This window comes from Vitis vinifera, chromosome 6 (genome assembly GCF_030704535.1).
Source record: "Vitis vinifera cultivar Pinot Noir 40024 chromosome 6, ASM3070453v1".
In the NCBI taxonomy this organism is placed as follows: domain Eukaryota; kingdom Viridiplantae; phylum Streptophyta; class Magnoliopsida; order Vitales; family Vitaceae; genus Vitis; species Vitis vinifera.
The window spans coordinates 9051095-9112026 of record NC_081810.1 but is presented as its reverse complement, the minus strand read 5'-3'; the positions used below and the strand labels follow the sequence as shown (position 1 = coordinate 9112026).

Genomic DNA, 60932 nt, shown 5'->3' with positions numbered 1-60932 from the left:
GCAAACGTACCCTTATCTTTCTTACTAGTTTCTAATAAAATAAATCAATATGGCTAAAAGTTATTTTAAAAAAATCAGGGCATTTAACGATTATAAAATATAATCCTATTTTCTTTCTTAAAAACGTGAAATACGATATATCTCATATGTTTTCATCCATTTTTGTAGTTATTAATTTTAAAAATAATTATATTTTTCAATTTGTTTTCATTTATTTTCTCACTATTATTTTAGACATTAATTATAATAAATATCAAAATTAAAATATTCGCATGTGTTTTTTCTACATGTGTTTTTTAGACAAATGTGTCCTCGATGATTCTAATTTCTACGGGGCACATTTACTATAAACTTCTATCTCGGCCGTTCAACCTAGCTCAATCTCTGGTCCATCTGGCCTATGGTGCTCCCAATTCAACTGATTCAATATCAAGAGGGCAACCCATGAACCCTATGTTTGATTTGGGCCCAGGCATCTTCTCCCAAATGTGTCTACTTTGATTTACATGGTTTGATGTAGTAGACCCACAATGCATTTACCTGGAGGCACTGCCTTAATGGTCTAGTTTGACAAACTTATAACCAAAAATAGATTTTTAAAATTTTTGTTTCAAAAATAAATTTTATTGTTTGAGGATTTCTTTCAGCATGTTCTAAGAATATATATACTACGTAATATGAATAACACGCAAAGCATATGAAGTGGCCTTGAGGATGGCCTTCATTGTAGCATAAGGGCACACAACCAATGTTGGAGAATGAACATGCGCCCTAGACTTCAACATTTGTATTGTCAATTATACATTGCCAATTTCTTTTCAGGTTCCGAAAAATGCTAAGGAAAAGAAAAAAAATCATGTGGAAAATGATTTTCTTTAGTTTGAATGACATGGAAAATATGATGGAAAAAAAATATATAGGAAAATAGTAGGGAAAATGTTATGATATTTTCCCAACTATTTTCCTTAAAAAAATATTGAGGAAAATAAGAGAAAAAGAGAAGGGAAAGGAAGAGGGAAATTTTATCGGGCTCATGGTATTCGAATCTCTGTCTTGTCTTCAAATCATGTTGGTCCAGTAGGTTCTAGGGGCAAACATGGTGCAATTTTGAAGGATCTGGGTTGGGTTCTTGCGTCACTGACGATTGTGGGTCAAGGACCATCAAATGCAACGGCGCCGATGCTACCCTATCGACAACACTGGTGGAGTTCACTCTCGGCACCAACGGACAAGACTTCTACGACGTGAGCCTCATCGATGGCTGCAACCTATCAATGATAGTGGAAGGGAGTGGTTGGTCAGGAATGTGCACGTCGACGAGCTGCACAGTGGATCTGAACTAGGGCTGTCCAGCGGAGCTAAAGGTCGGAGACGGCAGTGTGTGCAGGAGCGCATGTGAAGCATTTGGGAGCTCGGAGTATAGTTGCAGCAACGCATATAATACACCCGCCACCTAAGACAACTTGTTAATAACTATTGATAATCAAACAAGAGTACAAAATTTATTTTATTATTCAACAAATTGATAACAATCTAAGACAATTTTGTTTTTCTTCCGTTTTTCCTTAATTTTTTTTCATGGTTAATCAAACAAAAGAAAAAAAAAATCCCTTAAATTTTCTATGGATAACCAAACAAGTGAAAAAATTTATTTTCATTTTCTTAACTTTTTCTTTCCTTCCAATTTTCTTTCTCTTGTATTTTTCGGGAACCAAACATAGTCTTCCTCTTTGTTCTGTTGCCTCTTGAATCCGACACTACATTGTTGGGCAATATCTTCAATGTTACGATTGAGTGGAGTGCTTAAGCCAAAGTGATATCTACGTCAACTTTTGCTTTTCCCAATTCTATCATCCTAATAAATCTAAAGGAGATCCCTACCATTCAAAATTTCCGGAATATTTTCAAAAGATAGTTTTTGAAAACAATTTTAAAAACAAATCTCGATTATTGCCCATAACAAAATTTCATTAAAGAACTAAAATATGAAATTTTAAAATGATTCTGAAAAATAGATAGCAGATTCCAGAACGATTATCAAACCGTTGTGAGCCCTCTTTGTCCTCCAATGCTGACGTTTGTTAATTATTATTGGGAAAAAAAAGAAGGGTAAAAGGCTTGGATCGACACACATAAATGGGGGGGTTTAAGGCTTACCATTTAAACCAACATAGCCAGATTCTTATTCAAGGACCTCCCCACATGGGAAGGAGCACTTTTGGGCTTTAGTTTGCCAGCCATGTCTGTTCAATAGCACCATTGATGATCCTGCGCCTGGATTGAATAGGAAGAGTTTATCCCTTGATTTTAGTCCGCACCAAGATAAATAAATGGTGAGGTGGAAAGATATTACAATAAGATTATTTTTAAAATGTTAGAAATTGTTTTAAATTTATATTTAGTAGACATTCTTTTTAGTAAGAAAATATTGTATAAAACATTTCATATATTCTTTTTTTTAATAAAAATATTTTTATTGAATAAGAAAAGTTATTTGAAATATTTTTATTATGTCAATGGAATAAATAAAAATATGAAAGAGGAAGACACAAACCTTATGGAATAATAAAAAACATGGGATGTATCAAGGCTTATAGTTAATTTTTTATTATTTATAATTTATTTAGATTATTTAATTAAAAGGGTTATTGAAAATCCAATTTTTGAAGTTTAACATTTCATTATTTTTTTAACCTCATTCCAATAAAAATGTCATCACTTTTTATTGTAAAAATATTTTTTATTTTAAAACTTATATATAAATATTTGAAATGATAAATGACATTTATGTCAAAAGTAGATTAATTTTCAAGTAAAAATATAATAAGAGTTAGATTCATAAATTTGAGGGTTATTTCATTATTTTAACCGATTAATTCAAAAAATAAAAATTTGTATGATATAATAGAAAGGGAAAAAATATGTTGTATAACACTTATCCTTCACAATAATATGTATCATCATGTTTATCAATTACATCCTTTTATCAATTTGAAATTTTTATGCATGTATTTGCTAGTGCAATATGTTATGTAGTTTAGACTTGCAATTTTGTTTCATTTATCATGAGTTATGACTTTTCTAAATTTATGTGTCTTACTCTCCTTTAAAGATTTAAGGTTGGTGTACGATGAATTTAGATAATACATATAAATATAGAAAGATTCGAGAGAGATTGATTAGATTTAATTATGATATGAAATGTGTATTAAATTTTAAAACGAAATGTAAAGTTTTTTAGAAAGGTTTTTAAAACATTGTTTGTGTTCAAGAGCTAGCTATTCATAGTGTTCTTAAAGGGCACTCAAGTTGGCAAATTTCAAATTCTACGATTTTTTTCCCCCATATTTTAAATCAAATTTATTTGAAAAAATTCTAGAAGTATTTTGCCTTGTACTGTGAACCTAAATCAAAGCATAAACTCAATCAACTTCAATACTACCATATGCAACCTTATTTTAAAAAAGGTTTGCATCTTCAAGTTTATCAATTACATATTGATTTTAGATTTTTAGATTTTTTGATTAAAAATGTTATTAGACCAAAAAACCTCTCAATTACAATGACATTCTCTTGAAAAACAAAATTCTAAAATAAAAGAGTTAAAATATATAATAGAGGCGACTCATCAGTTATCATATATATATATATGATCTAGGGCGTTGCCCCTTCAACTCCTAAATTGATCGAGCATCTCAATCCCTATAAGTTGATTGGGTAACTTGACCCCGACATCCCGAATGAAATGCAATAAAATTGATTCAAGCTTCACAATCTAATAAGGACAAAGCGAAATAAAATCAAACCCAAATCAATCTTGGTTTTTTTTAAAAAAAAGAAAAATCTTAAACCCGTCTTGAATCGATATACTTTTTTCTCAAACTTGTCCTTTAGGCATTAAATGAGACGATTACCCAAAAAAATTCATCATATTACCATCCTTACATGGAGGCGAGATGAATACGAGTTTTATGACCTATTTGGCAACATTTTTAAAAAAAGAATAGTTATTAAAAAACAAAATTTGAAAATAACCAATTGTCAATTATTTTTCAAAAACGAAATTTTGTTTCTAAACTTAAATATGAAAAACGGTTTTTATCAACATATTCTCCATACTTTACATTTATATATAATTTAAAGCTTTGAACGCATTTTCCTCCATTTGAATTGTTGGTCATAATACTCCACCAAAATTATTTTCTATCAAAAGATTTTCTATTTAAGTTAGAAAATTATTTACAAAAGTAGTTAACAAACAAACACTACCTTCTAAAATAAAAGGAAGAAAGGGAATGAAATTATCCGACATAAATCAAAGCAAGAACTTAGCCAACCTCCTCAATGCGATATGCAACCTTATGTTAAATTTACTAGCCACTTCACCAAATTTTAATACCTAATGACTAATACTCAATTCTCAAGTTTGCTATAAGTAAGATCAAAGATTCATAGATTATCATATATGATGACGATTTTGAATGTTTATGACTCCTCATATAGTGATTTATGATCACGCTCTAGTCTCTAACATCCCTTTTGGCAACCCTCAGAGAAGAAGAAGAGACAATTGGTGGGGGGGGGGGAGGGTGAGTGTTGGTATCATTTCCTACCCCAGAAACTACACATATGATGGACAAATAGATATTTCGTAGTTATATTGTTGCATTCCAATCCAGGAGGATTCCGCAAGATGTGCATGATTTTAATAATTTGGAGCTTCCCAATGGTTTATTGTGACCCACACATTGTTGTCTCCGGCCCAACGTGCACTGCCACAGACTTTTTAAAGCTCACCTAATAGGAATCCTATGCTTCATTTTCACCCATCTCTCCTTAGACAACTCTTTTTTGTATCTTCTTGTAAAAACTTCCACCTATAAAAAAATGAAAAATGCCACCCAACAATTTCAACTAGGATTGTAAAAAGGTGCGGTTGAATTGGTTTTCAAAGGAAAAACCCAGTTTAATCCATATTTTTCAATTTATATTTGAATCAAAATCAAACCCATCTTTTAGTGATAAAAAAATCAAGTTTGTTTATAATAAATTTTTATTTAATTTAAATGATGGATTGAATAGAAAAATGTGTTTGATAGTAATTTTAGAAAATGTTTTTAGGTTTTATAACACTTGAAAATTTTCGATCATCCTTCAAATATCATAAAGCCTAAAAAAACACTTTATATAATCCCTATTAAACACAATTCCTATCATTACTATCAAACATTGTAAGTTAATTTAAAAGTGTGTTTGATGATGATTTTATGAAGTATTTATAATATTTATAATATTTAAAAATTAAATATTTTTAAGTGTTAAAATGGTTAAAAATATTTTTGAAAATCATTATCAAATAAACTCTAAATCTTAATAAAATCTGTTTTTAACATCAAATAAATTTAATTTGAGTTTTGAGATTCAAAATGTATTTGAAACTTCTAACCCAAAATATAATGAGTATGTTTAAAAATTAATTTAACCATTATGTAATAATAATAAATTAAATTATATAAAACATATAATAATAAAAAATAAAAATAAAAACTCATTAAACACTGTACAACTATAAATCATAAAATTTGGAAGAATTCTTTGAAAACAAACCAATTCAATTGGATTAAAAATTGATGATACTTTTAAAAACACTTTATGTTAGTTTTTGAAAAGAAAATGAGGTAATTTTTCAAATAGCGTTTGATAGTAATAAAAATATGTTTTTTTTTGTTTTTTTTTATGATACTTGTAAGATAAAAGTTATCAATTATTAAAAATACTAAATGTGATGTCCCACATCGGATAGGGGAGAATGTTCCTGGCGCTATATATGTAGAGACTCCTCTTAACTAAGTAGACGCGTTTTAAAGCCGTGAGGGCTCCCTGGGTCGTTACAAATGGTATCAGAGCCGATCCCCAACCCCGGTGTGGGGGTTTGTTTGGTGTTTGTGATGTCCCACATCGGATAGGGGAGAATGTTCCTGGCGCTATATATGTAGAGACTCATCTTAACTAAGTAGACGCGTTTTAAAGCCGTGAGGGCCCCCTTGGACCCAAAGCGGACAATATCTACATGATTGGGTGCGGGTCGTTACACTAAAAACATCCCCTACGACCACTATTCCTCAAAAACACTTTCAAAGCACTCTAGATCGGGTCAGTTTTTTCGATCTTGACTTATTTCATGGGTTCCAACTTCCAACCCCATTAAGCTTTGATCCTGAAGTTCCTTACTCGGCAACAAAAGTACTGACTTATTAGCACTATAATTGAATCCTTGTTTCTTGCGAGAGAATCGTTAGGTAGGTGGGGATGAACTGGTGATGCTTGCGACAGTTCAAACTCTCAGCCCTTGCAGGTCGTGAGCGAGGCCCTTCTGCAGTAAATGTATGATCAGCAGCAGCATCTTAACTCAGATGGGATAGAGAAATTGTCTTGGTTGCAGTAAGTAATATAGGTATGGTGACGCGGCTCGGTCTCACCCTTTTGTTTCCCGTGACAATTTTTGTAGCCTTAGACCAGCTAACGACTAAACTTGTACTAGAAACTAGTCATTAACCTCCATTCATCAGATCTAGTGATTTGAAAAGCATTACGAGTTGGCTTAAAGCCCCAGGATTGTCCTACTACAAGATGAATTGGGTTAAAGCTTTGAAGGTGGGGTAACCGAAAGTATATGCATGATGGGGGGAGATGAGAAGTGTGTGAGATGGATAGAGACCAGATACTTTTCAAGATCCCGGTTGAACTACGTAGTCGTGTCTCAGCGTTGTGAAATGGTAGCGTGTAGCAACGCAGTTGAATGGGAACTTGCTGTCAGAGTCAGATGTCTACTCTACAATCTTACAGCAAAAGCACCTTCTCTCTCTCCCCTGTAAAAACACAAAAAAACAAAGCAGGGTAAAAGAAAAATGCAGAGTCCCATTAAAACCCCACACCTATTTAAACCCAACCCTCCCTTGCTGAACTAAAAAATGCCACTCATTATTTGATTTGTACCTTTTTCCCTTTTCTTTTTTCTTTTTTTCCATTTTCCTCAGTATTTATTTTTCTCCTTTCAGGGGTTCACTCAGCAAACCTTTCCACCTTCTACCTCACGGATTTCTCTCTCTTCCCTCTCTGCAACCTAAGTTTCAAGTTTCAAGTTTCAACCCCTTTTTTTCTGTTTTTCTTTTTGCATATTCTTGGTGTGGAAGTCATGTCAGGTTTATACACTCAGAATTTCTCGTCTGCCAGAGCTCTTTCTCCTCACATAAGAACAGCCCCAGATGTTGAGAGGTGTGTGTTGCTTTGTTGAAGCTGTTTCATAATCATTGTTTTTTCCTTCTTTTGCTTTATTAATTTCTGGGTGTTGTGTAATTTCTTGCAGTCAGTATTTGACTGAGCTGTTAGCAGAGTACCAGAAGCTAGTACCCTTCATGCAAGTTCTTCCCGTATGCAGCCGACTTTTGAATCAAGGTTCCGTCTCCACTATGAATTCCGGATCTGGGTTTTCTGCGTTTTCATAGGATTTATTGTTTTTGCCCGCCTGTTTTCATACTATTCTAACCCAGTTCTTGTCTTGCTTTAACATTTCCCCCATTTTTTCTATTTATTTCACTGTTATGGGTATGACTGCTAATTGGGTCTTAACAGGGTCTTCTCTCACCTTTCATATTGAATTTGAAGACTTCAATTTTTTTTCAATTTGCATTAGGGTGACTATTGTGGGTTAGAATTTGATCTGCTACCTGTGCAGCGGCACTGTTTTTCGAACTTCGGCTACAGATTCCTTGTTGGGTACCTGTATAACGTTTGACAAAAGTCTTTATTTGTATTTCTCTGAGCAAGAATTGAATTTATCCTTGGATGTTTGCCAGGACAGTCTGGCTGAACCAATTGTCTGTATATGGGATCAAAATCGGGTAATTATTAGACAGCAAGATGAATGCCTTGGTCCCTTGGATGGCTTCAATGCTTTTACCGAGCTGTCTTGATTCATATTGATTCTTACTTTCCATGGCAGTTCTTCTTTGATAGCCAACTAGGATGAAAGACTTTTTGCATTACCTTCTCACACCTTGTTATAGCTGTGAATTTCTTTTGAAAGATATTTTACATGTTCTGGACCTCAGGTTTTGTTATCAAATAGTTCACTACTATTCGGAAGAAAAATGGTTTACTAGGTTACTACACTTTAATGTTCACAGAGATATTACGGGTTTCCAGTATGATCCCAAAGCAAGGGTTTGGCGACTTCGACAGACTGCAGCGCGGAAGCCCTAGTCCCCTGGGTTCTTCCGAAATGATGCCAAATATTAGAGGAACAAGTTTAGGTGGCTGGAATGGCCTGCCACATGAGGTAAGCGCTCAAATATTTGTTTCAACATAGCACCCCTGGTTTGCCTCTCTATGCCTTCTATTTTCTTCTACAGTTCTACTCCACAATTTAATATGCATTATTCTCCTTTTTATCATTTGCTGCTAAATTTAATAAAATGAGTGTAATATTACATAAGTTACTTGCATGGGATTCCCCATTAACTTGCCATTTCTTGAATAAAAAAGAAAGCACATTAATGGAAACGACAATTTGAACATACTAGATGAAAACTAGCTTCAATTTCTGGTGCTTCAAGGATCCACAACATCATAGCTTGGAGTTAAGTTCATATGATCACCTATTTTGTCATGTTCATGTCGTGCTATGCTCGTATCCATATATTAAATTTAGATTTAGTTGCCATCATGACCAATAGAGAAATGGTAGCATATTGCTCATTCAAGATTCAGTATGAGAGACCAAGATGGTCTTCGTTTAAGAATATTTCTTAGCAGTGATGGATATATTTATTATATCTAAGGTTGATGGTTATGAAATACATATTTTGTGTTTTCTTGAAAAGAAGCTTTAAATATCATATCCAAAAATCATAAGAGCTATCATAGGCTGTGTTGTAACTTCAGTGCCAATGTTTGGTAGCTGTAAAGGTTGGTATATGGACAATTGTTAAGATATTTTTTTTCCCTTCTACCTGGTGAACGACAAAATGACTCAATTTTAGGGATGCTGCCATATGCAGAAGTTGAGCCTGAATGAGCATGAATCTCTTGGGAAATGAAGATGATATGCACTTTACCCCTTGAACTGTATTGGTTAATGGCAAGCCTTTTGTCTTGGGGGTTTCTATGGATCAAGCCCCAAACAAGTGTGGCATAATTGGTGTCCCCAAAATATAGACCCATTTTGAATGTTAAATCAACGATCCATTTTCTGTTAAGAGGAATAACTGGCTCATCTATACAGTTTCATTAGTCAAAGTATTCTGAATGGATACAAATTTAAACCTCAAGGCAACCTGAACATTAAGGACCTCACACCCTGATCATGCTAATCTGGGTTGATTAGCCATTGACATCCCTAGCTCTGTCAGTTTTTAAGTGTATCCGATCGCTTCTGTGCAGGGAAGAAAGGTGCTTGCATGGATGTCAGGCAACCTAAATAATCACATCCATATTTCAGAGGGTGAACTTGCTGCACTAAAAAAGTGTTTGAAATTTTTGATTGGCATCTATTGTCCACTCCCCATGCAGTTGACTAGTCGCTGTAATATTTTGAACCCTAGCTGGTTCGATAAGAATTTTGCTACCATTATGCCTCTATTTCCTTCTATCCTACTGTATGCTCTTCTGAGCAACCTGAGTAAGAAATTGTTTTATCTCGTGTATTAAAAATCCTTTTGTTGATTTTTTATTTCCTCTTAATTATTGTTTAACTATCAACTAACAATCCTGATTCCTGTTATGATAATAAGACCTTAGTTGCATTCTGTAACAGAGACTAGGTGGACCACAGGGGATGACAATGGACTGGCAGGCACCACCAGGAAGCCCAAGTTCCTATATTGTGAAGAAGATATTGCGTTTGGAGATTCCTGTAGATAGCTATCCCAATGTAGGATATGTACTACTCACCACTCTTTTCTTTGAAGATATTTTGTTTCATTTTAATGTGATGTTTTTAAATAAAATATGATCATTCTGAAGTTCTTTATATAGAGGCTAACATATTTTGGTTGGATGCATTTCTTGTGGATATTTAGTTCAATTTTGTTGGACGGCTCCTGGGCCCTAGAGGCAATTCATTAAAGAGAGTGGAAGCTTCCACAGGTTGCCGTGTATATATCAGAGGAAAAGGCTCAATTAAGGATCCTGACAAGGTAATTCTTTTCTCAAGCCTTAACACTTTTGGTGTTATACTGATTTCTAATTCTTCTAAAATCCCATCAACTAGGTCAAACTTGAACTCTGAACTTGATTGCAGAGTTGTTTTTTCTTTATATCTATCTGTTTTTTCATACATTTTTGTTTATTGCCCTTTTACTCTCAAGGAGGAGGAGTTAAGGGGAAGACCAGGTTATGAGCACTTGAACGACCCATTATACATTTTGATTGAGGCAGAATTACCTGTCAGTATTGTTGATGTACAGTTGAGACGGGCACAGGAAATTATTGAAGAATTGCTCAAACCTGTGGTATTTACTTTTCACTTGATCTTTTCTTCCAAATGTTCATTGGCTATTTAGATACTCCCCTAAATTTTTTCTTTCTTTTCACCACTCTTTTGCTGTGATCAACTATCAACTGCAGGGACATGAGGTGACAGAGAAGTTCTTTTTGACTCTGTGAATCCTCATGGCAGGATCTTCATTCCTTTCTATCTTTCTCTTTTTCTTTTCTTCTTTTTTTTTTTTTCTTTTTTTGCCATCATGTGGAGAAATGCAGATTCTCAGAATTGTGTGCATGGAGGATAATAATACTCATTTCCCACATCTTCCAATCTGCAGGATGAGTCACATGATTTCTATAAGAGGCAACAGCTACGAGAACTAGCTTTGCTAAATTCCAACTTCAGAGAAGAGAGCCCTCAACCCAGAGGCAGTGCCTCTCCTTTCAGTTCCAGTGGAATGAAGCGTGCCAAAACTGGTCGGTAGGGATTCATTTGATTCATTCTCCTTGATGGTTCCTCAACAACTCCCATATTGGATATTGTCGCCAAACTATGCTTCTCAATGTATCTGGATTCTGTATAGCTACAAAGAGAAGCTACAGAACCTGGCTGGTGAGTTTTAACTCAGGTCCTTTTTCGACTAAAGAAAGAAATCATCTCTTATAGCTTTTGTCACTGTACTTGCTTCTTGTTGTAAAAGTAGAACAATCATTGGATTTATTTCTCTAATTAACCTCGACTTGTTAATTTGATAAGTGTGGAAATTTTATTAATTGTGTATTATCTGGCTTTTGGGGGGATCTTGAGGACTAACTTCACATGGATGTGCTCTTTTTTTTTCTTTCTAAGAATTGTAGAACTTTATCCGCTAAGAGGGCTTGTGCATAGTGCCAGGCTCTTTGTCATTACTGGAGAGGTTTTACCCTTAAATTCATGTTGTGGGAGTACTCACGCATACGACTAGGTTGGCATCAAGATTGCAGCAAGTCCTGTACTCGAATCTGGAATTCCCATCAAGAAAAATGAAAACAAAAACTGGTCTGGTAAAGTAGTGGGAGAGTGATGATTTTGCCCATTTTGTGGGACAAAATGAGTCTGATAAAGTACTTTTGGAGAGAGTGTTAAGAGGCATTGGAATGAGACAATGTTCGAAGGTGGGGCAAGGGAAAGGCAACCTCAGAAAAGAGTGGGTGAGGGAAAAGAGATGATAACTGATAAGCAAACCTCTTTGTGACAGTGCAGTTAAAGATTGTCCGAGCAAAGGCCTTCCTGATTTCCAACTTTCGTCCACGGGGGACCCCATATGGCATTATGGCGGAGTTGACAGGTTCCACAGCTCCATCCTCACACCTCGCACCTACCCTCCCTTCCTGCATCCATATTGGCTGCTTTAAAAAAGAACCTTCTACGTGTATAATGTTAAAAACTTCTTCCTCCACATGATTGCGGGGTCCAATAAACAGCATCACTCGGGTATGGGATCAACTCAACTATGGTATCATTTATAATTATGTGTTCCTTCCCGTTTGTTCTAGTCCAATAAACTCCCATAATTTCAAAATATATTTACACAGTTCAGATGTTAAGATGAGCCTGTTTCCTTTACATATCTACTCTTATCAAAATCAAATTCTCACATGGCATTGGACCATTAGCATCGGATCATCCTGGCTTATGAGAGTCTCTTACTTACTCTATTCTATTTCTATGGCTGCATGTGATATCATTAATTTGTTGGAATAGCCTTTCTTGCTTTTCTTTTGACCTTTTTCTCTCCTCTAGAAACGAGGATTAAACCCCTCCAAAGTCCTAAATCAAAAAGGAAGAAAAAGGAGAAACGTGAATGTCCTTTGATGAAATGAAAGGGCACTCACCCTCTGGCCTTCCCTCTCATCTCAAGTCTCAACCTCATGTACCCACTTTTTCCTTCTAATTTTTATTTCTCGGCCAAGGAGGAGAGGTTTGTTTCCACTTGGATGGTGGAAATTGAACTCCTATTCTATTTTCTCACCTCATCTCATAAAATACTTTGAAACACTGTGTGAACACAGCCAGCTTTTCAAACGGAGGCCGTATAGGTCAAAGTTTATTATATTTATTTTTCAAAATAAATACCATCAACCCCTTCGGAAGTAAGTGATTTTAATGTTCAGAAAGATTCTAAATATATATAATTATTTAAATTTTGATATAAATATAGAAAAGATAAAATTAAAAGGGATATTAAAGGAAAGTTCAACACAATCTAACCCGAATTTTATACATAGAAATCTGCACTACTTATCTAATTTGAGTCCTATTCCCATAAACCCAAACTTAACTCACCTAAACTTGAAAAAATAAAAGTGAGTTGAGCTTGGATTCAGCATGTTGGATTAAGGTCAGATTGGCTCGGGGATCGGGTTGAGTACAAACCAACCCAACCCAACCCAACTGTTAATGTTGGAGCCTAGAAAAGCTTCACTAGGGGAGGGGATCCGACCCAATTACAATCGGGGAATTCAATTCAGATAGGCAAGGGATTTTTTATAAGAGTAAATAATTTTAAATCTATCCTAGTTTTTGTCCAGTAAAAAAAGAACGTTATTTTCTTTTAAAATCGTTTTTACCAAATAGGAAATAAAACGTTATTCCCTTTTAAATTTATATACCAAAGAAATAGTCTCTTGAAGATATGATTTCTAAATTTTTTTTTTTAAATTACACACTAAAATTGTCTCTTAAGAGATGATTTCTTAAAAAAAAAATAAAAAATGGAGAAATTGTCTCTTCAAGAAACTATTTTCTCCTTAAAAAAAAAAATTGTTTTGGAATTTCTATTTTTTCATTCCCTATAATTTTTTTAATTAATGATATATTTTTTAATAATATAATTATTATGAATATATATTATAAAATTAATTAATTTTATTTACTAAATTTAATATATATATATATATATATATATATAATTATTGATATATTTATCAAAATATAAATTATGTTTAATATTTAGATATTGATTTAAAAAATATTTTCTTCTTAATCTTCATTTTTTTTCTTTAAATTAATTCAATTAATTATAAATAATAAAATAATTTAATTTGATATTGTTTTTTATTTATATTTATCTAATATATTTTTTATTTCTTTTGCTTTGTAATTTTACCGAAATTTCGGTAGACCGATAATCGGTGACGAATATCGTGTCGGACCCGACTGATAAGCGATATTTTTCCGAAATTTTCCGACATTTCAATCCTTTACAGTAGTTTAGGAATTAATTTTTTAAGATTGTCGTACTCTTATAAAAAATCGTAGGGCAAGTATATATCTAAAAGAGAGTCAATATTGAAAGGCGAAAATTCGAAATCAGTTGGGAAAGGGCGAGAGACATCGAAGAGAAGAAGAAGAAAATGGGGAAGACGCCGGTGAGGATGAAGGCGGTAGTGTACTCGCTATCACCGTTTCAGCAGCAGATCATGCCTGGTTTGTGGAAGGATCTAACCACCAAAATTCACCACAAGGTCACCGACAACTGGATCAGCGCCACTCTCCTCCTCGCTCCTCTCGTCGGCACCTACACGTAATTTTCCCTTCCTCTTTCTTCTATTTCCTTATCTTTCATTCTTTACTCAAATTGATCTCCGTGCTTGCATTTCCATCCGTTTCATTTTCATTTTCGTTTTATTTATTTATTTTTTTGCCTTGGGGTTTGTTGATTTGTTAGGATGTTTGAACAATCTTATCCGATCATCTGATCGTCACGTTCATTAATGAGATCTAACTCTAGTTTTGAGAGATTCTGATGTCGTTCACGTTTTTTTACATTGGTTGGGTTTGAGGCGTTGGTTTTATGGATATCCGATTCCGATATCAAACTAATAATAGATAAAATCTGAAATAAAAAATCATGTACAGGGCAATGAGATAATTGTGTCAAATCCGTTTTTAATTGATGATGGAACCCGAAGGGCTGGATCAAGATGCAAAGGCCTTATTTTTAGGTTAGATACTTGGAACAATTTAAGCATATGGGCATATGAGCTGACTTCTATTTTGTGTACTTTGGGAAAGCCCTTTTGATTTCTTTACCGATTTCCTGGTGAATGGTATATGAGATGTTCCTACCATTTCCATTTGATGTTTTCTGTTGCATCTATCCTATAATCTACTTGACGTAGGGCGAGTTTGAAGCATTAGTTCCCATTTGAGTGGCTTTCCTCCTTTATGCCCCTATCTACAATGCATGGTTCCTGGTTGTATGTTCCCTGTCAATGAGTGTCTCATGGTAATGAAATTTTGTTTTCCTCCATAGAGATATATAGCAATTTCAAAGAATCTTTTACAAGTGGCTTCTTTTTGCACTTGCTACCATCATGTGTAAGAAAACAGGAAAAAGAAAAAAGAGAGGTATCCTGTTGGAGATAGGCACGCATATCATTGGTTCCCAAAACTGAAAAATGCATTTATATTTCAAAAGTTGATTTAGCTGCCATAGTAAACCCTAACCTGAATCCTGAGGCCTAACTGTGTACCATCTTAAGTAAGATGGCTTCTCCAAGTAATTAAATGGGTAGACTTATGTCTTGGTGAAGAACATCATCAGAGCAGATGATTAGTATGTTTTCCCCGTCTTAAGAGCCTCCAATCTCTAGAGAACTCTTATCCCTTCCCTGGTCAAAATTTCTCTTGAAGAGATAGATCACTTTATGATTACTGATATCCTTTGTCCACTCTTTGGTAGTCTTAAAAAGTTATTATTTTGTGCAATTTCTTGAAGAGAAAGAATAAGATTTTTTTTTTTTTTTGTATGTAATATTATATATAATTATTTGATGGAATCATGTGGAGAATACACTAGCCCAGAGGATTTTCTGTTTTGCACCCTCTCAATAATGCAAGATGAAGTGAGATGTTTCTTCTTCACTCATAGTTATGAACAATTTAAACATCATATTGAAGTTTCAATTATACTCCAGTTTTATTCTTCTTCTAATGTTGTGAACGTTTCACTGTTACATGAGATATGGTGTGTTCAAATGGTGTAAAAGTTGAATACAAATCATATAACTTCGTAGTGTAGCTAGATATCCTTAAGTGTATTTCATTTGTTGATAAAAGTCTTTCTAGTGCTGGCATGCAACTGTATCTATATACAGCTTGTGTATGCATGCCTCATTAGTCATTAGGTGCAGAATAGCAGGTTTTTACTTATGTAATTAGCAGCGTTGGTCTGCTGCTCAGCCTTAATTCTGATGATGCTTTGCATGTATTATACTAATGTATAGTTGGCTTGTATTTGATGGGTTTGATGTTTCAACTTTTGAGCGTAAGTGCTCCCTCTGAAATTTGAACTGTTGGACAAATAACATATTGATTGATGAATCTTTTTTTTTTCCTACCTAAGCTGCATAAATTAAGTTTTTGCCCAGAGATCCTTTTAGATGCAAAAATGGTTTGAACTTCATATGATTGCAAGCACATAATAACTAAAAAATGGCTCTCTGGTACGACAGCCAAAAGTGTTTGATTCTAACCACAATTCCCCTACTTGTGTCTACATCTTGGAATGCATGCAGATATGTTCAGAACTTTAAGGAGAAGGAGAAGTTGGAGCATAGGTACTGAATATGCCTGACAGCAAGTCAAGCGTCTTCTAATCCTTTGAAAGGCTTTTTGTATTTCTCTCGTTTTGCCAGCAAATAAGCTGAATGTTATGGTTAGCAACTGCATTTGCAGTTGGGGAAACCTCGCTCAACCTTTTTTGTTCATTACCAGATACAAGTTAGTGTGATTTGTAAGCCATGCTTAATTTTTACTTTTCCTAATTTCATGGTATTAGTTATTCTTAATCTGTTTTGTTACTTCTCCTGTGTCTTTATTTGTTGAATATTCCTTTCATGGATGTCCTGCAGGCACCAGGCATGTAGATAAAGAATGCCTGGTAGCTAGTTTGTTGAGCGAGTACCTGCCCTTGTTTGTTATACTACTTATACCATGTCTCCTCTGGTAAAGGGCCTGGTTTCTAGTTCATTGCTTCGGGTACTTCGTAAACAATGTGGCTTCTAGTTGTTGGTCACCTATAGATGGGTCTGGATAAAAATTGAAATTTTAGAGCCGTTTGGGAAGAGAAAAGAGGAACAAATCCGTGGATAACTTCAACATTTAGCCTTTCTTTGATTATTTTTTCTAAAATATTACTGCAAATCTTTTTGAATGAAAAGAAACAAAAGTGTTGTTGTTTTATTTTTCTCTTTTTGAAATAATTTGAGATGAGAAGACACCTCCCTATAATCGTCAGATACTTGATATATTATGCTTGCATGAATGAGCTCCAGTTCTTGAATTGAAATATTACTAAACATGATATTGAAATATTTTTTTTTAGTTTATATTCAAATGTTAACGCTTTGAAAACCATTTTTAATGAAAAAGCTAATAATAAAAGTGTGGTAAGGAGGTTTGGCTAGGAAGTGAGGTCACTTTTGGTAACAGTTTCCTAAGTACTCTTCGGTAATCGGCTTTTAAAAACGGTTATCTGTTACCAGACCAAGTAGGCTTGGTAAGCAGGAATCAAAAATAGGTTTTTTTTGTCCTTAATTGAAAGTGTTTTTGGAAATATTTTTTTCTTGTTTTTTAAGAGTTATTTTAAAAATAAATTATATAAATATAAAAAATGATTAAAAATAAAATGCTACAAATATGCATTAATTTTAGACTTTTGTTGTATAAAATATGATATAATAATTTTCAAAATTTGTTTTGTAAAAATATTTTTAAAAACATTTTCCAAACAAAGCTTAATGCCTTATTTGGTAATGGTTTTTTGTTTTACATAAAAACATTTGATAAATAGAAAAAAAAAAGTATTTTTAGATAATATATTTTAATTATTTTTTACTATTTTTATTAATATATATATATTTAAAAATATAAAAAATAATTTAAGATTTAAACTATTTAAAAAGACTTATTTTCGCAAAATCAGATAAGGTACTTATTTCCCTGAAAATATGGCTAGAAGGACGGATACCGGGCACGTCGAGACTTAACTCGGGGGTTTCACACGTGCGAAATTTCAAAAATATAAAAAAGTGCGCCTCAGCTTATATAAACTAATAAACTAGGTATGTTATACAGTGAGGTGCGAGTTTCTCGAATATCGAGGAGAGGATGCTCATGACAGTATAGAGAGGAAAGAAGAGACATCGATAAGAAATGAGCGAGGAATTTTTTTTCTTGGCTTTACTGTGATTCGACTTACATTCCTCACTCGCTGTGTTTTCAGGTTGTTTGTTTTGATCTTTCACTTTGAATGGCGGCCGCCAGCTCTTATGAAGAGGCTCGCAAGCAGCACCTTGAAGAAAATAAAAAACGGCTTGAAGATTTGGGGATTTTGAAAATTTCACAGAGTTTATCACTTCTCACCAATTCTAACAGCAAGTCTCAGGTCAATCTTCACTGCTTTTCTGATCTGTTTCCCATTCATTAATGCGTTTGATTCTTTTATTTAATGTTTTTATGGTGATACAGAAGCGTCCCCCAAAGCCTAAGCCGGAGAGCGTTTACATGTTGGAGCCAAGACGCTCTTCACGGGTCCGCAACTCTGTTGCTTCATATTGCGACGAAGTAAGTATTTATGTCTTTCATTTGTTAGCTACCGAAGACTTAAGGATGTGAAATAGGAACACTAGAAGGAGAGAACTTAGAGAGGGGGGAATAAGAATAAATGCTTAATGCTAACAAGCTTTAAGACGAGAAAAATATCTAAAAGTCCGGTAGGTTATTTTTCCTGCAAATTTCTTTTGGGTATGTTTGGTTCTTAGGAATATATATATATATATATATATATATAAATTATACTTTGTTTGGTTATAGGAAAGTAGCAAGGAAAAGAAAATTGTGCTGTTTTATATATATATATATTTAATTCTCTTTTAGGTGAATGAATAAGAATTTATTTTATTATTATTTTTATTTTTTATAATTGCCACCCCTCCTTCCTTCTTACCCTTATACTTTCCCCCCTTTTTTTTTTCACTCAAACTTTTTGGAACCAAAATATTGTCTTTAATTTCAATTGTACATACCAAAATCAAAGTGTCCTGCAATTCCCTATTTCATGTTGTTCATTATTCTTTTTTTAAAAGCCTTTTCCTCTCATGATTATGAATTTTGCTAGTTTATTATTCTTTAATCCATTGGAATATTAATGGTAGGGATTGGGAGAAAGGTCAAGTTTTGGAAGGACTTGTGGTGTGAGGACCAAACGTTGAAAGAAGCTTTTCCTAATTTATTCGTATTGGTAATTAATAAGGATGAGTGGGTGTTAGATGCTTGGGAGGAGGGCAGGGAGTTAGGTAGTTGGAATCCTCTCTTTTCAAGACATTTTAATGATTGGGAGATGGATAAGGTGGATAAAGTTCTAGAAATTGCAACCTTTGGTCGTGAGAAGAGATGTGGAGGATGTTTTGAGTTGGAAAGAAAATAGGAATGGCATTTTTTCTGTTAGATCCCTCTACTGCTCCTTCATGAGGGCCTCTAGTGATCCTTTTCCTTGGGGTATTATTTGGAGGTCTTGGGCTCCAATGAGGGTGAGTTTTTTTTGCTTGGGAAACATCTTGGAACAAAATTTTGACCATCAATCGGCTCAAAAGGAGGGGATGGAACATGCCGAATAGGTGCTACTTGTGCAAAAAGAGAGAGGAAACTAGTGACCATCTAATCTTGTTTTGTAAGAAGGCTACAATGTTATAGAGTTTGATATTCTCTCTTTTTGGCTGTAGTGAGTCTTACACTCCTTGATTAAAAGGAATTTGCTTGGTTGGCATGGAGGGCTGCCCCTCTATGCTTAATGTGGACTTTATGGAAGGAAAAAAATGAAAGAGCGTTCAATGATATTGAACGGTCTAACCAAGTTATAAAACATTCTTTTTTGTATACACTTGTAAATTGGGGTAGGGTGTATCTAGAGGATTATTCTGTCTATGATTTTATAGAGTGGTTGTTTGTCTAGTTGGGGGAAAGGAGTTTTGTCTTTCTTTTTGGGTGATGTTTGTATATTACTGTTTTCACCGCTTCTGGGCGTTTCTAATACAAGCTCTTATTGACCTATCAAAAAAGAAAAAAGAAAAAAAAAAAGAATATTAATGGTAGGAAATAACCCCCCTTCAAACAATCAGAGTGATTGAAGTTTTTCTGTTTGGAATCATATTAGTTGGGTCTAATTCCAATTACCTTGGTTGGATTATTTGTGCCTGCATGTTCACAAGATGGTGATCGGTTGGACCTTTTATTAATTAATGACTCCTTTTTTCCTCCTTTCTTTAATCACCAATCCTTTTTTTTTTTTCCTTTTTTCTTTTTTTTTTGTCATTACAGGTTGACATAAGCCTTCGACCTTTGCGAAAAAGGTCAAAGTTAAATTCATCATGGGCAAGGTGGATTTTTCTTTCAAAATTAGCAATTTATTAAATTTCCATTCTAATGTTGAGCACTAAGATATGGGATTTTTAGCTATCTTGCAAGGCCATTGAATGAAGTTATAACTGCTTCTTATGAAGAAAGGGTTCATGCTATCAAGGCTGCAGAGGAGATCCAAAGCAATCTACAGTCTGGAAATCCATCTTTTGTCAAATCAATGGTTCGATCTCATGTTTATAGCTGTTTTTGGCTGGTAAGTAACAATTAATTAAAATACGGTTTATCTCAACCTAGTGAAGCTTCATTCAATATATCCAATTCATATCCAAATGCCTTGTGAATTTACTAATTTATTATTCATTGTTTCATGATTACAGGGGCTTCCTTCCAAGTTTTGCGAGGACCATCTACCAAAAACGTTATTGGACATGGTATTAGAAGATGAGAATGGTACAGAATATGGGGCCGTCTATATAGGCAAGAGGACTGGGCTTAGTGGTGGTTGGAGAGGATTTGCACTAGATCATAAACTGGATGATGGTGATGCTTTAGTATTTGAATTGATTGAGCCAGCAAGATTCAAGGTATACCTAAATTTTAACTATGTAGTTTATGGAGGCTTCCATACTTGTTTATTATTATTATTATTATTAGTATGTTGTTATATTCAATCTGGGATTACTTCCATTATCATTGTAATCATACCTGATCATAGTTTAACATGTTATTGATTTATTTTCCACAATTCTTGCTGCTTTGCATCTACTTTGCCTATGTTTCCAAATGTATGCTTATATCAACCTTCAATAATTGTATCTCTATTTTATGTCCCTTATATTGCATTTAGGTATTTTCCAGGATTCCAATTAATGTCTCCATCTAGAATCATCAGATGTAAGTCTTATATCATGTATATAGCTTAAAAGGGAATATATATATATATTGTGGCACTTGTGCAGGTTTATATAGTGAGAGCATCAGAAGTTTCAAGTAAAAAAAATGATGCGGATGTAGATGAAGTACATAGTGCTGCTAAAAGGAGATCAAAGCGAGCTACAAGGTTAAATAAATGCAATGAATCTGAACCAAAACAGGATCGAAAATCAACCCAAAAAGTAATTGAAAGTAGTGAGTCAACGGTCCATCAGGGGGGTGGAGTGAAAAATGAAGACGAGTTAGAGGATGTAAATGCGACCGAAGGGCCTAGAAAGAGAATCACCCGTTCAAAGCGTCTGACTAAGAAATTATCTTGAGAAAGTTACATTTTGAAGGTGGTAAGATTTATTTGGTGGTTTAGGCTTAAAAGAGTTCTACTGCATATATGAAGCAACAAGTGTTTTTTCTCTCTTTTTAATTAGTTTGACAGACTTGCTAAGTGCTGCAGATCTGATTAAGGATCGACCTCTGACTGATCGATTGATTTTGTGATCAATGGACAACCGAGTTAAGTGTTGTACCATCTCGATTTTTAGACATGCTATGGGCAGGTTAAAAATGGAATTGGAACAAAAATTAACTTCTATACTTGTTATTCAATCGTATATTAAAAGGATCATTATACCTACATGACTATCCATTTGATCAACCTACCTAATGGAAGGTAATGATCCTATCACGTACTTTAATGCAGTTAAATTGATTTTTCATTTTTCCGTTCCTTTTGCTTTTGCTTCGGAGAGAAGCCCATTAAATGAAAATTGCGATCAGGTGAACCATAATGAAGTTAGTAGCGTCCTCTCATTTTAATCATTATAAAGCTGCAGGGCTCGCATCCTATTTTTAATAATTTCATCAGCGAACTAATGCTTAACGTGGTACAACATTTTTAACATCTTTATTAATTATGTCTATGCACTACCATTATTATCATTAATACAATAACCGAGGATAAAATAATATTCCTAGAGAATATAAGAGACATGATGATGCAACATGGGTGATGTTACTAATTTGAAATCGACTTCGGTGACACCGAGCTACTCGCTTAACTATATGACGAATTTTCAGGACAAGCTGAATTCTGACAATTATTTAATTACTAGCAACTAAATGTAACCCTTAAGCGGCCAGATTTTGCATGTTACCAAACTGACGGATGATTATTTTATGTTAATCAAACTATTGCAAGCAACCGTACATGAAATATTCAGAAGACAACTAAAAACACATCTACTGCTTTCTCATATGCTGAATAAGGACAAATCCTGCCATCATCAAATATAGCAGCTGTTGCACGTATTAAAAATCAGAACAAAATATGTTATAAAAGATAAAATCCATTGCGATTTGTTAAGGCAAAATCACCTCAGCTGGAAGCCCAACACACAAATCGACAAATATGTTCTAAATTTCAAAAGCACAAAATAAATCAACTCAACATCACAAAATAATAATCCCAAAAGATCTTTAGTGAAAATCCCAAATGTTGCACTAGTAAAGAAAGGAAGCTAGGTACTAGGTTCTTCATAAATGCTCAAGTGCTAAGGAAGTAGACCAAAATGTTTAACACATAATTCTGGTATTTTCAAGCAAGGCCTAGGTGCATGCATTTATAAATGCTTTTCCAGGCTGACGATTTGCTAGAGGTCCATGGCATCCGAGAAGCTGCAAGATTCAAATAAGAAGCGCCATAAGTTTATCACAAACCAAACACACCACCTGCCTGATGTAAAGAAAGAAAAGCTGAGAACTATATTTGGCTAAATATTGCAGAGGCAAACCTTGGCATTGACACCATCAGGGAGAATCCGGTTCTCAGACTTCCACTTGATGTAATCAGTTCTGTTGAACTTTGTGAAACCCCTGATAACATGTCACAGACAGTAAGATAAGTCACTTCAATTCATCCAACAACCAAAAAGAAAAAACCCAAAAAAAAAAAAATGCAGGTTCACAAGGCAAATGCTCATTGGCTCAATTATTTAATGAGCAAAAAAAGAGTTGGTGACCCTGAGCTGCAGCAACAGCTACAACTAGGCAAAAGTGCGTCCAAGGTTCAACCATACACTAAGCGAAGAACATTTGATGAAGATTTAACATTATTCAGAGCAAACCAATCAAACTCCTAACCTTAAGGGGGGTTTGCTTTTCTAACTTCATGCTGAATGCAATTTACTTTCAGACTTAAGTTGTTTATTTTTATTTATTTATTGAACTTTTAACTTGTTTACCAATATTCTTAACTGAATAGAAAAAACTAAAATATGTGACTTTTTTCCTAAACTAAAAAGTTAGCTGATTCACACTTCTAACCCCCGACCTCACACGGAACTCTCATTGTGATAAAACAAACAACTTAAGATTTAGACTATTAATTTGTATTTAGAGGTAAATTTAAGTTAAAAGAAAGAAAAAAAGAAGTACCACCTTATAGTAAAAACTCTGAACTTGACACAGAACTGTTTCAATTTCTACCCACCAACAGAAAAAAAATTCCAAAACATTATGAATTAGTTAGGTGAGTAGATGCAACTCTCACAAGGCTGAGGGACATCCAGGATTCAATCACTCATTAAACAAAAAGACTAAGAGGGTGTTTGTTTTTTTAACTTTATACTAAAAGCAATTTGCTTTCAGACTTTAGGTTGTTTGTTTTTCTACTTTTTTTTTTTTTTTTGATAAGTAATTTCTACTTTTTTTTACTTATTATAAACTTTTTGCTGAATAGAAAAAACAAAATATTTGGCTTTTTCTAAATGGAAAAAGAAACATGTTGATTTTTCTTTACTTTTTAATACTTAGTAGAAATAAAATATTACAAAAACAAACATCCTAACACTTAATACTATTAAGCATTAAAGTTCTATTTAGAGTAAAGTAAAAAAACAAACACCACCTAAGCAAAGATCTACACTCAAAGTAAACCAATTACACACTTCCACAAATTAACCCAATCCCACCCCCTTTTCCCCGCTCTTTCTCAACATAATAATAAATTGAATAAATTTTACATTTCCACATCAAACATGGAAGGTTTATCAGAGGATGAATAAGCTGGAGTTACAATTTAAAAATCCCAAAAGCACAATGATTCCATGGATTAAATCACTCACTAAAAGGTTGAAATATATATATTTCTAGAGCTACTCTTAGGAGTACAAAAAACACAGTATCCAGGTCTAGGTCTTGGCTTTGATGCACAGGAAATAAGGTGCAAGTTAACTATGTTGACCTTGGGTTTTTGTGCAGGTGATAAAGGGTGAATAAAGGTAGCTATAGAATATAGATATGATGTTTGTAGACAATTTTCTTTAAAAGAGTTTAAACACTTCCTGTTAGATGTTAATGGAAATATGTATTGCAATTTGTGATACTGAACAGTGAACCATTCACCTAATCTGTCCTAGCTTAGACACAAAAGTAAAATACATCGTACATGGTATCAATGTGTATAACTTACTGAACCAAAGGTATATTTACTGATTTTTGGAACAGGCCATGTGATATGTTGGGCAAAAATGATGTCTAAGCTTCTTTAAGCAGTTTATGGAACTTAAATAATAAAAACTGCACATACCACTTCCTGCTGACAATGATCTTTTGACGGCCAGGGAACTTGAATTTTGCACGACGGAGAGCCTCCTGTGCATGATGGCTGTTTCCATCCTTGCATCGAACAGACAAAAGGACCTGTCCAATGCTCACCCTAGCGCATGTCCCTTGAGGCTTACCAAAAGCACCCCTCATTCCAGTTTGAAGCCTATCGGCTCCAGCACAGGAAAGCATCTTGTTGATACGCAAGACATGGAATGGGTGCACCCTGACTCTCAGATGGAAGGCATCTTTCCCAGCATACTTGGTCATGTACTTGTTGCAAGCAATTCTAGCAGCTTCCAAAGCCTCACTTGAAACATTTTCCTTCTCCCAACTAACCAAGTGCACACAAAAAGGGAACTCATCAACTCCCTTTTTCTTCATTCCCACGTCATAAATCCTGATCTTGGGATCAGGAACACCACGGCAATACCGTGACTTTGGGTATGGTTTGTTCTTAATCTGACGATAACACCTTGCAGGCCCTGCAAAAGTTAAAACAGTATTCTCAATACTATGAAAACACATGATCCATCAAACTAATGGTAAATAACCAATTTTCTCTATCAAAAGCTTAGATATAAGCCCCCATGAGAAACCTCAGTCTTATTTTCCATTTTAATATTACTGAACAGCCAGAATTAGCATGATTTGAGGTTCAAAATATAGATTAATTCAAAAAAATTTAATAGAAAAGAGGATCAATAATTGATATTATTTTTTTGGGAATCTGTGAAACAAAATTATTTCAAGAGACACAAAAGAAAAGGAAAAAATTATTAGAGTAAAAAATTATATAGCCAAACATGCTTTTCAAGGCAATAATAGATGCCACAAAATTTGGAGTTCAACTTCCTTTCCTGCTTCAGGTAGGAACATGGAAAAACGAATAATAGATGCAATAAATCTTGACAACCATAGCACAGAAACTCAAAATCTTTTGCAATAATAAATACATTTACTCTAGCTGCATCGGACATTTAAATAAACGACACTATTTCTTCAATAATTGTTCTGTTCTATATCGCATCATCAATTTACAAATCCATTCAAATATCTAAGAAAATTGTATGAACACAGGCATCTACATAAACCAATGAATCGCTCAGAAATGACGAAACACTCCAAATCTAAATATCTCCCCCTGATCCATGTGATAAAAAATAGAATCGAGCAAACCACATCTTCGATAACAACTCAATTCATAGAAAAGGCAATCCCTAAATAAGGTGAATACTATCATTATCGCGAAGAGAGTTGAAAGAAAAAAAAAACAAATACAATAAATCTTCAGAAAATAAAAAATAAATCAAATAACAAAATGAAACCCAAAGAAGCCAAAAATAGCAGTAGAACAAACGAGAAGACGGTAGCATAACGCAAACATCATTCGCAGAATCAAATAATAAAGCGCGTAACCGAGAACTGATGAGACATATGTAGGAAAGAATGAATCGAATGAAATGGAACGGTAGGAGAAAAGGCAGAAGAAGGCTTACTCCTTCCCATCGCTGCCGCTGCTGCTAACGAAACCCTAGAAAAAGAAATGAGGAGAATGGCCAGTGGTGGCTGTGGTTTATATAGTGGTTGCCGAAGCCCTAAAACCGTGTGTTATTACGTGTGAGCGTGCGTCAAGATGGGCATGAGCCCATGGGCTAGGCCTTTCTTCAGTCGACTTTTTGGACCAGGCCCACTTTTAGTCAAACAGGCCTTTCACACCGACTTCATGGGCTGCCTTGGCTTCCTACGGTCCTACCCCATTAACCGCCTCAAGTTTTAATGCGTTATTTATTTCGTTGGTCTATTAAAAATTCACGAAAAAAAATCTAGAAAAGTTAAAAAAAAAAAAAAAAAAAGTGTAGGAAATAAAGTAAAACCGTCTTAGTTTGATTTGCCATAAAAATTAGGAGGGAAATGATATATCACTTAGAATTGAATTATTTTTAAATTCTTCATTATTTATGGGTAAATAAAAATAAGAGATATACAATCTTTTTTTTTTTTTTTTTTTGAGATGTAACCCTTTATTTTATTTTATTTTATTTTTCCTTTTTAATTTTGTTCTTGTATTTTTTCTCAAACTTTCCAATTTCAAAATCCAAACAAAACCTAACATAAATAAGTATCAAAGTGTTGTTGTAGAATATTTGATATCAAAATACATTTTGTTTTTACTTCTATATATGCTTTGCTTTTCTTATCATTGGAAAATTTTTTGTTTGATGATGATAAAAGTGAAGAAATTAGAGAAAAACAAAAGAAAACACATAGATTTAACGTGGTTCAACAGATTGCTTACGTCTACGAAAAAGAGAGGAAGACTTTTACTATATGAAAATTAAGGTTACATAAAAGAGGTATTTATACTAACCCTTAGATATTTAAATTTCAAAAATACTCTTGAATCGAGGTTATTTAAATTCCAAAAATACCCCTAAACCTTACCTCGAGGGGCGTTACGCTCCCCGAGTGGAATTAAGCCGAATGATAACCTCTTTTTCTCCATATATATCTTTCACTCAATATGAATTACATACTACAACAAAAGTACTTTTAATTTATTATGTTATTAATTAGAATAAGATAATAAATTTAAAAAATGATTTTATAGTATCACTATTTCTTTACGTGTGCATAATAAAAAACATGTGGAGAAAAACATGAATCAAGTATTATTCTAAAAATCACTTAGAATGAATCTCTTAAGTTCTAAAAAACGAATAGAGTTCCAATCATAAAGGTGGCCTAAAGTGGAAACTAAGACATTGAATCCTTTCTATTTTGCTCCCTCCTCCATATTGATCTTAGTTAGGATGAAAGTTTGGGTCTAATTCTTCTCGGCCCTCTCTCCTTGATATGGATAAAAGTGGGTCTCTTTAGAGCACGGATATAAGGCGTATACTCTTTACCTTATGACAGTTACAACTACATTGTGAGGACATGTCGAAGGACTAAGATAAAAGTATGCTTAGATCTAGATCTTGAACTACATTTTGTACATATATTTTCTAATAAAAATGATTTTTAAAATTTGTCAAACGTCTTAAGTTTTTTTTTATGAGAAAAACATTACAAAACTCTTGTTACCTTCTTAGATTAGAATCACTCCAACCAGGTTCAAATACTTAGGATGTTAGCAAAAACAAGGAGATGTGAATAAGCTACACCTGATAAGTCTGTAGTGTATTGGTATTCTTAGCAATATTTTTACAAAACTAGCCATAGGCCCCATAGCATACAAGATTGTTTCTACAAATCAAACTAGTTGGGAATGAGGAAGCTAAACAAGTAATGTTACCCAGTTCAGATTTCCTAGTATTCAATACAAGCAACTTCAAAAGTCTGTCTATACCATTTTTCTGTTTCCAAAATTCCTTCATCTTGGGGCAATGGTGGGAACGACTCCACTAACAAGCTCACTGCCAGAGATATCTGATGAAACATAAGGGTTTTTGGTTGGGGTGGATGAAGATGGTGGAGATATTAGCTTTCCAGGCTCAGTGATCAAGGATTCTGTTGTTTTGGTATCCGACTCTGGCATCATAAGCCATATGTTTTCAAGCTCGCGTACCACCTGTGCCATTGAAGGCCGAGCATCTGTATCTTCCTGGCAACACTTGAGGGCCAGTTTCACAAACTTCTCCACACATTCAGAAGGGTAAGATCCCATTCGATTGTCAATGACCGAAAAGATCATACCAGATTGATATGAAACATTGACCTGATGAGGATGAAGAACAAGAATAAGTTGACTTCAATCTGCACAAAATTGCTTCAGGCATAGAATTTGAAGGTACCAGATAACAGATAATATGAAAATGTGATCAAGTGATTCTAGAGAGAACACGATATCAGCATGAAATGCATGCACATTTCAACTCTTTTTCACGATTTGTTATTAAGAAAACAGCGGTGGAGGAACTTGCGCAGATTATATGGTTATGATGACCCGATTGGCATTTGTTTTTGAGCCTGCAATCTTCTGAAGGAGACTTAAAGTGGAGGGTGTGAATTCATCGTGAGATGTGTCCCAGTTGAGATTTGCCATTGTAAATGTGCAACACAGGTAAATATTCAAAAGTTTAGACCAAACTCTCAACTAAAATTAGTTGGTAAAGAACTAGCATTACCTCTCGAACAATATTCTTGCCATGTGAGATTGGATGCATCCCTGTCAGGAGCTCTAGGAATACAACACCAAGGCTATAAACGTCACTCTTGTCAGTGAGCTTATGAGTCAAGAAGTATTCTGGATCAAGGTATCCCTGCAAAGAAATTATGTGAGTTTCATTCTCTACAGTCCAATAATTTCCCAACACAAAATGGATCAATGTAGTCATGTCAAATAAACCTCAGTTCCACACCAGCAACTCAACTAAAATAAGGTTCTTTCCAGTTCATCTCCACTTTTTCAAATACTGAATAGCACAGATTTTAGTAAACCCCTTCACCCATAAATTTCTTTTTTCTTTTTTCCTTTTTTTTTTTAAAAAAAAAGGAAAAGAAAAAAGGCAAAGGTTTTCGTCAACTCTGACATTGATTTGGAGAGTCAAAGGATGACATTTCAAACACTTAGGACATGGCATTTGTGTTGCAATCTAAACAACTAGCATCTTAAAGCGAGAAGGGGATAAGTAAACAACATCCATCTCAAGATAAGACATTCCATGAATCTCAATGTTCTGTAAGGTGATGCTGAATATACATCTTTTTTTATAGGCCATATGCTTAAGTGATCATTCAATGTTTTTATTAATTACTGTCAGATAAAAAGGTTATTCTTACCGGAGTTCCTTTTACCACTGTAGATACATGAGCTGGTGTACTTCCTTCAATATCTGGAACTGGGGCAAGTCTTGAAAGTCCAAAATCCGCAACCTTTGCAATAAATTTAGAGTCCAATAATATGTTGCTTGCCTTGACATCTCGGTGGAATATTGGAGGGTTGGCTTCAGTATGTAGGTAAAGGATGCCCTTGGATGAACCCAATGCAATGCTCAATCTCATTGCAAAACTCAGAGGTTCTTTAGATTTAGCAGCTATACCACACGTTGATTTAGAGATCAGGAGATTAGCATACAAAATTAAAATTGCCATAGAAATGAACATGCAGAAAGAGCCAAAACAATAATATTAAAAAAGCAAACTCCGTAGGAAGAATAGAAGATGTACCAGAAAGGTGATCTCTCAATGTGCCATTAGGCATGAATTCATAAACCAACATCTGCATGCACGTACAACAGTTACAAAAATGGTTTTAAACTTTCCTAGTCTAAACATATATTCCCATGAGTGCATGAAGAAAAGACAACTGGTGCTGGCACAGACACAGAAGGGGTTGGCCCTCTAATTGCTTTTTCTTTTTTCTTTTTTTATTTTAAAGCTGTCTAGAAGCTAAGTTTGAAGAGAGGAACCCTTGTACAATGAGAAATAACATAAAGGATGAGACACAAATTTCATAAACTGTGCAGCAAGTATTAGAAAGAAATTGAAATGAGGATGTAAAGATGGAAGAAAAGAGAGAAATTAAAATGAATGCATTCATGAAGAGCTATCAAATATATATTTTAAAACCTTGTCCTAAAGTCTCATCGACAAAAGCATCTTGGTTCCAGATTTCCAAGAAGTCCTTCTAAAGCCCAAAAGCTTTTGTAGATCAAACTGTTCTCATGTGTAACCGGTGGCTAGTGGGGGAGAGAGAGAGAGAGATATCCATCCTTTTGGTTTATTTATTTTGGAACCAAGTCTCCTAAAGAAAAAGTATCTGAATTTAAATGTGTTTTATAATAGAAAGTACCTGTTCACCTTCTTCATCACAATATCCAATCAACGACACAAGGTTTCGGTGATGTACCCTTGATAATAACTCTATTTCTGTAAAGAACTCCTTCTGACCTTGCAGTGATCCCTCTTGTGCACGTTTTATAGCCACAACTGTACCATCAGCTAGAATACCTTTATAGACCTTTCCATACCCTCCTTGGCCAACTTCAGCAGAGTCATTAAAATTGTTTGTAGCCAGTGCCATTTCTCCGTAAGTGAAGTCTTTCACACCATCAATTTTGATTGAGATCCTGGTAGCTGCAAAATTACAAATACAAATGCAATAAGACAAAAGAAATCATATTTACCACCATGGATGTCCTGCCTCCTTGTTTTGCAAAAGTAAAATCTTAAATTTAGCTGTATTTGAAACCAAATGTCAACATTTCAAGGGTTTCAGTATAAATTTAAAAGACTAGTATAATATATCTATGGGAACTAATATATATGTTAACAATTGACCACAAAACTATAAAAGCTTGTCTACTGCTTCTAAACTAAGCACTCCCTTTTGGTGTCTAAAGAATCAATGCAGTTGTTATTCATGTGTGAGAATTCAAACAAAAGGAAAATGTAAAACTCCATCAGTGAGAAGAAGTATTTCAAATACTTTCAGAACAAACTGCAGAATAAATAAAGTCGACATCATATACCAAGGGATAGGCTTGTCCAGCCATCAAGGTCTTCTCAGTCCTACCAGGACATTATTTGTGCTGAAGTAATTCTGTAAATAGAGCAACTGCTGACTCTGAATTATACACTAATTAATTCATTAATAATTCCACAAACACATTCTAGGCCAAATATCTAAAAAGAACAAAGCAAATACCAGTAATAGAATGTATGTGTAATGTTATAACAGTACATTTTCCTGCTATGTGTTTTTGGTATACTGAAAAATAAAAACACTAGTAAAAGACCACAGATGCCAAAGATTTTTTGTTGCTGTTGAACAAATGGAAAGGTCCCATTTCTATTAACATAGCAATTAAAAATGGAAGGAAAGTTATGATCCATGCATAATGATATGTACATTCCATTAAAAAAAAGGGGAGAAAAAATCTATTTTACTCTTAATCGAACTGTTTGAAACCTAATTCAAATCCAACAAGTCAATGGCCCACCACCCTATGGCTGATTTTCTTACAAATATCTAAGAAAACAATCATTTTTCTTTCAAATGTGATTGCGGTTATGTTAAATGGACCACGTTGCCCAATCCAAATCCAACCTTCTAACAGTTCATTGCCAAACCTACATGGGTACGGGATTTGATTGGAGCCAAAATATGTACTTTAATGGCATATATTCGATATGATTTGTGCATCAAAGGACACTCAAATCACCCAACTTGACCTAAATCGAAGCTAAGGCCCTAACCATAAGTTTAACTTGTATTTTGGAGATTTATATCAGATTCAAGGGAAGAAAAGGGTGCAAGTTGAATCACTTTAGATTTTGAAAGATCAAGAAAGTGTTAAATGAGGAAATAAGTGAGTCAAGACTCATGGACCATAAGGAAAGGCAAGATGAGGATATCATGAGTTTGGAAGATGAGAAATGACCATTATGGGGTAAGAAAGAAGGCAAGAAAACAAGGGAAATGAGGCATGAAGCAAGATTCAGCTGCATGGAAATTTAGAACTCAAAATCTGATGACAATATATACTCTGACTGTGAAGACAAATTTGGAGCACTTCCCCAAGTCCATTTTAGACATACTATATATCGTTTTGAAGCTTAGGAAATCGGGAGTCCAAGGCTTCAAACAATGTGCAAATCGGAGTTGAAATGAAGAAGTTATGGTCATTTGAAGACAACTGCATAAAGCTCAAGGGCCATTTTGAAATGATTTTGAAATTCAACTCATGAATTCAAAATCCAATTTGAAATGACCCTAATTTCGAATTCACCCACTGCCACTTTGATGTTTCTTTTTATTCAAATTATAGATTTTTACCCTATTATGAATTGTGAATGTGACATCACCTCTATGAGAGGCTAAGAAGCTAACTTGGGGCTTGAAGCATGAAAACCTAAGGGCTAGGAAACCTATAGGGATAATGGGTAAATTATTATAACAATGAGATTAATTATTGGTTGGGTGAAATTTATCAAATTTTTTTATTCTATCATTGTGAGTTAGTTCAGGGAATGATACGGTAGGTTATTACTCGATACTACTGATTTTTGAAAATTCTTTATCATTAGTTATCCTCATTTTTCCTATCGTTATTTGCCCCAAAACAAAGCTATAAGAAGTAGGAAGGGTTAAAAAGCCAAATCTTAAACTGACAATCAATCTCATTCATTTGATGGTTTTAGGAATCTGTTTTAAAAAGGAAAAATTAGGTTTCGGATGCAATTTTGAGTTATAGAACTCAAGTTGATCGTGAGCGGCCAAGGATCCCAAAACCCTAAGATCACTTTACTTAAGAAACCCTTGTTCTCTCTATTTCTATACCTTAAGTTGGATTGTGGAAAGCTCCAAACTTGAATCGATTGAACTAAAAATCAATATTCGTTTTGTTATTAATTTAGTTTCATTCACTCAATCTCATTTCATAAAAGATAATTCACAAATTGTTTTTCACTTTAGGATTTAAACAAAAGCAATTCATTTATTCTCGTATTGACAATTTCCATAAGTCAATCCCTGAGGACGATACCCAGAGTACTACAAAAGCCATAGTGACTCTTTCTCTAGTTTTTATTTATCAGAGTTGCTAGTTAAAAAGGCTAAGTATTTTGGTACAACAGAGAAGTTCGGTCAGGATTTGCATAGATTATGGTTTAGTGAATTATTTTGTGGAAAGAGTAGTGTATATAAGCCCTTATACTCGTGATTTTGTAACATCTACACCATTTGGTATTTTATACATTCACTCTTAAAATATGTTAAATCACAAAAATGTAATACAACAAACCTAGTTAACTCTAATAAGTGAAGGATTTGAATTTTCTTTTGGAATGGAGATAAATTTGCACTAATCCTTCTCATGGAAATCTCAAGATTTCTAACGAAAAAGGTTTCACTAAGGCAAGAAGTTGAATTATTCATATATATGATGTTTAAGAGTATTAAAGTAAGGATTATTTGACATTAATATCATTTTATATGCAAAATTAACAAAACAGGATTTTGAATTAGAAACATGGTAAAATGAAACATGCTATATACGGAAGGTTCTTTATAAATGTATTTTTCTTCCAGTTCTAACTGAACAACGTTGATTGTATACCCTAAGAATTGGGGTCACTTAATCAAACCCATATATTCAACTACATTCACACACGACATTATCATAGAGAATACATGCTGAACAGTTATAGCTCGAAGACAAAACAGCTCAGAGTCACATCTATAGAAACTGTTAAATGGAATTCACCATTTTCCTTGTCAAAAAAGAACATTTTTAAAAGAAGTGGGAGGAGAGGCTTCACAATAAAGGAATGAGGAGTACTTCACTAGTTCCACCATTAAGATGCTTGTTTACTTAATCAAAAACTAGAATAAGTAATACATATCTGAATGGCATTAAATTTGTGTTCTGGCTCCTAATAGATTGTAGTGAATATCAGAATTTTCAATATCTTCACATATATGTAGACCCCTAACATGGTAAAAAAAAAAAAAAAAAACACAAGATACTCACATTTACGTCTTCTTGAAATTGTATGGTATTTCTTCAAACGGTTTTTCAAGATAAGAAGAAAAACAATTGCAGATAATGTAACTGCAACTGCAATGGTCCCCAGGATAATGCCAACCAGTGCCCCCGTGCTTATACCAGATGATGAAGAGCTGCCAATCACTGTGACACAAAAAAGAAATTAAAAAAATTGTGTAATCAAAGTCATGCAAAATAAATACATATATGCATAGATGTGTATGCATGCAGACATGTGTATCCGCAACAAGAACAAGAGATCAAGTAAGGGAGAAGTGATCAAGATTCAAAGGTGAATCACAGTGCTCAAATACATACATGGGAAATGGAAAAATACGCTCGAGACATTGGCAAGCTTATCTATGCATGTGGAAATTGAGAGACATGGTGTTGATTTGGGACAGCCTTTCTGGATGCAATAACTCACCACTCAACCCACTAAAAACCTCCTCAATCAAGTATCAGATTTTTCATTTTTTTATGCCCAGAACTGCAGAATATTGTATCAGAAATATACCCACACTAGGATCCAGTAGATACAACTAAACTGGGAAACAATAACATAGATCAAATCCACATTCTTTCTGAGGTGACAACTAAGGACTAACTTGGCCCAAATATTTGGGCCATAAAAGAGCACAACAACAGAGTGCAGCATCATGTTTAGCAAATTGAATAATTATTGAAGAGAAAAGGTGTCTGTCAGATAGATTACAATGATGGTGTCCAGAAACAGGAATTTGAACACGTTTTGGATGGTGAGAAGAAATTTCACAGATGACACTGATATTACTAAATAAAAAAAGTTATAAAGAGTAATGAGGTCATACTTCAGCTTATTGATCCTAGGTGAAGCATTAACAAGTTTACCCACTTATGAGACATATAACCTATGCTTACAGCCATGGTGGAATAGTCATAAGCATTCAAACCTGCACGGAACCTTATTATGTCCTAGAATTTCATATAAGGTAGCAAAACAAGTGCGTAACCTTCTACCAGCAAAAGAAAATATGAAGTTTATCGTTTAAATAAGCATAGAATACTGTCATTTAGATCTCTCAAAAAACATGTGAGATAAGGATTTTGAGACAAACCATCCTTATAAATGTCCGTAAGCGTGAAGTTGATCAGTTCATAAGGTCCAAATACGTCACTATCTGGAATGTTCCATCCTGTGAACATGCCCCTGATTCGTAGAACCTCACTGCTATTGAACTCGGAGGAATTGTTCACATCGTCAGGGAAAAGTTTAAAGTACATTTTCAATCGAGGGCCTTTTTCCCATTCTACTGAATCAATCTTCAGCTGATCAAGATTCAAGCTGAGACCACTGGTAAGGTAATACTCAAACATATTCTGGTATGCGAGAAAATTAGAAAATCCAGGACTTTTCAATCGATATCCAACAAGAAGAGGTGCAGCACATAAACAAATCTCGAGAGATGCTGGGGAAATTTCATAATACAGTGGGCAACGTACGGCGGTACAATCAACAGTGGAGTTTACTGGGTTAAGCGTGTCATTTTCCTCCTCACTTTGAGATCCACAGAACTGAACTAGGCTCTCGTTTGTGCACAAGGGATTCCCATAAAGCCTGAGAAATTATTCAGAATAATTAATAGAGTATGTAACATGATTGGTTAACTCAAAGTGCTATGTTTGTTACAGTTTAGTAAGAATTGAAACAAATGCATGTAAAATAAAAAGGTTCAAGTGCAGAAACAAACCTGACGGTGACATTGAGAGGAAGGTCAAGAGTGCCTGAAATATTTGAAAGATCATTATTCTGAAAATCCCTGCAATATTAGATAGCATAGAAGCAATTAAGTGTGGATTCATATTAATCAATCACCTATTGAGAAATATAACAAACCCTACCAAAGAAGTAAATTACAACTTCAATTCAGAAGAACACACTGAAACCCACAAATGAAATCAAGTTTCTTGCTTATCGAAAGAAAAATGCCAGATGCTAGAAAAAACAAACACACAACCATGCCCAAATCCACACCCCACTTCCCAAACATACAAACAAGTCAGAGAAAAACACATGTAGACACACACACGCACACAGAGTATCATAAGCAAGGAGGATTATTAAGATCTTACACAACATATGTCTCATTTCCATTCGAAGTCCTGTTTTGCCAAATACTGGATGAAACAGTACCACTCAATGAATTGTTTTCCAGTGACCTGCAAGAAGAAATGACTCACGAAATAAACCAATTTGTTTCATTATATAATTCAAATTAGTTGCATCATATGAACTCTAGATGAGAATATCTTCACTAATAACTTTTAAATCTTGTGGATCACAAAGTAAGCAAAGTGGAAACTTGAATCATCCGAATCAAACATAATCAATTATCAAAAGGTACCATTTAGAGAACCATAGAATGATTAAAAGAAAAAAAAGGAAAGAGAGACTTGAAGGATGCTCACAATTTTTGTAGATGAGGAAGACCCGAAAAGTTCGCAGGAATTGTTCCAGTAAGATTGTTGTTAGAAAGATCTCTGCACAAATTGATGTTTGTGTCATATTTACCAGTTTTTTCTTTCTTTCTTTCTTTCTTTTTATTTTTTATTTATTTTTTATAGACAAATAGTTACACCAGAATTTCCAAAAAATTGGGATAGAATATCTTATATAATTCAGCTTAAGACACCAAAAAAATTGCAGGTAGAGGATCTTACATCGTTGTAATATTCTCAGAAAATCTACCAGGAGGTATGGTTCCATTAAGCTGGTTCGAACTGAGGTCTCTGAAATGTGAATATCATCAAAGAAAGTATGAATGCCTGTCATTAAGCCTTATATGAAATAAACTTGCAAAGAAAAAAAATAAATAACCAGCCAAACTGTCAATAAGTTTTAGTCTGAACTATTTAGCATCACTAATAAGAAAACCCATAATTCACTGGCACATAAAATGACCTCAAAATCTTAATTTCAGAAATAGGCAGAGTTATTTCCAAACCATCAGCCTGAAGGAACTCACAATTGATAGTCATGAACTTACAAATAACCAAGATATGGTATCTTGCTCAAGTTGGGAATTTCTCCTTGCAAGCTGCAGTTTCTGAGGCTCCTGAAAAACCAGGAAAACAGAAACATGACCAAACTTGACACCACATAAACAAGTTCATCAGCATACTTCTTGATTGTAGTTTGGGAAGAAAAAATGCTTCAAAGAACAATAAAAGTCTTCAAGTTGGTGACAGCAATTTGACACTACAAAAATTAGAGAAAATACTAATTGCGAATAATGTCTTTGTTTGCCAAAGAAAAGGCTGTATTGTTCTTCCATGTTTCAAAAGGGCAAGAAATGTGGTAATACTGCCCTCATTGGTAATCTATGAGGAAAAGAGGGCTTAAAAGGAATCATCTCAGCTTTGTTTTAATCGTAAGAGATTTTAATGAGTTGTAGTATGTCGTGTGTGTGCATAAGGAAGAATTTGGATTGAAAAGCAAATAAGAACATATATATACATATGTGTGTGTGTGTATCAGAGGAATTTGCTGTCAGAATTTGAAGAATTCCTTTAAATAATTTCCCACTGATAATTGAATAACTTATATGTTGATTCCAAAATAGATATTATCTTCAACTCTATTTTGCCCTTTTTTTGTTTTTATTTTTTTTATGTTTTCCCATTTACATTATTTATGCATTTACATAAATAAATAAAAAAAATACAGGATCAAGTTTCATGCCAAGGCTTGCATTCCATGCATGAGTAAACTAGATATTCTTGTACCCTATCTGACACCACTTTCTCAATCTACAAACAAGCATAGGATAACGATATGCACTTACAACTTCAACAATTTAGACATGTTGCCAGTACAAGCATAGGATAACAATATGCACTTACAACTTCAACAATTTAGACATGTTGCTGTAAGAAGCTGGAATACTCCCGTTGAAGTGGTTGTTGTCGAGCTGACTGCAAAAAATAAGAAAACTGTAACATGTAGAAATTGGACAAAAGATCCATACTCATAAAAATGGGGACATAAGCCTTGAACAAATAGTAGGTAACATGACCAAGAAAAAATTTAAGGACAAAAGATTATGTGTGTGTGTGTGTGTGTATTCTTCTGTGGAAAGGCTTGGCTTTGCACTGGTTAGAATATTTTATGTTTCATCACTTTTGGCACCTAGTGTGGCATCTGAGCCCTCAGAAGCCACTGCTGTTCTTTCTTATCTGTATTTTAAGTGACTGATAGTTCCAATGTCATATCAACCTTATTCGTTTGAGGATTTCTTAGTGATCATGATGACTGGAACCTCACACCTTCCTTGACAATTTCATCAGCATCAATCACGCACATATATTGCTTGTCAACTCATCACTACTCCTTGATGCAATGTGAAATTGCTGTCATTTTTTATTTGCATGATACTATGAGTGAGCTATTACTCGTATGCCCATCCTAACCACTTCAGATCCAGGCCCATTCCATGTCAATGATGCAATTGCCGAATGCTCTAATGAACCTTCATGTCTTCCTGTTTCCTAAAACTTTGAGAAACTAACTGTTATAGTTGGTTCTATTGAACAGGCAGGCTACATGCCTTCTCCGCTACAACTCCTCAGTTTGTTCGGATTCCATGCCTTCTGCTAACCCAGCAGTTTGCATCTGCTATAGTAACTGGAGTAAACTAGAGTTCCAATTATGATTTTTTTTTTATGCCAAACCATGCATATGGATATGACTTTGTTCATCATTAAATTATTGGAACAATCTCACAGCCTTATCATCCCTCAAAAACTTCAAATTGTTGATATTATCAGAAAGTTCCATACCTCCAGTGCTTCTATTTTTTGTTCAACAAATTCTCAGTGCCATGAGGTTGAGGGGACACACTTCCACAGCTTTGATAAGGTTCTAAACAATTTTGAGTTTGACAGTGATCATAAGTTGGTAAGTGATACTCAGAAAAGTATATTGGGGCCAAGTGTTGCCAATCCAATTACATAAATAAGAATGGAATGATTAAAAAAATTCATTCAAGAGTACCAAATTCTAATATATTTGCATGCAATTTCTGCCCCAGTGTAACACGAACTCTCTAATATTATGGTAAAAATATCTTCTAACAATAAACAGTTTATTTTTAAAATGATAGTGCCGAAAAAAAAACAAGCAAATAAGTAAGCAAAAACTTGGATTTAAGAAATCAAATAATATAAACCTGTTCAGTGAATATCCAAGGAAGGAAGAGGACATACACTATAAGTAACTTTGGCATTTCAGAGAATTCTGGTGGAAGATATCCTGATAGGTTGTTATTGTCAAGCAGACTGCAGAGATTTTAACATATATTAAAACCAAGTTAAAGACTCAGTGACTGCTATAATTGATGTATGCACATGATTAGTGTGTCCAAAATACATAATAATGAAGAAGATGCCAAACTACCAACTTACAAGTGAACAAGTTCTGGCAATCTGGAGAGCTCGGATGGAATTTGCCCACTAATTGAATTGTTGTTCATGTGACTGCTCAAAGGGGGAAAAAGGAAGAAAAAGGAAGAAAAAATATGAAATGAATTTTATATACACCCGAATTTAGGCTGAAAACCATCAGAAAGACACTTACAAGTGCTTTGTTTTATTCAAGTTCGCAAAAGATCTAGGAATTGATCCTGATATTTGGTTCTGGTCAATCTGTATTCTGTCCAAGTTCGGAAGATTACCGAGCTCTTCTGGTAAAGAACCTGTTAACTTGTTGCCATTCAGGAGCCTGGAAACACAAGATATCACATCTCAAATAAGAAATCAGCCAATATAACGCATTTCTGCTCTCTTAGAATACCAATAAGAATCAGAACAGTGCCAGCATCAACATTGAATTGAATTAGATAGAATGATAGCTTTATGAATTTAGAAAATGTAAGTTTTTTTGTGAACTCGCTCAAGAATATTTGCATCTCAATTATATCAGCATGTGATCTAAAAGTAGCAACATAGAACATCCAACAATCTGGCAAAGATGCAGTTCAACTTACAAGAGTTCTAAAGTTGTAATGTTTCCTATCTCCTTTGGAATGCTCCCAGTTATGTTGTTCCACATAAAATCCCTTTAACAACATAAAGAGTGAAATACATCAGGTGATTGAACAACAGTGGAATCCAAAAATACAAATTCTATGTATATATTGAGGCTCACAATATTTGCATATAAGATAAGCGGCCAAGCTCCGGCGACAGAGTTCCCGACAGATGCATATTCAGTAATTGCCTGCAAATATACAAGGATGAATTAACAAGGATAATGAAAATATTGCTGGAGTCAAAACTTGCAAGAGACTAAAACAAATCTGTTGTCATTATGCATTTTAGACAAGCCTTTGTTTTTCAGGATAACATTTTCTACTAAAATCCTCAGTTCATGCGACCTTCAAATTTAAACAAAAATACAAATAAAAGGAATCAAGTTCAGTATATTTCCATGGACATATCTAGTTAAGAAACTTTATGGGTTTTAGGTTGTTATAGTAGTGTGTGTGTGAGACTTTATGCAAAGTGAAAATTATCACCATATTGAGAGGTTAGAGGCCCATTCCCAAAAGAATCAGTAACATAAGGGTCCCTCTAAAATTCAAACCCCCCTTCCCCCCCTTTTTTTAATAATTTGGAAAGACATGATTCCCAATAATATGTGGCTCCTAGGTTGTTATAGTAGTGAGTGTGTGTGGGTGTGTGAGAGAGACCTAGAAGATTAACATGTTTGAGATAATACTCAAATCCCTCCCAAGGACTACATATTTGGATAGGAAATTCACCATATTGATAACCACTATAGATACTAGAGATTTATTTACCGAAAAATGTTCAAGAGGCTAATAAAACCTTGATCTTACAAAAGATTCTGCAAGGGCCATTCCTTTTTCTGGATGCCTAAGAAAAAGGCTTAACAAAAGTCAAATCTTATCACCAGTTTGACAAAACTGAATACATTTTATTCTTTGAAGTAGAGCTTAAATAGCAGGATTTAATGCTAATAAGGACCAGGGACTACAGGATAATACTTAGGACTATAGAAATGCTTCAGAATGTAAAAATTCTAGGGTAAGCAAGATGATGACAAAATACATGGATCAAGGAGTAGAAATGAGTGAACATAAAAAGTAATGGCCAATTGATAGCAAAAACGACCATGTTTTTTGTTATGCTGGATAATTATCCATAAGTAAGGGAGATCAACGAGGAGGTTGCCAATAAAATTAGAACAGGATGAACAAGTGGAGTTATGGTTATGGCGTGTTATGTGATTGCAGAATACCCATCGAACTGAAATAGGACACAAGATGCAACAAAAATGAAATAAATTTTTTTAAATCAGGTTGAAAGAGAATATGTATCAACTAATTTGGGTGTGAATAAAAATGAAATAAATAGGAAAAAGAAATAGATTGTTTTTATACCAATAAAGTTGTTACTAGTGTTCCAAGATAGAAATAATATCAGGAAAGATTGGAAGCATACAATTCTTTAACATGAAGATAGCTATCATTCATTGTTGTATTGAAGCACAAAACCCCTGTCCACTCCGATGTACATGGATCACCTCGATTCCAATTAGTCAAATTATTCATGGGATCTTCCAAACTTTCCTTGATTGCCCGCAATGCCGTCACTGCAAATTAACACTTATGACTATCAAAATTACATCAAGATGTTCAACATAATCTTTATGAACTTCTATAGTGGTTGTGTTTCCACTTCTGTTGTATCAGGGTGTCCCCATTGAATCAAAGAAAAATGATTTTCAAGGTCATTCTATACATTGTTATCAGTCCTATCAACAATTAGCATGTAAACATGTAAACTTGTGCACAACTTTAGGGAATAGAACAATGGTATATTTCGATTATATTGAGGTCCACCAATTTTTCTTTTCTTTTTTTGTTTTTGGATCCAGGTGCTTAGACTTGTAGGCAGAAGGCTTGTTGATAGCACTATCATGCTACTGGATGCCTTTTGAGTCAGGGGAGCCACAGAACAATGATCCTTGGAAGCCTGAGGCTAAGGAAAACATGCAGGTCTAATTTTTCAAATCCTGGGGAGTCTCCTTTGTATATACCAGTGTCTACACTGTTATCACAATAACTTCCAAGCAACAAAGTCTCTCTACCAGCTGGCCACCTTGGTTAGCAGAAGACACTAAAGCAGGCGTATCTACAAGAAGCAAGGTCTTGCACTACAGGAAGCATGCCTCTCCTTCAGGCAAAGAAGTAAAAACTATAGCCATTTCTTCCACCAGCATGATTGTCGAAGTTCATGTAGGCAAGTAATTTTCTTAGCAGTTTTAAAGAACAAGAAAAATTCAATGAATAACAATAATCAAGATATTTCTAAGATCTTTTTTGACAACAGGTTCTCAGATGGAGGTGGTCAGCCACAGGGTTACTGAACTATCTCGGTTGATAAGTTCTTAAATGGAGAAGTTTAGCCACATGGATGTTAAGTTATCTCAGTCAAGGGAGAGTGGACCATCTAGAGAGGAAAAGCGTGGTTGAAAGTGTCAAGAATGTTCCTCAAGGGTTGGAATCATGAGGAATGCTCACAAAATCAAAGAACTTACCAAGAGCTCATGAATGGGCTCAGGATTCTCCCCCCTTGAACTATGGACATTTTGACCCTATGGAGGAGGAACCAGGAGGATGCCACCTAGTGCGAAGGCAAGCTTAAATTTAGCAGTAGCCCTTGCCATGTGCAAGCCTTGGGAGTCAGGACTCAGGAGTCCAAGGCTGAAAGTCAGCCCCTGTACAATGTGTGCTCTACTGGGACCGATGCCTATCCCAGCAACAGAAATGGATCCCTATTTCCTCTGAATTGGATCAAAGCAGGCTCAAGAAGTTGCCCAACTTGGAAAGCCAACCACTCTAGCCACCAGGCCAAGTCTTTCAAGCTATCCTAACTCTAGCCTCCAACTCTAAAATTACACAGGCATTAGGTGGATGCCAACCAATTAGGTGGAAAGCTTAAGACCAATGTCACAGCTTATCGTGTGCCAGTCTTGTGAAATGGGAGCCCAGAGATATAGGTGTGATCAGCATCAATACTGGCATGTAAGCCCCCATATAGAAATATAAGACAAAAGTGACAAATATGCCACCAATAAAAATGATTTTCAGATGCATAAAATGAAATTGCTGACAATGAAGACTCTATACAAGTATTCAATATTCCCCAATAGAGTGATTAGGAGAAAGTCCATACTTAAACAAGTATAAAATAAATAAATAAACATATAGAGAAACACCAGCAACTCAAGCAAATTGACCTTCGACAGGGTCGGTAACCGTAGCCTTTGCTCCGATGAATGATGAAGACCAACATAACCACACTAACAGAACGGCTTCAATCATCCAAACTCTTGATTGAATGCAAAAGTAACCAGAATTATCAAACATCTCTTGCTATCCAAAACCTTTAAACCACTGTAGCATCCAAATCCTCTCCCTGATAGCAAAAAAAAAAACTAACGAATTCAAACCCCAGAAAAAGAAAAAGGCTCCCAAACAGTTCAACGTAACAAGAACCTCCAGAAACTTTCAAACAGTTAAGAGAGCCAATAACCCCTGTTTGGTTGCTGAGATAAATCAGGAAAGAAGAGTAAAATCAACTACCAAAATTCATATGTTTTAGGACCCCCACACAGAAAAAGAGAAAAGCCCACCTCAAGTAAAAGAAGAGAATGAAGCCTTTGCCTTCCCTGGTTCCAATGAATGAAAAAAACCAATACTCCCGATTTCAGTTTCCTTTCTTTTCCTTCAGTTCTCTAGGCAAACGAACAGAAGTTCCTAGTTGCATGCAGCTTGAGTCACAACAAAATCAAACCAATTGAAGAAAAAAACACTCACCAACCCAGAAAGCAAAAAACGAAACAAAACCAAATCTTGAACAACTAGCTTAGATTCAAGTTGAATGAAAACGAAATACCAGTAAATGCAGCCAAAATGAAGTCGGGGAATTTATTTAAGAAAAAAAAAAAACAGGTCCAAGCATCTATAAATAAAGAAAAAAGAAAAAAAAAGAATAATACAGAGAGGATTACCTTGCTTGAATGTGATGGCCCTGAGAAGAAAAAAAACGCTTATGACCAGGTCGACGGCATTAGGAAGATGGATGATGAAAGCCATCTTTTTCATTTCGGCTTTAATAAATTGGTGTTGGGCCATTTTGACTTTCCTGGGTTTTTGTTGCTGTTGTTGTTGCCTGCTCTTTGGCGGGCTTCGCCCACTCTTGTATAACTGCTGCTCTTAACTGTTATTTTATGTAGAGAGAGAGAGAAAAAAAAAAAAAAAACATAAAATAATATTATATTATATATATAGAGTATCCTGAATCCTCTTCTTCAAAATCACGGATTGCCCACAAGGACCAAGATTTCAGGCCTGCACACCATGGCGTACGGCCGCTTAGAGAGACTTAAATCCATGACATTACTTCTTTTAAAAACTGTTTTTTAAAAATAGAAAACAGTTTTATAAACTTTAAATAAATTTTAGAGAATTTGTTCTTAACAATGCAGTGGTTTTCTTAGAATAAAAACACGTGTTTTAGTTTTGAGTGAATTTTAAAAAGTAAAAAAGGAAAATTGGATATGATAGGGAAGGGGCATTGAAAATGCTGCCTACATCCAAATCAAGAATAAAGCTGGGAGAAGAATTTCAAAGCTTGGAATTATGTAGAGAGAGAGGGGTCATTATCCGGGGAGGTGACATCTCAACGCCCAACCATTTCAAAATGGAAGCTCCAAGCTGTAGCATCTGCACCTGATAATTGATAAATGCCCCCAACAAACTTTGTCCATTTCAAGGTTTTATGTCAAATTAATCCTACGAATATGATGCCTCAACCCTCATTTCTTCCCATCTTGATCTCAACTAGTCTTTGCTTTTTGAACGAGCCCACCCAACTTTGGTCTTGGATTAATCAAACTTTCGTGTCGGATTTGAGTTGGACTGGGCAAGATATCTCAAGCTTATTTGGTCATGGTTGTTTAGAATAAACTAAAGATTTGTTTAGTAATTATTTTTTAAAATAGTTTTTTATTGTTTAAAATAAAAAATAATATATTTAAAGAAAGTAGATTTTTTTCTAAATTTGTTTAGTAATTATTTTCAATTGTTTAAAATATTTAAATGATGAAAAATATTTTTTAAAAATAATAATAACTTTATATATATATGAGGATAACAAGATGGTGTTTGTTTTTTTACTGAATAGAAAAAAATTAAAATATTTAATTTTTTTTATTAAGTTAAAATTAATCTGTTGACATCATCCAAAATAATAAAATTGAATTTGAGTTTTTCTATTTAGTCAAAAAATAAACATCATCTAAGCCTAATTTGAGTAGGATCACTTTATCATACTTTGTAATTGAAAAATTAAGTATATTAAAAATATACGATAAAAAAAAATTAATAGGGAGTTATCCAAAATAAAAACTAAATACTCTTGGAGGAATCTTCTCTAAATTATTGGTATGGTTATGGAAATCACAAGTAATATAGCATGTGTGTTCTAGATCGAAGTGATAGATGAAGACCCTTGGTTATTGTCCCTAGGAAATAATCAAGTTTGACCCATTCCTTGAAAGAAGTTTTCATCGGATTCCTCTCTATCAAAATCTCAACTTTTGATTCCAACAAATGCAAAAGAGATCTATCCATAGTCAAGAAATTAATCGACCTACAAGAGATAGCTATAAAGAATAAGTCCAAAGTTTCTATATCATACATAAATACAAAATTTTTCATAGTTGACTTTTAAAGAAAAATTTATTTCTAGGCAGAGCTTACAAACTATACCCAAAAGCTAATTTCCAAGGATGATTCAAAAAATAAATTTGGGTCGTGGGGAGCTTATATCCACGAATACCCAAGTTCTAAACTTCTAGGCTTCTATAGAGATGCACCCACAAAGCCAAAATATGAAGCAATGCATTAAATTGAGCCCTGATGAAGCAGGTTTTGGTTAATGTCTCAATAAATCGCAGAGCCTGACTTTCTGACTCCCACTACGCATTGAATTTGAAACCACCCAACCAGGTGACCTGTATATGACCTAACCCTATTTCTGTCACCATCTCTTCCATCCCATTATCTTCAAACTTAAAAATGCCTCATTTCAAAAGTCATGGGGGCAGTTGAAACATTTACAAGAAATTTTTTAAAGTATAAAATGATTTTTATATTTTCATTTGTGTCCCAATTTATTCTCCAAACTTTTTTTTTCTTTCTTGAAACAGTGTCATTTATGAACTAAATCCAAATTTAAGATTGACATTGGTCAAAATGAAATTTGTAATTTACCTCTAATTTCTTACCATTCCCTTCACTTCTCTTCTCAACGATGTGCCCATGTAAAGTAAAATTATGATTAAAAAAAATAAAAAGAAAAATATGATTAAGATACCATATTTCGTAAATCAATTTAATAACTTAAAATAATTTAATAATTTAATTTAATTTATTAAATAAATTAAACCTATTTGGTAAAATAACTTCATGATATAACTTAAAATAAAAAAACAATTTTAAATAATAAATAAAAATAATTAATTTATTTTTATGTTAATAATTTCATATTATCTTTTTATGCTTTAATTATCTCTATAATCTGTTTTACTACAATTTCTATTATAACTCGATTTTATTTATCTTGATTATAATTTATTATGATAAATATGTTAATTTGACGATTTAGAATCAGTTTAAAGTTAATTTTATTAAATTTGAAGTAAAAAAATTCAATAACAAGTTTTAAGCTAATAACTTAAATATAATTTAATTTAAAATCAACTTAAATTATTAATTAATAATTATTAAATTTTATCAAAAAAATCGACAAGATATAAAACTTTTGTTTTGAGTAAAATTATGACAAAAAAAAATGAAAAATGGGATGAAGACACCTCTCTAAGACATAAAACTTTTGTTCCAATACATCTGCTTGTGTTAGAATCTGACTGAGGAAAAGTCAAAGATTGGTAACCTGTCGGTTAGAATATTACCTTTGGTTTATCGCTTCTCGAGCAACCCAATAAGTCAACAGTGAGAAATGATTAAGAAAAGGATTAGGTTTGATGAAAAGCCCGGCAAGTTTGAAGAAAGAAAATGTGGAGGTTAGAGGTGATCCAGGAGTTTAGTACAGCACACATTTGATTAAAATTCAAACGGATAAATTTCAATTCTATTTTTCTTATCACGCAGCTCAAGAACATGACTTCTCAATTCACACTATGTTAACAAAGACTCATTCCACATTATACGAGTCGTTCTAAACTCCTCAATTGGAATCCAAAATCATTCCTAAACAATTCAAGGTCGGTTTGGAAATATTTTAAAAAAAAATTATTTTGGCAACAGTTTTTAAATATTTTTAAAAACAAAGATATGTTATTCCTACGTTTCCAAATATTTTTTAAGACCTCATGAACTTTTAAAAATCATTATATTTACAATGTGCTTTTAAAAGTTCTTTTTATTTTTATAAATGTTACTATTTTTTTTAAAATTAAAATAAAAAATAGAAAGTACATTTATACAGATATTTTGTGATTTTCTAAAAGAGGATGTCATGCATATATTTTGTGTCTGTATTTGAGGTTATACAACCTCACACGGTAAGGGGTGTCAGGTCTTAGAGTTTAGAGAGTTTGTTAGTGTTTCTATATATAGAACTCGCGTACCGTATATGAATAAGGGAATTGGAGAGTCTGCTTATCTCACCACATGTAGCCCTGTAGGTGTCTGCTATTGACCTAATCTTTAAACTTTAAAATAAAAAAATAAAAAAATAAAAAAAATTGGTTGTACAATCACCCCAATAATATGAGATATTTTAAAGATATATAAATAAAAGGTGTGAGAATGAGCATATAATTGAATTTATTGAAGAAAATAGTTTGAAAAATGTACTATTTTTCCACGTCCATCAAGTTTTTCAGCTGTGCGACTTTGGGGGTGAGTCAAGAGATGGATACAAGGAGAAAAGTATAAAGATTATAAAAGAAGATATATGACTAGTCTCACGGCATTTCAGAATCCTGGCCAATCCTTGCTTATACACCCTCAACCGCTTCTGATATTTTGATTGAATATTTGAACAGTGGGCCACCGGCTAGACCCCTTCTTGATTTCGTGGAACCTCCCTCTTTTTCAAATCACGTGATTGAACCCAAAGACAATGTTATATCTACAAACAGTTATGATACATTAATATAACACACCTTCTACATCTTCTCTTTTTCCCCTTTTTCTGGAAGTACCGTAGCAGGAAGTGTTGGGCCTTGAAAGCCTTTTGTGGGCAGCTCAGCTGGTAGCCTGTTACGGGGGCTTTTTTTAACTTTTACGCCTATTTTAAAAAATAATTCCTAAACAATGGTACTTTTCAAAATAATTCTTAATATATGGTAATTTGAAAAATAATTCCAAATCTACAACACTTTTTGCCACTTTGAAAGGTGTTTTTTAAAGAAACATCTTCTATATTTTTCATATCAACCATAAATGTTAAAAAAAAATTGAATTTACATTAAAGATGTCTCTTGAAGAGACACTTTTCATAATTCCATAAAATTGAATTTATGTTAAAGGTGTCTTTTCAAAAGACGCTTTTTTATAATTTTTTTATTAGTCATATACTTTAAAAAAAATTGAATTTATACTAAAGAAACATCATTTCCATAATACCATAAAATCAAATTAATATTAAAGGTGTCTCTATAAGAGACATCTTTGATAATTTTCATATCAGTCACACTGAAAAAAATTGAATTTACATTAAAGGAGTTTATATAATTCCACAAAATTGAATTTACACTAAATGTGTCTTTTGAAGAAACACTTTCCACAATTTTTATATTAGTCACCTATCAAAAAAGTTAAATTTATACTAAAAGTGTCACTTGAAGGAAAACCTTTGAATATAAATTTAATTTTATGAAATTGTAAAATGTGTCTTTTGAAAATACATTTTTAGTATAAATTCAATTATTTTAATGGATGATTAATACAAGAATTGTTGAAGGTGTCTCTTCAAAGAGACATTTTAATATAAAATTAATTTTGTGAAATTATAGAAAGTGTGTCTTAAGAAGACATCTTTAGTATAAATTCAATTTTTTTTTATTATGAAACTGATATGAAAACTATGAAAAATGTCTATTTAAAAGACACTTTTAATATAAATTTGATTTTGTAGAATTATAAAAGGTGTCTCTTGAAGAGACACTTTTAATGTAAATTTAAATTTTTTTAATGTGTGTTATTGATATAAAAATTATGGAATGTGTCTCTTCAAGAGACACTTTTAGTGTAAATTCAATTTTTTTTTTAACATTTATGGTTGATATGAAAAATATAGAAGGTGTCTCTTCAAGAAACACATTTCAAAGTGGCAAAAAGTGCCGTAGATTTGGAATTATTTTTCAAAATACCATATTTTAAGAATTATTTTGAAAAGTACCATTTTTTAAGAATTATTTTTTAAAATGGCCATAAAAGTTAAAAAAGCCCCCTGTTACAGTAGAAAACGTGTGGTGTGCCAAGTAGAGCTTTGACCCAAAATACTATGTTTTAAAAAAAAAATCCATGAAGTACCCCCATTTCTAAAATAATGCCTAATCTAATGTGTTTGCGCCACATAAATTGTCATGTCATAAAACCGTAATTGGTAACTACGGTTTTACTTTTTAAAAACAGTCAAAACCGTAGTCACCAACAACGGTTTTAACTTTAAGTTTAAAACCATAGTTGGTGACTACGACTTTAACTTTAATTTTATATATATATATATATATATATATATATATATAATTTTAATTTTTTAAAATAAAATATTATATTATTTTGATTTTATATTGATTAAAAATATGTAAGTGGTGTAATAAAAATATTTAACTTTAATTGATCTCATTATTTAAAGAATAGTAATATATGAAATTAAATAATTGATGTCTTTAATTTGATATAAAAATATATTTTGATAATTTTATTAAAATATTTGGCACTACACTCAATATAAATATAATTAGTTATAAATATACTATTTTATATCATCATAATGAAGAATATTATATTATTTTGTAAATTTGTGCAAAAATTAAAGGCAATTATGCACTTGTACAAAATATAATATGACTTCACGTGGGTAAATAATTGGAAAATTACTTAAATACAACAAAAATATTTTTTTTTTTTCCATTTTTCTCCTTTCAAAATGGGATCAAAATGGAATGGAAAGGCTTAAAATGTTAAACTTAAAATGCCAACCTAAAAGAATTTGTTTTTCCACTTCTTAAAATATAGAATTGTAGAAAGAAAATACCTTTGTTTTTCCAATTAATTCACTATTTCGTTTAATTGTTTTGGTAAATAGATGAAAATGCTTTTGGAATATTTTTGTAAATTCATTGATAATAAGAAAAATGTTTCTTATTGGATACTAATGAGAGTTTTGGGCAAAAATGATTTCTTTAAAATAGAAAATTCATAAAATAATTTTATTCTCAAAGTAATTTTCAATGTGATGCACGTCTTATTCATGTGGGTATTTACATCACAAAATTGTAATTGGTAATCATGATTTTTTATTTTTTATTTTTAAAAGTCAAAATAGTAGTTGGTGATCATAACTTTAAATTTAAACCTAAAACCAATTTTTTAAGTTCAAATTTTAAATCATGTGAATGTTCAATTTTTTAAAAATTATTTTGATTGGACGTTTAGATTGTAAATTTTTTTTAATACATTATTTTTTCTATATTAATATATTGTTGTTGTAACTAATTAGTTATAAATATAATTAGTTTAAATTTAAACCTAAAACCAATTTTTTAGATTGTCAGATTGCTATATGTAAGTGGTATATATATATAAGTTCAATTTAAGTTTAAAATTTATCATATTTTCATTTAAATATATAATAATTTGTTCATAATAAAAAAAAAGTTAATAATATAATGCAAATGAAAATAAACACAAAAACTAAAAAACAGTCCTCAATGAGTGCCACATGATGGGGTTCTCTTTCTCTACGGACGCCTATGATAAAGAGACATCTCTGTGGAATCTATCTGTGCAATCTGCCATGTCTCAGTATGTATAGGTTGAGATGGAGCTGATGGAGGCAAGACTCGACATCTACGTGGACCACGACGTCTCCTAGGTGGACATACATCTAACTGTGTAACATGTGTAAGGGTATGATGCATGGTAATATCTATGGGAAGATGTGTAGGTGATGGTAAAGTGGTAGATGGTGGGGCGATCTCAGGTACAGTGATATCTGATATGGTAGCATCTAGAAGAGGTGATATAGGAGATGGAAGCATGACATCTGCTGTAATGGTAGCTGGTGCAATAACATCTGGTATAGTGGGCTCGAGTAGAGGAGATATAAGTGATAATGGTGAGGTGACATGTGGTGTAGTGGTCTCCTTGAGAGAAGGTAGAGGTGATGGTAGACTAGTAGATAGTGGGGTAGTCTCTGGTATAATGACATCAGGTTCAGTGGCCTCTGTGGTAGGAAATACAGGTGATGGTAGAGTGGTATCTGATACGACATGCCCTAAGGGAGAAGGTCTAGGTGAAGGTGATGGTAGGGATGAAGGGGGAAGTGTGGAAGCCTTAGGTGCAAATGGGGTAGATGATGTAGATGGTACTAACATGGTCTCAGGTGGATGCATAGATCGTCGAGGTTGTCGACCAACTCGCCCATCATCTCGTCTACTACCACTCCCTCAGCCTCGAATAGGCTGCATCCTAATTGTAGTGGCTAACACAGGTGGGCTCATGGATGAGTATGATGATGTAGGCGACTAACGGAGTGAATGTATGCGATGTTCCTCTCCAATAACATGCAAAATATCAATAGCAATTCGATAAATGTCGCCTAATGCACTTGAAGTAGGCCCAGCAGATCGACTAGCAATCTCAACCATACCAGTGATCTAAAAAAAAAAAAAAAAAAAAAAGTTAAACAAACAAAAATGATTTTTAATTAATTATAATTTAATGAACCATTTATAAATTAAAAAATCTTACCAATAACTGACTAGTTGCTGTTGTACTATGATATCTCATCTGATCTCTATGGAGAGGGGGTGTGATCAAACGTCGTGTAATATGTCGGTACCACTCCATATATGGATCATGAAACTGCATAACACCCACCATAGGTGGTGCCGTCACAATACGCTCCTCATGACTACCCCATAAGGTAATATACTGTGCATGGAATGCTCCCCAATCATAGTTATGTCGTCCTCGCCTATCCACGGAATAGAGGTCTAGGTCTATGGAACAAGATGGAGGTATCCCTTGTTGAAGGCCAAACTGTCGCAGCACTCGCTCCGGTTGATGCCACTCGACAATGTTAAAGCAAATAAGAGGTGACATTGTCCGCCAAATCTCTTGGTCTGCTAGAGATATTGTCGGAAGAGGGGCAACTAAGTCTCCCATGTAAGGCTCCCATAAAACCTGTTAAAATCAACATTTGACATTAATACTGAGTACAAGTTTATATGGTTAACAATAGCACATTACATCTTATATGTACCTGGTCATGGGTTTGTGCATCTAACTGGTCTTGATAAAATGTCAACACACGTGATGGGTTTTGAGCCCATGATAAAGGTACTCTCCACCTACATCCTAACGGATCAGCTGGTAAACCCTCGTGTAATAATGCTTTATCCTGTAATCCTTGGTCAACTGCTTAGCTGGTAAATCATCGGCTGCATCATGCTCTAAATGCTGGGCTGCTGGAGGGGCTGGTGGTCGACCAATATCGGGGTGATCTACGTGGAGTCTCTCCCAAAACCACAACTGGAAAAAAATGTAACATTAAAATTTTACTTAAATTATAAACTTAAAGCAACTAGAAATTTTAATTTAATGTGAATAATTAATTATACCTGTAATAGTTTGACATATCCAGCAATATCGGTGGCACCATCCAAACTCGCTCGACACAACTCCCTATATAGGTGTGCTAATACTGCACTGCCCCAACTATACATAGATGTCTGAGTCAAGTCTCTAAGCAGTGGGAGATAACACATATGGATGTGGGTACCTTTCTTGTCTGTAAATAGTGCTGAACCTATGAGTCCTAATATGAAAGCTCGTGCATACCGCTTTAATGTGGTATCATCTAAATCAACTGGTGGATGAGAGAACTGGTGACATAGCCATCGTGTCGATATCACTGATCCTCTAATCTCAGATGTAGGGGGAGTCACTCCTAAAAGTTCATAACATAGCAGTGACCAATCTATGTCACATGTGCTAGTGATGGGAAGCCCATGAATATGAAGTCCTAATATGACAACAACATCCTGTAAAGTAATGGTCATCTTCCCAACAGGTAAGTGAAATGTGTGTGTCTCAGGACGCCATCTCTCAACTAGACTAGTGATCAATCCCCAATCTAGTGTAATGTGTCCAATACGGTATACATCATAAAATCCAGATCGAATAATATAAGGTTGAAGACGAGAATCCATTTTCCACTCCCGCATAAACCTAGATATATGCTGTCAACAAGTCAAGACTGAAGCAAACTGGAAAAATACAAATATATTAGTTAGATAATAAACTGCAAAATTTTCCATTATTTAATGAGATATTATGTGTTTTCATATACATACCTGGCTAGAGTCAACTAAATGAGACATGTGTCTATCCTATAGAACCAAAACAGACGTATCTAATGGATCTGGATCAGAACTATGTCCTCTATACTCCATGTTTGTAACAAATTTGTGAAGATAAATAAACAATACTTATTGTTTTTAAAAAAAAAATATTTCTAATGGAAAAATTTTAAAAATTTATGGAGTTTTCCCTATATTAAGTATATATCAATTTTATAAATTTAAGTACATCAATTTATTTATGACCAATAAACAAATCATACTAGTCTAAATTAAAAATAGAGATACAAATACAATTGAGCATTTTATTAACATTTTTAATAGAAAATTTCAAAATTTTGACAAAGTATCCCTAATAATATGGACATTATTCCAAATACAAATAACCTGATTATGCAAATAACATCAATATTTATAATCAAATCAAAGCCAATAATTGCATAAAGGTAGTATAAAAGTAGCTTACATCACAATATCCAAGAAAATTACATGCATAAATCACATAGTCTAATCAATTCTATTATTGTTTTGACAAGAACAACGATTGTCGCCACTTTGTTTGCATAAGCCACATGTAATAGAAGTCTTGCCCTCTTTAACATCCATTTCATTATGAAAACGACTCGATTTAGGTCGTCCACTTGATGCACGTTTCATCGACTTAGAAGGCATGATAATCGGACCATCATAAGGAGACCACTCATATACATTGAAAATAGGATGGAACAAGGGTACCCAAGAATTATAGTACGATTGTGTACTGTAGTAGTGTTGAACAAGTGGTCTAAAATCAACTGAACGAAAATGACATGTTGCTAGAATATGGCTACATGGGAATCCATATATGAGTGTTTTACCACATGTGCATGCATACTCCTGTAAGTTAATGCGATATGTTCGACCACGAGTTGAGTTACTCTTAGTACCCTTGTTAGTCTTCACATGGAATTGTCCTCGGATGTGATCATATAAAACAATCTCATGAGATCCCGCCTTAACCACATTTTCCTTAATCTTAGCATCGACATATGAAGTGTATTCCTCATTTGAAGCAAGTCGATTAGCACATTGTTCCTTTCTCACAACAAAGTAACTATTTAGCTGAAAAAATGTCAATTGAACCAAAGCAGTTATGGGTAAGCTACGAGCCCCTTTAAGCACACTATTGAACACCTCCGACATGTTTGTAGTCATGATGTCATACCTTCGACCTCCGTCATGAGAGAGCGCTCATTTCTCAAAAGGGATTGCTTCCAACCATTGTTGTGCGGCTGCATTAATCCTTCCAATTGTGTTCATATGTGTGGACCCGCATTTTTCACGTGCGTCCTCACTCGATCGGTGAGACTCGCTTTTTATTTGTGAAAAATTAATTTTAGAAAAGTTGGAGTTGCCACCTATTTTATTTTTATTTTAAAGGGAAAATAAAACAAGAAAGAAAAACCCTAAAAAGTGACTTCATAATTTTTGGAAAAAGCATGTCTTTGAAAAACCCGAGTCTAAGTCCGATGATCAGGTTACCTATTGGGAAGGTACCTTTAAAAAGTAGCATCCCTCTAAGCCCTCTAAAGGTCTCTACTGACAAAGTTAAGGGAAGTGTGGTCATTAATCAGTTAATTATGGATACCTAAGTAGGCTAGGTGATTTCAAATATTGCATGCCTAATAAGAAAACCAGTCATAAGAGAGAGTCGAAGTGCGTACCTGAACGGCTTCTCAAGCGCTATCATAAGAGATTAGTTTGGAAATATGACACATTACATGTATTTTATCAAAGATGATCAAACAAGCATCAACACAATCAAATGTGGCATCAAACATGGTCATGGCTCATGATAACGTACACATTCATAGAATTTCAGAGTTGTAGGGTGGGAAGAGTGTACCTGATTAGCGAGCATCCACACATCTATGGGAAGCAAGGATATCTCAACAATAAATATAAAGTGAATTCAAGTGTTTCATCAAGAAGAATAAAAAATCAACGTATCAAGCAAACAATATTGAAGTGAGTGTTATGAATGTCGGGCTCCCACCAAAGCCCTAATTAATTTCGCATGAGTTGATTCTATGAATTCCATTGTTTGGAATCATAAAATTTATTCATGCTTGTTGAAAATCGAGAAAATCATGAAAATAACTGAAAATGCATGCCGGAAAGGAAAATGATAGCAGATAGTATGTTAAAATCTGGATATTATGCCTAAAGAGAGTTTGGGGGTAATTCTCTAAAGTTAGGGTTATTTTGATGAAAACGATTTTGAAAACACAATTCAAAACACGTAAAAGCACGAGGAAAATAGGAGGGTGCAAGAGAAAAATGGTAGTGTGCTCTAGAATGGTCTTCAGAAGGGATCTGCTGGAATTGATTCTGATGGCTCCTGAATTCTGTTTCTATTGTCAACTTGCTCACAAACGATTTTCTTCAACTGAATGCTCGCGTCTTAATTAATTTTCAGATGTTCAGTTCCTCGGATAACTCCTCATTCTTCAGGCGTATCAAATTTCCCATAATCAGAAATTAACCCTCAGTTAAAAGGATTCAGCAACTTAGTCGCGTGTGTGAAGGCAGATGAATAGTAAGCTAGAGACTTTCTGATGGACCTTGTATTTATGGACTTTCAAGAGTGGCTGCCAAGAAGACACCAAGCTCCACTATCCTCTTGTTTCTCCTGAAGGCTTCTTCTCTCTTATTTGTTCTATGAACTAGGCTCACCACATGGAAGGCGCAAAGTTGGATGATCTGCTCATTACTGATGTTTTGGGAGTTGCCGAGATCTTCCTGAGTAGTTAGCGGTTGGGTGACAGTTTGGCCTATTTCAACTGCATGGATGTGTTGTGGGAACATAAGCATTATTTTGCTATCTCTTTGGTGTGGATCAGCATTTTGTGTGTTCACAATCCTTGATATGACATTTAAATCGCCCAATTACAGGTTCTTGGTTGTCAGTTGGGCTGTAGGAGTGTTCGTTTTGAGCATTGGTATATAATTAGTTGAAACTTGCTAACTTTCCACTATTGACATTTGCTGATTTTTCACCACAAGTTCATTCAATTGGTCATTCTGGAGCGACAGGTGGACATGGGAAGGAATTGGTGATGCTGGAGGTGGCATCGACTTCTAATACAAGGCAGCACCTCCATTGCAAATGGCCAGGTTGTCGGAGCTAGCATTCCCATTTCTGATGAGCCAACTCCAAGCTCCAGGCTGCCGTTTCTGATAACTGGAGTACTGAAGGTTGAAGAATCATATCCTCAGTTTTTTAAAGCTCCTCCCATGATGCCTAGATCTAGTATATTCAAAGACTTTACCACCATCGAACTGAACAAATGTTGAACATTTCTTTCTTTTTGCTGGATTTAGGAGCAAAGGCCAATTATAAGCCCATCTAGAGGTACTTGATTAGTGATCTTCGCATGCCAATCTGAGCAGGTTCTCAAACCTTTGATGTCATATCCCAAGCTTCATCCCACCCAAGTCCTTCATCATTCATCAGTAATCGCGTCAATTCTGGAATTGCAAGGGTGGGATGCGTATCATTCGAATGTACTGCTATCTTGTTGGGAAATTCAGACCATTGCCATGAGCCCTCATCTTTCCTCTCCTTGAATCAAAACAAGTTGCCACCGAATATATGGCCTTTTCATTGGATTCTCTAAAGATTCACTTTGACAAATTTGACCATCTCCGAGATGATGCTGTGATTGGATGATTATAAAACTGTTCAGCATGCCCCAAGAAGCGAAACACCAGAAAAAATATGACAAGAGACGGAGAAAGGGGTAGCATCACAATCCCGACAACCATAAGCCTTCTCTTCAATGTTTTAGGATTAGAAACCAAGTCCCTTCGAGCATGAGAATTACAAGAAATCATGTCAACGATTTTCTCCTTATTATAAGTAGGTTTAGCATCTGATTGGGTACTAGTCCTTAACTCTCTGTGTCACTCAAGCCTTGACCAAGTGCATTGTTTTTGATCCTTTACTTTTCATCCTTTTTCTTTGCCTTTCCAAGATAACCTCAAACTTCATCCCTTTTCAACCTTTCATTCATCGTCATAAAATTGAATTCTTCAGGGAACTACACTGTAGATTTCTGAGGCTGTTGAGCAGAGGCTGGCAATGGCAATAATTGTGCTTGAAATGTTAGAGTAGACGTTGTGCTCAAAGTATTAGGTGATGTTGATGTTGAGGCAACCTTATCCATCTGATCAAGGCATGCTCTCTGTGAGGAAGAAAGAACGGATGACATGGGTTGTGCTAATTGATCATGAGTTAATGAAGTTGGTGGTAGATGTGGGCCACAACTCCTCTAATGCAGCTGTCAATAATCTGATGAGCTCATCTGACACATATTCTTGAAGCATGTGATTGGAATATAAAATTTGATCAGCAATGATGCCTGCATAGCAACATCTGAATTAAAGAGAAAGTAATGGTTCTTGAACTACCAATATGCCACCTGTTTCAGCAATAGCTCGATTAATAATTCTACCGCACTTTGCAAAGTTCTGTAATGCACAAATTGACACCATTTTCATTTCTTCTGTTGGTTAATCTTCAAGCAAGTTTGTCAGTATACGACATGCTGATACGGAATCACTAACTCTAACAAGTCCTTCATATTGGGAGAGATCATCAAGGGTAAGAGTTGCAAGGGGCTTAACATATTTTGGATCTACGAATAGCTAGCCAGTAGAAATAGTCCCCACTGCTTTCCCATTGAAATCATTGATTCTAGCAGATTTCACAACCAGAACAGGAAATAACCACATATTTTGCAGCCTTTGTCCTTCCGCATTATAGAAATTTCTCCATAGAATTAATTCAACACTTCGGCCCTGCATGTCCTTCAAATGGAGGGTTCTTTTATGAATTTTAGTACCATTTTTCCTTATTATGGAAGCAGAGGAATTGATAAAGGAGACCACATTTCTCGATTCAGCGCCCTGAGCATTAACATGTGTAAGATTGTTTTCTGACTGTTTCGACTCAAGTGTTGGATTCCTTATGGTAGATTCAACACCATTTTCCACTACCTGATCTTCATTACCAATAGTTTCTTTCCCATTATACATAGATTGTACTCCAGCAGCAACTATCTTTGTAATAGACTCATTCCTCGTGGCTTTAAGATCAACTTCTGGTTCGGTTTCTGTTTCTTGTTTCTCCTCATTATTAATCAGACCAGCAGTTTCGCTTTTATCAATACAAACATCCCCTTTAGTACCATCTTGATTATCAACCGTAATAGCAACACAGACAACAACACAGTTTCTTTTATAGGCATTGCAGAAATAGATGAGTTGTTTCCTTTATATGTCAGAACTGAACCATCCTCTGTAGTTGATTCCGTCACATCATCACCTATGCTGTTATTGCAAGCAGCTGCTGCGAACATCTCAATACCAGAGAAGTCTTTACCATTGCCAATCTCTTCATTTGTCGCCTCAGAAGAATGTTGACTATCTACAAGCTGTTCTGAATCCTCATAGGGAGGAGAAGGAGTTCATGGGGGTGGTAATGAAGACTGAAATATAAAGCTCTTTTTCTTAATCGGTGCATGCTCTACTTTATCACTGAAACGTCTCCTAAGAATAGCAACACCAAGCTTCTCAGATTCGAAAACTGAGGCATTCTCTGTTTTCCGATGAATTTCCATTGCCTTGACAGCATCATTGCTATTGCATCTTGAGATAAATTCATCTTACTGCTTAAGCATGTATTCTCTGCTCGAAAGCTTCTCATTTTCATCCTTCATGTTGGTCAGTATTTCTTCACTGCTCGGCATAAATTGAAGATCAAAACAGTCAGGCACATATTGACTTGAAAAATCGAAAAGAAGGGAATCGTCTACACTGATATTGGGCTGCATAGCTGCATAATCCTCACTAATTTCATATACAACATCAGGATTTAGATAAATGCTGGACTCTATACGATTGACATTGTGTGAAGACATATCTGTATCTCTGAGAGATATTGTCATAGATGTACATGAATATTTTCCTCCCATAACTAGGTCCCCTGTACTCTTTTCAATTGCAGGTCCATAACTCCCCGAGCCTATATCTGAGTTTTCTATGATTATGCAGTTTGAAGCATATTCAGAATGAATTTCCACTCCCATGTGCTTGAACCGAGCTTCAGCTTTACCGTTAAGGTGATTACGATCCAAACCATAGATATAATCTGAAGCATAGTTAGAATATCCTACATCAAAAACTAAATGGAGTACTACGAATAGGTGCTTCATATTAGATTTCCTTACTATCAACTCTGTTGTATGACAGAACATCTTGAGAAGCCTCACTCCTCTCCTTGTAGCAAGTTTCCTGTACTGAAACACGTGATATTCAATCATTGAGACTCCCAGAACCACTACAAATAGGAGAGCCAGCATGTGCTGAGGGCAGCTTTGCGTACTCCATAATAGAATTGCTCGCAGACTTGAACAAACTATCCGATCCCGTTTGTTATAGAACATGAAGCCACCGAGTTGAACGAATATCTCAGAAGCTCATCCCCCTAAGATGATGCCCTGCCTTTGCATTAAATCGAATAAACTCAAAGCCTTTCTTGACTGCCCACATTGTGCATATTCTGAAATCATTACATTCCATGCAATAGGGTCCTTATGGGGCATTTTATCAAATAGCTTCCGAGCAAAAGTAAAATCTCCCATCTTGACACATGCACTGACCATTGCAGTCTGACACACCAAATTCGGCTCACGAATTGATGAAAACATCTAATGGCAAGTAGCCAAGCCACCCAATCCTGCGTACATGTAAATTGAACCATTTTAAACATGTGAGTCATGCTCGAACCCATATTTCAGAACAGCACCATGTACAGACGAACAGTCCCGTGCGCCAATAGCTGAGCAGAGGTACGAACCAAGTACGTGAAAGCGTAGTTATTAGAGGCCAAATAGCCGACAGAAAGAAGAATTCTACTATAGATGTGAGAGCTTCGATCAAAGAGTCGAAGATGAAGGAAGTTGGGTTCTGAGAGTTGTGACAGAGGCTTCATTGGAACTTCAATCCTTGATTGTTCTGTGAACTGAAACTATCACACGAAAAATGCAAAGTTGGATGAACCGCTCATCACTAGTCTCCCACTCAATCACCCTCCTCTGTTTTATGCTCAAATCTAACCCTCGATTTGCTCAAAGATAATAAACAGAAGACCTCGCAATTCTGTGATAAACACGTGCAAAACTCCTCAGCCACATACGAATCCTTAAAATCCCATTGACAAGTCAATCACGGTTCAGAATTCAGCAATAACATCAGTAGAGAATTGGATTATTTGAAG

General features: G+C 34.4%; 5 protein-coding genes across 9 annotated transcripts; 2 read left to right on the top strand and 3 right to left on the bottom strand.

The window, feature by feature from the left end:
- The first annotated feature begins 6972 nt into the window (after nucleotides 1–6972).
- Nucleotides 6973–11259, top strand: LOC100245080 (KH domain-containing protein At3g08620). The gene is made up of 7 exons (XM_002264272.4): nucleotides 6973–7275; nucleotides 7367–7455; nucleotides 8187–8338; nucleotides 9815–9931; nucleotides 10080–10196; nucleotides 10368–10511; nucleotides 10824–11259. Exons 1-7 carry the CDS (start codon nucleotides 7196–7198, stop codon nucleotides 10968–10970), a joined length of 846 nt encoding a protein of 281 aa, XP_002264308.1. The 5' UTR covers nucleotides 6973–7195; the 3' UTR covers nucleotides 10971–11259.
- A 6155-nt stretch (nucleotides 11260–17414) lies between these two features.
- On the top strand, nucleotides 17415–21415 carry LOC100250145 (putative B3 domain-containing protein At5g58280). 2 transcript variants are annotated; one of them, XM_019220604.2, is made up of 6 exons: nucleotides 17415–17918; nucleotides 18002–18097; nucleotides 19850–19908; nucleotides 19985–20144; nucleotides 20269–20475; nucleotides 20750–20837. In XM_019220604.2, exons 1-6 carry the CDS (start codon nucleotides 17784–17786, stop codon nucleotides 20759–20761), a joined length of 669 nt encoding a protein of 222 aa, XP_019076149.1. In that variant the 5' UTR covers nucleotides 17415–17783; the 3' UTR covers nucleotides 20762–20837. The 2 variants fall into 2 exon arrangements, with proteins under 2 accessions (XP_019076149.1, XP_059593527.1); XM_059737544.1 differs by lacking the exon at nucleotides 20750–20837 and adding an exon at nucleotides 20851–21415 and having other exon boundaries at nucleotides 17419–17918.
- Nucleotides 21416–22129: 714 nt separating this feature from the next.
- LOC100262228 (large ribosomal subunit protein uL16) lies at nucleotides 22130–26033 on the bottom strand. Its single transcript, XM_002264573.5, has 4 exons — nucleotides 25924–26033; nucleotides 24408–24909; nucleotides 22612–22693; nucleotides 22130–22495 (listed from the first exon to the last, which is right to left on the bottom strand). Exons 1-4 carry the CDS (start codon nucleotides 25931–25933, stop codon nucleotides 22427–22429), a joined length of 663 nt encoding a protein of 220 aa, XP_002264609.1. The 5' UTR covers nucleotides 25934–26033; the 3' UTR covers nucleotides 22130–22426.
- A 1544-nt stretch (nucleotides 26034–27577) lies between these two features.
- Nucleotides 27578–44249, bottom strand: LOC100245012 (probable LRR receptor-like serine/threonine-protein kinase At1g06840). Of its 4 annotated transcripts, none has more exons than XM_010652500.3 (22): nucleotides 43997–44249; nucleotides 43619–43742; nucleotides 43223–43401; nucleotides 41422–41572; nucleotides 40103–40174; nucleotides 39942–40013; nucleotides 39533–39676; nucleotides 39361–39432; nucleotides 39163–39234; nucleotides 37801–37872; nucleotides 36945–37013; nucleotides 36619–36687; nucleotides 36367–36438; nucleotides 36031–36117; nucleotides 35649–35717; nucleotides 35016–35515; nucleotides 33904–34062; nucleotides 30222–30505; nucleotides 29597–29648; nucleotides 29210–29463; nucleotides 28555–28689; nucleotides 27578–28145 (listed from the first exon to the last, which is right to left on the bottom strand). In XM_010652500.3, the coding sequence occupies exons 3-22, from the start codon at nucleotides 43350–43352 to the stop codon at nucleotides 27801–27803; spliced, it is 2880 nt and encodes a 959-aa protein (XP_010650802.1). In that variant the 5' UTR covers nucleotides 43353–43401; nucleotides 43619–43742; nucleotides 43997–44249; the 3' UTR covers nucleotides 27578–27800. The 4 variants fall into 4 exon arrangements, with proteins under 4 accessions (XP_010650802.1, XP_010650800.1, XP_010650804.1 ...); XM_010652498.3 differs by having other exon boundaries at nucleotides 43619–43756; nucleotides 43997–44228; XM_010652502.3 differs by lacking the exon at nucleotides 43997–44249 and adding an exon at nucleotides 43882–43972.
- Nucleotides 44250–50931: 6682 nt separating this feature from the next.
- Nucleotides 50932–52656, bottom strand: LOC104879513 (serine/threonine-protein phosphatase 7 long form homolog). The gene is made up of 3 exons (XM_010652503.3): nucleotides 52513–52656; nucleotides 51999–52433; nucleotides 50932–51904 (listed from the first exon to the last, which is right to left on the bottom strand). Exons 2-3 carry the CDS (start codon nucleotides 52413–52415, stop codon nucleotides 51773–51775), a joined length of 549 nt encoding a protein of 182 aa, XP_010650805.1. The 5' UTR covers nucleotides 52416–52433; nucleotides 52513–52656; the 3' UTR covers nucleotides 50932–51772.
- Between the last annotated feature and the right edge of the window lie 8276 nt (nucleotides 52657–60932).

Coding starts and splice junctions, on each gene's coding strand:
- LOC100245080 (XM_002264272.4), top strand. CDS start 7,196: ATGTCAGGTTTATACACTCAGAATTTCTCGTCTGCCAGAGCTCTTTCT. Junction 8,339..9,814: donor GGAATGGCCTGCCACATGAG/GTAAGCGCTCAA, acceptor ATTCTGTAACAG/AGACTAGGTGGACCACAGGG. Junction 10,512..10,823: donor AAGAATTGCTCAAACCTGTG/GTATTTACTTTT, acceptor TCCAATCTGCAG/GATGAGTCACATGATTTCTA.
- LOC100245012 (XM_010652500.3), bottom strand. CDS start 43,352: ATGTTTGATAATTCTGGTTACTTTTGCATTCAATCAAGAGTTTGGATG. Junction 40,175..41,421: donor TATCTTCATGTTAAAGAATT/GTATGCTTCCAA, acceptor GTATATTTGCAG/GCAATTACTGAATATGCATC. Junction 39,677..39,941: donor ATTACAACTTTAGAACTCTT/GTAAGTTGAACT, acceptor TTGTGTTTCCAG/GCTCCTGAATGGCAACAAGT.
- LOC104879513 (XM_010652503.3), bottom strand. CDS start 52,415: ATGGGAGACTTAGTTGCCCCTCTTCCGACAATATCTCTAGCAGACCAA. Junction 51,905..51,998: donor CAGCAACTAGTCAGTTATTG/GTAAGATTTTTT, acceptor TTTTTTTTTTAG/ATCACTGGTATGGTTGAGAT.
- LOC100250145 (XM_059737544.1), top strand. CDS start 17,784: ATGGCGGCCGCCAGCTCTTATGAAGAGGCTCGCAAGCAGCACCTTGAA. Junction 19,909..19,984: donor TTAAATTCATCATGGGCAAG/GTGGATTTTTCT, acceptor TGGGATTTTTAG/CTATCTTGCAAGGCCATTGA. Junction 20,476..20,850: donor TTGAGCCAGCAAGATTCAAG/GTATACCTAAAT, acceptor GCACTTGTGCAG/GTTTATATAGTGAGAGCATC.
- LOC100262228 (XM_002264573.5), bottom strand. Junction 22,694..24,407: donor ATCATTGTCAGCAGGAAGTG/GTATGTGCAGTT, acceptor ACATGTTATCAG/GGGTTTCACAAAGTTCAACA. Junction 22,496..22,611: donor CTGATGGTGTCAATGCCAAG/GTTTGCCTCTGC, acceptor TGAATCTTGCAG/CTTCTCGGATGCCATGGACC.